General features: G+C 47.7%; 1 protein-coding gene and 2 non-coding genes across 3 annotated transcripts; all 3 read left to right on the top strand.

Moving 5' to 3' along the window:
- The first annotated feature begins 8,784 nt into the window (after positions 1–8,784).
- Positions 8,785–8,856, top strand: TRNAG-UCC (transfer RNA glycine (anticodon UCC)). The gene has a single exon. It is a non-coding gene; the product is annotated as a tRNA-Gly (tRNA).
- Positions 8,857–44,915: 36,059 nt separating this feature from the next.
- LOC143973706 (TOG array regulator of axonemal microtubules protein 2-like) lies at positions 44,916–71,697 on the top strand. The gene is made up of 11 exons (XM_077474557.1): positions 44,916–44,978; positions 46,319–46,447; positions 47,868–47,977; positions 48,151–48,390; positions 57,855–58,013; positions 58,752–58,869; positions 59,216–59,322; positions 61,408–61,618; positions 63,552–63,768; positions 66,643–66,729; positions 71,097–71,697. Exons 1-11 carry the CDS (start codon positions 44,916–44,918, stop codon positions 71,348–71,350), a joined length of 1,695 nt encoding a protein of 564 aa, XP_077330683.1. The 3' UTR covers positions 71,351–71,697.
- Positions 51,259–51,330, top strand: TRNAG-UCC (transfer RNA glycine (anticodon UCC)). Its single transcript has one exon. It is a non-coding gene; the product is annotated as a tRNA-Gly (tRNA).
- Positions 71,698–72,089: the final 392 nt, after the last annotated feature.

Here is a 72,089-nt window from a genome sequence, read left to right as displayed (position 1 = left end):
ATATTATATACAGTCACAGGTCACAAAGCTCCCACACAATGGGGGGTGGGGTGATCTTTGTTATCAGTCATGTGATTTCAGTTACAAACCCCCCTGAATGGGGTCTGTCAGTGGCAGTTTATTTTTAGCTGATCCCAATGATATTTGAAAATGGCAGCCAGCCAGGCCCGGATTGGCCATAGGGCACACCGGACAATTGCCCGGTGGGCCGGGGCCGCCGGGCTGCAAGTCCATGGAGGGCACAAGGCTCTTTGAGCCCGCGCCCCTCATGCAGTCTCTCCGCGGTAGCTCGGCTCAGCCCATCGGTGGCGGGGGACGTACACAAAGGGGGGGTGGAGCTAGATGAGAAGCCTTCAGCCTCTCCGCGGCTGCTTGTATAGGTCAGCCATCCGTACCAGGGGGCGTGACTGCAAAGGGGGAGGAGCCAGAGCAGACGCCTGTCGTTGAGTCCTGAAAACTTGAAGCCAGATAACAGTAAACGTGAGTTCCGCCCATTCTCTGCGCTCACCCCCCTGTAACCAGGATAGGAGGAGCGGTGGGGGGGCAGCTGCATATAGAACAATCATTCTCTCCATCTTCCTCCTGCAGTATTGGAATGCCTGTGAGAGGGAGAGGAGAAGCAGGAGACTGCAGGAGGAAGATGGAGAGAATGATTGTTCTATATGCAGCCGCCCCCACCGCTCCTCCTATCCTGGTTATTTCTGCTGCCCCTCCCGGCTCCCCACACCACCCATGCTCTTTGCCTCCTCATGCTCTCTGCCACCCCCAGTGCTTTCCACCTCCCCCCTGCCCTCTGCCGCCCTCCCTGTGCTCTCCGCCACCCCCCTGCTCTCTGCCACCCCCCTGCTCTCTGCCACCCCCCATGCTCTTTGCCCCCCCACGTGCTCTTTGCCAACCCCCGTGCTCTCCGCCACCCACCCCGTGCTTTCCGCCACCCACCCCATGCTCTCCGCCACCCACCCCATGCTCTTTTCCACCCCCCATGCTCTTTTCCACTCCCCGTGCTCTTTGCCACTCCCCGTGCTCTTTGCCACTTCCCGTGCTCTCTGCCAACCCCCTTCTTCTCTCCTCCCCCCCTGTGCTCTCTGCCGCCCTCCCCGTGCTCTCTGCCGCCCTCCCTGTGCTCTCTGCCGCCCTCCCTGTGCTCTCTGCTGCCCTCCATGCTCTCCGCCACCCCCCATGCTCTCCACAACCCCCCATGCTCTCTGCTGCCCTCCCTGTGCTCTCTGCCACCCCAGCATGCTCTCCACCACCCCCGCATGCTCTCTGCCACCCCCCCATGCTCTCCGCCACCCTCCATGCTCTGCGCTCACCCCCCTGTGCTGTTCATATCCCCCCATGCTCTCCGCTTCCCCCTCATGCTGTTTGCTTTCCCCTGTGCTCTCCACCTTCCCCAGGTGCTCTTCACATCCCCCCATGCTCTCCACCTTCCCTTTGTGCTCTCCCACGCCCTCCCTGTGCTCGCTACCCCCATACGTTCTTCAAATCCACCATGCTCCCCGCCGCCCTCCCTGTGCTCTCCACTTCCCCCATGCTCTCCGCCGCCCTCCCTGTGCTCTCCACCAGCCCCCCTGTGCTCTCCACCTCCCCCATGCTCTCCACCACCCTCCCTGTGCTCTCCACCTCCCCCCCATGCTCCCCACCACCCTCCCTGTGCTCTCCACCTCCCCCCATGCTCTCCACCACCCTCCCTGTGCTCTCCACCTCCCCCATGCTCTCCACCACCCTCCCTGTGCTCTCCACCTCCCCCCATGCTCCCCACCACCCTCCCTGTGCTCTCCACCTCCCCCCATGCTCTCCACCACCCTCCCTGTGCTCTCCACCTCCCCCCATGCTCCCCACCACCCTCCCTGTGCTCTCCACCTCCCCCCATGCTCTCTGCTGCCTCTTGTGTTCTTCTCTTCCTCCCTATGCTCTCGTCCCACCCCATGTTCTCAAGGTTCTTCCCTGTGTTCTCCATCCCCCCATGCTCTTTCCTGGTCTCACCTCACCTCACCCCCCCCCCCCACACACACACACCTCTGCTGGGTTCCCCTCTCACAGGGGATCTGTCAGGGTGAAGAGTGGGGAAGGGGTCGGTTAACATGTCATGGGCTGCTCAATCCAAAATGCCTGGGCCTATTTTTTGTCCCAGTCTGGGCCTGCAGCCAGCTGTGTAATATGAAGGTCCTCAGCCTTGTGTTAGAGCTTTGTGAATGAAGCCTCTCTGATTCAGTTGCCCGGGGGATGTGTACATCCGATTTGTACCCGTCTGCACTGACTTAGAGGATCCCATTATTTCCGGTTATACGTCCGCCCCGTTACATAAGCCCATTTCCAGCTGAACTCTCACCCGGCAGTTTCCCTTGACAACGACATCACCCACAATTCTCCATAGGGGGCACTCTGAGAGCCTTTACATTCCATCAGTTTAGAGTTATCTGTGAATGGCGGCCCCAGAACGATCAATGTCATTGGGGTGTGTGCGCCCCATCCCTAATATGTGCACCCCACATCCGCGCTTAAATTGTAGCCCCGCCCCCTATTAGTCTCACTGTTATTTAGCACCTTCAAAATGTTCCTCATTGAAATAATCTGCAACTCTTTATAATAATTTCGGGGGGGGATGGAACCTCAGTTGGTGATAATTACTGGCATCTGTGATGTGGTTGGTAGACTTTCCCTCACTTCTTTTCCTTCTGAGAGGACAGGAAGTGCGGGAAACTTTCCCAGGCAGGTCACAGAAAACAAGGAAAACCTCAGAAAAGTTTGAGCCCCGCCCCCAACTCCATACAAATCTAAAAGAAAATGTTTTGGAGTGAAGTTTTGCTTTACAATCTGAACGTCTACTTACCCTTTCTTTTTTCTTTTTATAGGTTCAAAGTGATTGAGTGATGTATTACAAAACTAAAAATATGATGTCGGAATTAGACGAATGGAGAAGAGTGGAGGAGGATTGGGATTTTATAAGGATGACCGAAAGACAAGTGAACGAGAGGAGAGAGTTTCTAAACAGAGCTAAAGACATGGTGGCGGAAATTAAGAGAATGGCGGAGGATGAATGGAAGAAATTCCGCGCTCTGAAGGCACTCTCCAGAGGAGAAGCCGAGATGGAGGAGAAGAAATATGAGGAGGGTAAGGTGGAGGAGCAGACAGGCGGGGAGCTGAAGAAAGCAGAGGAGAGAAGACTTTTCCAGAAAGCCTATACACTGAAGGCATACTGGGAGAAGGAAAGAAAGATGCTTACAGCAGAAAGAAAAGGAGAGCTTCTGCAGAAAGTTCGGGCAAGAAAAGCCCAGATAGAGGAGAGTAAGGTGGAGGAGCAGACAGACCTGCAGCTGAAGAAAGAGGAGAGAAGACTTTTCCAGAAAGCCTATACACTGAAGGCATACTGGGAGAAAGAAGGAAAGCAGCTGACAACAGAAAGAAAACGAGAGCTTCTGCAGAAAGTTCGGGCAAGAAAAGCCCAGATGGAGGAGAGTAAGGTGGAGGAGCAGACAGACCTGCAGCTGAAGAAAGAGGAGAGAAGACTTTTCCAGAAAGCCTATACACTGAAGGCATACTGGGAGAAGGAAGGAAAGCAGCTGACAACAGAAAGAAAACGAGAGCTTCTGCAGAAAGTTCGGGCAAGAAAAGCCCAGATGGAGGAGGGTAAGGTGGAGGAGCAGACAGACCTGCAGCTGAAGAAAGAGGAGAGAAGACTTTTCCAGAAAGCCCATGCACTGAAGGCATACTGGGAGAAAGAAGGAAAGCAGCTGACAACAGGAAGGAAAAGAGAACTCCTAGAGAAAGTGCGGGCAAGAAAAGCCGCGATGGACAATCAAAGATACGGGGATCAATGGGAAGTCGGCCCTGATGAAGGCAGAGACAGACAGGTAAGTACATGTTCTTGCATATAGAATATATAAAGTGAAGGGGGGACATTGCCTTCATGGAGGATTACACATCAGTAGGAGGATATTATGCTGGTTGGGTATAAAATATCCGTATGTTATAGACACGCCCAGATATAGGCAACAGAGATTGTTGGGGGACCTTCTCATGTCCCTCATATGGAAATCCATAGAAGTGATCAGTAGGCAGAGCTCCTCCAATGATCAGATAGATTAGATCTAGACCAGATATAACCATACAGGAAGGCAATGAATGGACTATATAGAAGGTGATCCTTCCTTCATTGTTGGATAGTGGAGGAATGAGCGGCAGGGAGGCTCCGTACCTAAAGACAATATATCCGAGTGAAATATAGGAAAGTTATCACGTCTGCAAAATAGGGGATAGATTTATAGCATTTTTATTATTGCTCTTTTTTTTTTACCGGTTATGGCGGCGATCTGCCATTTTTATCGGGACTGCGACATTACGACACATCGGACACTTTTGACACATTTTTGAAACCATTGACAATTATACAGCGATCAGTGCTATAAAAACGCACTGATTACTATGTAAATGTCACTGGCAGGGAAGGGGTTAACACTAGGGGGCAATCAAGGGGTTAACTGTGTTCCCTAGTGTGTGTTCTAACTGTGGGGGGAGGGGACAGACTATAGTAGATGACAGATCGTGGTTCCTAGCTATTAGGACTCACGATCTGCCTCTCCTCTCCTCTCCTCACAGAACAGGGATTTGTGTGTTTTACCCGTTTGGATGCTATTTATGTCGTTCCCTGGTGTGCTGGCAAATATCTTCCCTTTACAGACACACATCCCTGTTCTGCCTCTCGTGCCCATGATCGCGTGCGGTCATCGCGTCTGCCGGTCTTGAGCATTGGCACCCCCCTGCAATGCAGCGGGCACGCGCATGCCTGCTATCCCGTTTAAAGGAGCCGACGTACAGTGACGACGGCTCGCGGGATTGTGCCGACCTGCCGCAGTATAATGACGGCGGCTGGTTGGCAAGTGGACCAAAAACAGTAACAGTTTGTTCCAGAGCAAGGCAAAAAAAAAACTGCGGTCAGGGATCGGGGGGCAGTTTTGTCTCATAAAGACAGACGGATTCCTCGGTGACCTCACACAGGCAGTTGTCGCAATTCCCTGGATCAAACTATTTCCTCTTCAGCTTAATCAGTCAAGCAATGGGAGAAATGCAGAAACTTCTACCAACCAATCAGAAATCATCTATTGCTTCACCTGCTTTGAACTGAAGGATGTTATATGATAGATCTGTTTTATGTCATCCTGGAGCTTCTATGATAATGAATATGACTTTTTTTTCTCTTTAGTTTTGGATTGAGAGTGAGATCCCCGCTGTCCCACCATCAGAACCCATCGACATAATGATACACCTCGATGATGGGGAATTCCATACAAGCAGCAGATCTCCAATCAACACGTAAGTTTCTTCATTGGAATTTCCTTTGTACAATGTGACATCACCAATGATGGTGCACTGATCTTTAGATCTGGAGGATAATCTGTAGTGATAGTAAAATTGGAAAAACAGGGTCATGGGAGGGATTTTTGCTACTCTTAATGGAAAGGTTATATTGTATTCTTTGCACAAAGCTCATCTAAGATTCCCCTAATGGTAAATGAATTATGTAAAGTGTTGGTGTCCATGGTAACCAAACTGCAATTATCATTCAGTTGGTTTCCCGATTTCTCTAAACTGATTTGGGATCCAGATGATCATTTGATGTTCTGGATTATTGGACGAGGCCAATCACTAATGACTGGAGATGACAAGTCCCATGAGCCCATGATACGAATTCCAGTCACTGGAAGAGAAAACGTCTGGTGGGGAAAAGTGAGAAGAGCCTCTCGGTTAGATAATGATGATTAGTGGTGAAATATGTAACTACCAGCAGCTCACTTTATGAAGAAATAACAAGAGAGCCAGGTCTGCCACCTATGCAGTAGGACCATATAATGTCCTTCCATCCAGCCATTAATGGCATTGCAGATTATGCTGAAGATCCAGATACTAATGTATTCCCCTAGGTGTATATTTGGGTGTGGAGTTAGGAGTGCCGAGTACACTGTTATTATGTCCTGGGGATTCATTGTACATGTTTTTTAGTTAAGTTGTATACGGCCAAGAAGCCTCATTTAAGGATAAAATGGCTACATTGTCATGTTCCTTCTAGCCGTATGAGGAGCTATCTCTTTCCCTGGAAACACAGACTAGACCCCCGCATGGGCAATATTCAGCCATGTCCATGGAGGGTTCCTTATTTTCTGGCCAGAAGGTGGCAGAGGAAAGGGGGAGGCAAGACTCCAATACACCACCAAGGCAGCGGCCATGCTTGCTTCCTTCTTGGCCCGGCACATCAGTCCAGGCTGACAAATGATCTCTCCCAGTCCTTCTAATGACATTTTACAACATCTCATAACTTTAGTAAAAAATAACAAATGATTTACCTTCCAATTTCTCTTACAGGAGTGAAGAAGAAGCTATGGTCACTGAGGATGCATACCCAACTTCATCCCGGCCTGACACAACCACACAACAGACTCACAATGCTGGACTATTCATAAACTTTCTGAGATCCATCCCGATTATCGGGAATATGGCCGGACCATAATAGTAAGTATCCTTTCCTGTAGTTACATAGTTATCTAGGATAAAGTCCCCTGTCTATGAAGTACGATCTCCCATACACGGGGGCAGTTGTGGATTAGAGGAGGGAGAACAAAACCTTTTGGTATCTGGAGGACATTTTAGAGGGGACCAAATCTCAGTTCATATGGAATTTTCCAAAGTTGCAGATCTTTGATGAATGTTCCTTTCCTAGTGTTATGAGGAAGGTGGGGGAGGGGGGTGCTTTGTCCAGGGGGAAGAATAGTGATTAGGAAAGGTTTTCCGGCTTGCTTGGCAGTGGTTGGTCAGCCCAGTTGGGACATCCCATTAAGTGTTCCTCTAACTTCCCTCAGGGATCCCAGTAAAGTAATGTTCTCCTCTATGGCATTTGTTCTCCTCCAGTACCTAAGATGACTTGGCTCATGGCACTAGCTAAACATATAGAGAGGGTTCCTCTACCCAACACCAAAACCTCCGCCAAGTATCTGGCCAGCTGCTTCTGTGGAGAAGACCACCTTATATAAATGGACATTTGGGGAATTGGCATAAACTGATCAGTACTAGAAAACTGAGGGACGTCTTTAATGTAGATGGAAGGCCATAGTCGTGTGTAACATTCTGTAATATCTCTTCTTTTTCTCTTTCCACAGAGCTAGTCCAGTCAAGTGGTCCATTGAACCACCAAATCAGCTCACTGAGGGCTCCATTCAAAGCAGAAGAACTAAAATGCAATGCAGGCCCATTAGGGGCACCAGGGCGCCGCCCCCTCTCTCCTCTCCACCCCCTATATGTATCGTGCTGCAATTCACCTGCTGCCTGACCCACCACTAAGATGGGGTAAGTGGCAGGCATGCAGCGGGCGGGTGTCCTCCCAGATCAGTCCGCACCACTGACCGGGGGGTCTAGGAGGTGGCTGTGTGTCTGTGCTGCTGGCCGTGCATGCCGGAGGGGGTGATTGGTTGGGAAAGTCCACTGGTAGGGGGGAGGGTGTTAGATAAGTCCGCTGGTGGGGGGGAGGGTGTTAGATAAGTAGGCTGGTGGGGGGGAGGGTGTTAGATAAGTCCGCTGGTGGGGGGAGGGTGTTAGATAAGTCCGCTGGTGGGGGGGAGGGTGTTAGATAAGTCCGCTGGTGGGGGGAGGGTGTTAGATAAGTCCGCTGGTGGGGGGGAGGGTGTTAGATAAGTAGGCTGGTGGGGGGAGGGTGTTAGATAAGTCCGCTGGTGGGGGGAGGGTGTTAGATAAGTCCGCTGGTGGGGGGGAGGGTGTTAGATCAGTCCGCTGGTGGGGGGAGGGTGTTAGATAAGTCCGCTGGTGGGGGGGAGGGTGTTAGATAAGTCCGCTGGTGGGGTGGAGGGTGTTAGATCAGTCCGCTGGTGGGGGGGAGGGTGTTAGATAAGTAGGCTGGTGGGGGGAGGGTGTTAGATAAGTCCGCTGGTGGGGGGAGGGTGTTAGATAAGCCCGCTGGAGGGGGGGAGGGAGTTAGATAAGTTCGCTGGTGGGGGGGTGTTAGATAAGTAGGCTGGTGGGGGGGAGGGAGTTAGATAAGTCCGCTGGTGGGGGGGAGGGTGTTAGATAAGTCCACTGGGGGGTAGGGTGGTAGATAAGTCCGCTGGTGGGGGGAGGGTGTTAGATAAGTTCGCTGGTGGGGGGGAGGGTGTTAGATAAGTCCACTGGGGGGTAGGGTGGTAGATAAGTTCGCTGGTGGGGGGGAGGGTGTTAGATAAGTCCGCTGCCCCTGCCCCCCGGCCCAGCCTGCCCCTGTTGGGGGAGGTGCATGCTCACCCCCTCTTTCCTGGCCTGCCAGGCTGGGTGCACGGATGGGGGTCTGGTATAGATTTTGGAGGTAATTTTGTTTGCATGGAGTTCCCCCTTTACAGGTGAGTAGAAATTTTTCGAATGTTGTTGAAGTTGTGCTGTGTGAAGGGGAAGACACAACAAATATAAAGCAGTATTGTCAGTGGACTGTCTCCACCATCTATTAGGAGCAAGCCTTCCATTCCCAGGTGAGGTGTCCTGTCCCCGCCCCTTCAGGGTTCAGGTTGAAGATGCGGAGGAGGAGCGAGGGAGGAGGAGGAGGAGGGGAACTTCCCTTTTTAGGTGAAGTTCCACATTAAGATGGGGCAGCACAGAGGCTTAGAGGTGAGTCTTGCAGCACTGGGGTCCTCGGTTCAAGACCTGACCAGGACACCATCTGCATGGAGTTTGCATGTTCTCCCTGTGCTTGCGTGGGTTTTCCCCGGGTACTCCGGTTTCCCCCCACACAACAAAAACATGCAACTTTTTGTGTTGGTGGTGCAGTGGTGAGCACAGCTGCTTTCCAAGCAGACGACCCGGGTTCGATTCCCGGCCAACATAATCGCCAAGATTCTCCCCAGAGACTGGAATTATATGTGGAGTGCAGATTAGCGATGGGATAAAATGTAAAGGAATGAAGTGAATGTCGTGGGTTTGTATGGATTTTATTACACACCTTAGAATAGATTTCTTGCAGGTAGGTGTGATTGTTCTGTATTCTCAGTGTCAGCCAGTAGGTGGAGCACTCGGCTACCTTTCAGGTATTTTCTAGGCTCTTCTTCACAACTTTGCTAAAGAAAGGCCGGCTATGTACTATATACAGTGGGGGAAAAAACACCTACCAACCAACAATAACCCTCCCCCCACAGACTGGCTCCAGTAGGTGCTCATGTGGTACACAGATTAGTCCTGTCAATGTAAGAAGGTTCTCCTAACGACAACTCGTTATGTGTATAGAAGACGCCTGTCCACAGAATCCCTTCCCTCCAATCCTCACCATCATGGGGAAGACCAAAGATCTGTCAGAGGATGTCGGGGAGAAGATTGGAGACCTGCACAAGGCTGGAATGGGCTACAAGACCATCAGCAAGAAGCTTGGTGAGGAGAAGAAGACAACTGTTGGAGAGATTATTCACGAATGGAAGAAATACAAAATAACCATCAATCGCCCTCAATCTGGAGCTCCATGGAAGATTTCACCTTCATGGGGTGAGGATGGTCATGAGAAAAGTGAGGGATCCGCCCAGAACTACACAGGGGGGAGCTTGTGAATAGGGATGAGCCGAACACCCCCCTGTTCGGTTCGCACCAGAACCTGCGAACAGACCTAAACTTCGTGTGAACTTTAGAACCCTATTAAAGTCTATGGGACTCCAACGTTCACAATCTAAAGTGCTAATTTTAAAAGCTTATATGCAAGTTACTGTCCTAAAAAGTGTTTGGGGACCCGGGTCCTGCCCCAGGGGACATGGATCAATGCAAAAAAAAGTTTTAAAAACGGCTGTTTTTTCAGGAGCAGTGATTTTAATAATGATTAAAGTGAAACAATAAAAGTGTAATATTCCTTTAAATTTCGTGCCTGGGGGGTGTCTATAGTATGCCTGTGAAGGGGCGCATGTTTCCCGTGCTTAGAACTGTCCCTGCACAAAGTGTCATTTGTGCAGGAAAAAAAGTCTTTTAAAATCACTTGCGGCTATATTGTCGGCTCCCGTAATACAGAGAACATTCAATGAGTGTTCTCTGTATTAGCCGACAATTCATTCATTCATTGATAAAAAAAAAAAAAGCGTGGGGGTTCCCCTAAATTCAATTACCAGGCCCTTCAGGTCTGACATGGATATTAAGTGGAACCCCGTGTCAAATTTAAAAAAAAAATTGACGTGGGGGTCCCCCTAAATATCCATACCAGACCCTTTGGTTCCAGTGACCCCAATTTTGGAGTTATAATTGCTGAGAGTGACCCCAATGTTGGGGGTTATAATTGTTACCAGTGCCCCCAATGTTGGAGTTTTAATTGCTGCCAGTGACCACAATGTTGTTGGTAATTATTGGTGCCAGTGACCCGAATGTTGGGGGTTATAATTACTACCAGGGACCCCAATGTTGGGGGTTATAATTACTACCAGGGACCCAAATGTTGGGGGTTATAATTGCTGCCAGTGACCCCAATGTTGTTGGTAATTATTGGTGCCAGTGACCCGAATGTTGGGGGTTATAATTACTACCAGGGACCCCAATGTTGGGGGTTATAATTACTACCAGGGACCCAAATGTTGGGGGTTATAATTGCTGCCAGTGGCCTCAATGTTGTGAGATAAAATTGCAACCACTGACCCCACTGTTGGGGATTATAATTTCTTCCAGAGACCCCAAGGTTGGGGGTTATAATTGCTGCCAGTGATCCCAATGTTGGGGGTTATAATTGCCACTAGTGACCCCAATGTTGGGGGTTAAAATTGCTGCCAGTGACCCCAATGTTGGAGGTTACAATTGCTGTCAGTGACCCCAATGTTGGGGGTTATTATTGCTGACAGTGACCCCAATGTTGGGGGTTATTATTGCTGACAGTGACCCCAATGTTGGGGGTTGTAATTGCTGCCAGTGAACCCAATTTTGGGGGTTATAATTGCTGCCAGTGACCCCAATGTTGGGGGTTATAACTGCTACCAGTGACCCCAATGTTATTGGTAATTATTGGTGCCAGTGACCCGAATGTTGGGGGTTATAATTGCTACCAGTGACCCCAAAATTGGTGGTTATAATTACTTTGTGACCCCAATGTTGAGGGTTGTAATTGCTGCCAGTGACCCCAATGTTGGGGGTTATAATTTCTACCAGTAACCTCAATGTTGGGGGTTGTAATTGCTGTCAGTGACCCCAATATTGGGGGTTATAATTACTGTCATGGGGGGTCCAATCCGGTGGGTGTACAGTAGCTGAAAAAAGTAAGTACACCCCTCAGTAATGTAATTATCACCGGGGGGGGGGTATTTTTAACCACTTGAGACCCGTGCTATAGCCGAATGACGGCTACAGCGCGGATCTCCTTTGCCGGGTCTACGTCTATTGACGTCGTCCCGTGCACGAGGGGCGCACGCGGCACGCTCTGTGATCGGCGAGTCTATGAGACTCGCCTGATCACTGATCCGAGCAAGGGGTCGATCCCGACCCCTTATCACGTGATCAGCTGTCAGCCAATGACAGCTCATCATGTGATATAACGGAGACGTTAATCGGCTATTATTCCTCCTCGCGCTGTCAGCGCGAGGAGAAAAAAAAAGAGCCGATCACCGGCGGCCGTGATCGGGACATTAGTCCCGATCACGGCCTGCCCTGCCAGTGCCCACCTGCCCCCTCATCACTGAACATAATAAAAAAATAAGTGCCCCCCGTCAGTGCCACCCTGCAGTGCCCACAGTGCCACCCAGCAGTGCCCACAGTGCCACCCAGCAGTGCCCACAACCTGCCTCAACAAAGGTGCTGCACCCCAGGGCCACATATCCGTGCCCATCAGTGTCATCTACCAGTGCCCATCAGTGCTCAGCAGGGCTGCCCATCAGTGCCACCTATCAGTGCCCATCAGTCTCATCTATCAGTGGTACCTATCAGTGCCCCTTAGTGCCACCCATCCGTGCCATCTTATCTGTGCCCATCGGTGCCGCCTTATCTGTGCCCATCGGTGCCGCCTTAACTATGCCTATCAGTGCCCACTAGTGCCGCCTCATCAGCGCACTTCAATGAATGAGAAAAATTACCTGTTTGCAAAATTTTATAACAAACTATTAAACATGATTTTTTTATTTTTTTTGCATCTTTTTTTGTTTGTTTAGCAAAAAATAAATCTGCCAGCTGTAATTAAATACCACCAAAAGAAATATCTATTTGTGGGAAAAAAATGATAAAAATTTCATTTGGGTACAGTGTTGTATGACCGCGTAATTGTCATTCAAAGTGCATCAGCGCTGAAAATTGGTCTGGGCAGGAGGAGGGGTTTAAGTGCCCAGTAAGCAAGTGGTTAAGTAAATAACAAGGTAGATTGATTTCCAATATTTCATCATAGAATTTGATCAGTGATTGTTTATCATCGTCATGGTGATGGGAATAATTGGTGTCAGTCCCCCCATGATGTGTGGGGTTCCGTGCTCCGGATTTCTGTGGGGGGGGTATTGGTTGGTGACCTGAGTGGGGGGTCCTAGCAATACAGACATCCATCTGTGGACTTATAACCCCCAACATTGAGGTCACGGGTGAAAATTGCTACCAATAGGGAATCTAATAAAGGGGGTCCGACCTGCTACTAGCAAGGAGGAAATAATAAAGTGGCCGGTGAGTGTACAGTATATGCAGTATGTGACAAAAGTAAGTACACCCCTCAGTGACATTTCTTCTCTCTTTTCATGTGACAACACTGAAGAAATGACACTTGTCTACAATGTAAAGTAGTGAGTGTACAGCTTGTATAACAGTGTAAATTTCCTGTCCCCTCAAAATAACTCAACACACAGCCATTAATGTCTAAACCGCTGGCAACAAAAGTCAGTACACCCCTAAGTGAAAAACTCCAGATTGGGCCCAAAGTGTCAATAGACGGCACACACATCCAGTGGCGGGAAATGTAAACAGTGTGACGTCCATCACAGGAGGTGGGACTTCGTTACTGCGGCCTCCCGGCCCGAGAAATTCAAATCCAGCTCCATGACACAGCAGGAAATCGCCACTCTAAACGACCCAGACACTGGTAGGCTGCCTCTGATGGGCGCTGATATTTAAGTAAGGCTGCAGACACGATGCAAGAGAAGGTCAATAGACTGAGGACACGATGCAAGAGACGGTCAGAGACTGAGGACACGATGCATGAGACGGTCAGAGACTGAGGACACGATGCAAGAGGCGGTCAGAGACTGAGGACACGATGCAAGAGACAGAGACTGAGGACACGATGCAAGAGACGGTCAGAGACTGAGGACACGATGCAAGAGACAGAGACTGAGGACACGATGCAAGAGACAGAGACTGAGGACACGATGCAAGAGACGGTCAGAGACTGAGGACACGATGCAAGAGACAGAGACTGAGGACACGATGCAAGAGACGGTCAGAGAGGACACGATGCAAGAGACGATCAATAGACTGAGGACACGATGCAAGAGATGGTCAATAGACTGAGGACACAATGCAAGAGACGGTCAATAGACTGAGGACATGATGCAAGAGACGGTCAATAGACTGAGGACACGATGCAAGAGACGGTCAGAGACTGAGGACACGATGCATGAGACGGTCAGAGACTGAGGACACGATGCAAGAGACGGTCAGAGACTGAGGACACGATGCAAGAGACAGAGACTGAGGACACGATGCAAGAGATGGTCAGAGACTGAGGACACGATGCAAGAGACAGAGACTGAGGACACGATGCAAGAGACGGTCAGAGAGGACACGATGCAAGAGACGATCAATAGACTGAGGACACGATGCAAGAGACGGTCAATAGACTGAGGACACAATGCAAGAGACGGTCAATAGACTGAGGACACGATGCAAGAGACGGCCAATAGACTGAGGACACGATGCAAGAGACGGTCAGAGACTGAGGACACGATGCATGAGACGGTCAGAGACTGAGGACACGATGCAAGAGACGGTCAATAGACTGAGGACACGATGCAAGAGACGGCCAATAGACTGAGGACACGATGCAAGAGACGGTCAATAGACTGAGGACACGATGCAAGAGACGGTCAATAGACTGAGGACACGATGCAAGAGACGGTCAGAGAGGACACGATACAAGAGACGGTCAGAGAGGACACGATACAAGAGACGGTCAGAGACTGCAGACTGCATTTTTCCAGAGCTTTTCTTGCAGTAAAAAGGTGCCAATAATGGGCAACAATAATCTCATATTAATTAATATCCTCAATTTAATAAGTCAAATATAATACAATTGTATATAAAAATAAAGGTTTTCGGTTTTCCACTAAGTGCATCCTGCATTTTCGGTTTCAGCACCCCTAATTTTTCGGAATTATGGAGTGTCCAGAATCAGAGCCTGTTGGTGTCGATCGGACGAGGATCTGTTTCTGGCCACTTACAGGACACGGTGTCCCCGCACATGAAAATAAAACACACATCTAGAAACGGTGACACGAGAGATAATTATTTTATTACACGACTACTGAGAGATTCTACATCACTTCCATTAAACAAACTGCATTTCAATATATAGAATTTTTCTCTTTTATTTTTTTGCTGATAGAAATCCACACTGCGGCACACCCGGGAGATGGCGAGGGGGGCGGGGGCAGGTGGGAGGAGCCTGGCTCACCCGCTAACCCCCCCAGCTGCTCTATGAGGCGCTGACCAGCGCAAGCTCCCGCAAAACACTGGACCCTGAAAATGCGGCATTACAAGCTGATCCGTATGATAAGAGGCTGCTGAAAGGAGAACAAAGAAGGAATATTGATCGACACATTTATTGTTCCTAAGTGAACAAATAGATTTTACTAGATCACATCCCCGCTTCTGCTCCCTTACCAGGGCTTCAATTACCATCAATAGAGGGGCCCAGGAGGTGGAAGCAGAAGAGGGACTTTTTTTTTTTTCATTTCTGGGGCGTAGGTGGATAAAGTCAGTGCTGCTGTTCTGCTACACCCCTTTGTAGGCGAGGTTGGGGGGCCTCATCAGGAAGGATATATGGGGCCCCATGATTTCTAAGTGGCCTTGCCTACATATACTTACCTTTCTGGCAGCTTGTTTCTTGAGAAGCCAATAAGTGGTAAAACAAGCCTTTTTTTTGCACATGTTGTCCCTGTCGGTATCTTTTAATGTGAACAAAATAGGTCCACTTGGAGGTGTAACTCTAGCATTGCAGTATAAGGATGCTGAGAGCCTGGGGGGGGGATTGGCGTTCCAAAAGAGCCATTTACATGAGGAGCCCGGGCACACTGGCAAAGCTGTGCCCATTAAATGTTGCCATCTCTTGGGGCACCATAGAGGTATAAGGAGACGTTGATGCCCATTGTGGTCTCCTGAGGTTGTAATTTGTGCCGTTCTCCTCCACAGTCACCGAAACAGCGCAGTGAGGAAATGTACGGCCAAACATCTGCTCAGGGTGATGGAGCTCCTGGGGGCCCAGAAACTTCTGTGTGGAACCAGAGAAAGTACAGACACCTTCCTCCGCACCCTCGTCAGACTGGTTCAGGATGGACAGCAGGACACCAGGTACTTTCATACAGATGTCACCCTCCCACCCATGCCATTTGATGGACTTTGACTTATTATGGGATTATTTTATAGCTCCCTTCCTTGGAGGGGCCCCTTTTCCTCTGCCCAGGGCAACTCACACATGCCATCAGGGCCGCCGATAAGGGGTACCACCAGGCCTCCTGTAGGGGGCCCAGGAACACAGGAGGGCCCAGAGAATTGGCACGGAGGGCTAGAAGGACAAGTACAGAATGATGCACTGTGTCTGTGTCTCTCCCTTCAGTAGCGGAAAGCTGTTTTCTCTCCTCTCCCTCCTGCCAGCTTTTAGCTGCTGGAGGGAGAGACACAGACACAGTGCATCGTTCTGTAATTGTCCTCCCACCATCCCACCGTACTGACCCCCCTCCCTGTGCTGACCACATCTGATTCCCCCATGTACCTCCCCTCCTCCCCCTGCAGACCGCCCCCCCGAATCCAAAGAAAATTCAAAGGGTGCGGGGCCAGGGACACTGGATGTCCTCCTCTTAGGAAATGAGGCAGGGTTTATCTGACTTTCTGCAGCTTCTAATGCCCATTGTGAGAAGCTCACAGTGTGCAGTGACATCAGAGTAAGACATTCCAGTCCATGAGAAGAGCCGCTACAACTGTGCAAGACTGAAGGGGGGGGGGCGGAGGGAGGATTTAAGTGACCAACTCCCCCACCTACAGTCCTGAGTGTATTCCACACATTGTAATAATGATCACCCGTATTGCAGGTTTTACGGACGTCGGATGTTCAGCCTGGTCATGGCTCATCCCAAGTTTGAGGTGCAGATGGAACGTTTGATCCTGTCACATGAGCTCCGTGACCTCATCGCCACTGTGAAGCAGAAAGTATGTGAGCTGTGTGATGTGCCTCATATGCCTCATATTTCAGGTTTTACACCAGGGGTCTCCAAATGTTCTAAAAACAAAGTGCCAGCTTACTGCCCTTCAAATGTGAAGGGGGCCGGACTGTGGCCAATGGGTATAGAAAATGCCCTGGCATCGGAGGGAGTAATCAATGGCATAGGCTTGGTGGTCAGCGGGAGTAAAATAATCATTGGTGTCAGTGAGAGAATTTGTTTCCCATCTCTGGTATCATTGGGAGGGATAGTGCCCACATCCGGCCCACGGGCCGCAGTTTGGACATCCTTGTTTTACACAAACTTTATAATACATGATATGATGATTATTCCAGGAGCTGAGTGACAGCGTCTCCGAGATCCCGTCCGCTAGAAGCCAGCGTCCTCCTCAGAAGAATAGCGCCGCCGTGATGACCCAGGATGTCCAGCAACCAGAGGAAAGGTAAAGTGTGCGTGTGTCTGTGTGTATATACATATATATACAGTGCCTTGCGAAAGTATTCACCCCCCTTTAACTTTTCAACCTTTTGCCACATTTCAGGCTTCAAACATAAAGATATAAAATTTAAATTTTTTGTGAAGAATCACCAACAAGTGGGACACAATTGTGAAGTGGAACGAAATCTATTGGATATTTTAAACTTTTTTAGCAAATAAAAAACTGAAAAGTGGTGCGTGCAAAATTATTCGGCCCCTTTACTTTCAGTGCAGCAAACTCACTCCAGAAGTTCAGCGAGGATCTCTGAATGATCCAATGTTGTCCTAAATGACTGATGGTGATAAATAGAATCCACCTGTGTGTAATCAAGTCTCTGTATAAATGCACCTGCTCTGTGATAGTCTCAGGGTTCTGTTGAAAGCGCAGAGAGCATCATGAAGACCAAGGAACACACCAGGCAGGTCCGTAATACTGTTGTGGAGAAGTTTAAAGCCGGATTTGGATACAAAAAGATTTCCCAAGCTTTAAACATCCCAAGGAGCACTGTGCAAGCGATCATTTTGAAATGGAAGGAGTATCAGACCACTGCAAATCTACCAAGACCTGGCTGTCCCTCTAAACTTTCAGCTCAGACAAGGAGAAGACTGATCAGAGATGCAGCCAAGAGGCCCATGATCACTCTGGATGAACTGCAGAGAACTACAGCTGAGGTGGGAGAGTCTGTCCATAGGACAACAATCAGTCGTACACTGCACAAATCTGCCCTTTATGGAAGAGTGGCAAGAAGAAAGCCATTTCTCAAAGATTTCCATAAAAAGTCTCGTCTAAAGTTTGCCACAAGCCACCTGGGAGACACACCAAACATGTGGAAGAAGGTGCTCTGGTCACATGAAACCAAAATCCAACTTTTTGCCCACAATGCAAAACGATATGTTTGGCGTAAAAGCAACACAGCTCATCACCCTCAACACACCATCCCCACTGTCACACATGGTGGTGGCAGCATCATGGTTTGGGCCTGCTTTTCTTCAGCAGGGACAGGGAAGATGGTTAAAATTGAGGGGAAGATGGATGCAGCCAAATACAGGACCATTCTGGATGAAAACCTGTTGGAGTCTGCAAAAGACCTGAAACTGGGACAGAGATTTATCTTCCAACAAGACAATGATCCCAAACATACAGCAAAATCTACAAAGGAATGGTTTACAAATAAACATATCCAGGTGTTAGAATGGCCAAGTCCAAAGTCCAGACCTGAATCCAATGGAGAATCTGTGGAAAGAGCTGAAAACTGCTGTTCACAAACGTTCTCCATCCAACCTCACTGAGCTCCAGCTGTTTTGCAAGGAAGAATGGGCAAGAATTTCAGTCTCTCAATGTGCAAAACTGATAGAGACACCCCAAGCGACTTGCAGCTGTAATCGCAGCAAAAGGCGGCTCTACAAAGTATTAACACAAGGGGGCCGAATCGTTTTGCACGCCCCACTTTTCATTTTTTTATTAGTTAAAAAAGTTTCAAAAATCCAATAGATTTCGTTCCACTTCACAATTGTGTCCCACTTGTTGGTGATTCTTCACAAAAAATAAACATTTTATATCTTTATGTTTGAAGCCTGAAATGTGGCAAAAGGTTGAAAAGTTCAAGGGGGCCGAATACTTTCGCAAGGCACTGTGTATATATATATATATATATATATATATAATTATAGCAGGGAGGAGATTCCCTTGGACACTACAAAGTTGCTCCATCTTTACAATGGGGGCCTTGGTGTGCAGCCTGCATTGTCCCCGGAGGGAACGCCATGGACAGCCATGGACAGCTATGGACAGCTATGACATATGAGAACTTGTCCTCTCTCTGGATCCTGAGGATCAGTTTGGAATAAATAAAACATATTTTTTTTTTCTGTAGCATTACCAGACCTGCAGATGTGGAAGCAGAAGCGCAGGAATCCCCGGTCCCTGGAAGGCCGCTGGTCCGGGCAGCGGAAGTGACGGAGCAACTGAAGGAGCTCAGCAAACTTCTCTCCGCTAAGGAATATCAAAGCAAAATGGAGGGAGTGACGCTTCTCCTGGAGCGCTGCAAGAACAACGTGAGGTTTGTCACCTCCAACATCACTCCAGTAAGTGGAGAAGCAGAAAAAAAAGAACGATTTAGAAATAACGATCAATGAGATAAGAGGCTTCTGATCAGTTCAGTTCTGCAGGAGAAACATTATTGGCATCTTGTTATACATTGTAGATCATTTGTTATCCTGTATACACTTACCTCCGTAACCTCTGCTATTGTGGAGCACCCTGCTCTGTAACCTACCTACTCAATAAGCCTTTATTTTATAAAAAAGAAACATTGTTTCCTGTGACTATAGTTGTGTAATTACTCATTCATATTCACTTTGCTGAAGAATCTGTTGTAGCATGACCACCAATGAGGTCTCTAGTCAGTGGCATAACTAGAACCTTCAGGGCCCCGATGCAAGAAACCATGAAGGGCCCCCCTGAACCCCAGTCAGGGCCCTTCCCTCCGAGTCCGGCGGTGGAACTCCAGGGTGTGGTCACAGGTATGACCTTTGTGAGCCCTGTAGTTCCACCACTAGTATCAGTAGTTTTTTTTATTATTTATTTTTCTATTTTTAGGTGCCCCATTGGGGGACTGTCCCTAGGCAGGATGGGGTCCCCATCCCCAGAAGAGATGAGGTCCTTTTCTCCAGGGCAGATGAAGTTACTGCCCACAGGTGAGAAGGGGTCCCTGTCCCCAGGGGAGATGGGGGTACATGTCCCCACGTGAGAAGGGGCCTCTGTCCCCAGGGGGAGATGGAGGGGGTAAGTAATGGTGTGTGGGGGATGGGGTCCTTTCACTCACCATGACCAAGCTGTAGGCCGCGCACTCATCCATGTTGGCCTGGGGAGAACAGACATCGGACTGAGCGGCAATGCATGGAGCAGGAGAGGGGTACTCTGAGGAGCCGGCCGAGGACACAGGTCATGCGGGGAATTCACAACTAAAGAGCAGCCAGTGCGATAGTCGAGCATGGAGCTCTGCTAGTCACCCTCCACCTCCAGCCACCCGTGTGCATGGTGCACTGGTACCCCTAGCTGCCTATGCTGCTGCTGGCCATATGTAGAGGGGGCTGGATGGGCCCCCTGCATCACATGGCCCAGTTGCGGTCGCAACTGCTGCACCCCCTATAGTTACGTCCCTGTCTCTAGTGGCCAATCACATTCCAATCCGGCTCTTCTTCTGTAATCTTCAAGACATTTCGTATCTTCTCCGAACCGCTCCATTTAAGAATCTCAGCAATGAAAACTTGGCAGAGGAATCCAACCTTTCCCTAATCTATCCAAATAAAAAAGAATAGATTTGGCTGGAGTTATACTGGAATGCAACGTCCACACGTTCGGACTTCCCGACAACAAAACTGTGGATTTTTGTTCGAAGGTTTTTGGCTCCAACTTGTCTTGTATACACATGGCCAGGGGCGGACTGACAACTCATGGGGCCCCCGGGCAATAGGAGAAGATTATGGGGCCCCCGGGCAATAGGAGAAGATTATGGGGCCCCGGGCAATAGGAGAAGATTATGGGGCCACACAGTATACACACACATACAGTATATACACACAGACACACAATATACACACACAGTATACACACACACACTGAAAAGGTACTGGAGAGGCGGGGCAGCTATAATTTTGGGATTTTTAAAAAAAAAACACAGATTTTTACATACTGTCGCTGGTTTTATTGAGGCTGGCAACTCTGATGGGGCCCCTTAGTGGCATGGGGCCCTCGGGCAGAGCCTGAGTGCCCCGAATGGTCAGTCTGCCCCTGCACACGGCACACAAATGTTGGCCAACAATTCCGAACGTAGTGGCGTACAAGACGTACGACGAGCTGATAAAAAAAAGAAGTTCTATAGTCATGTGATCTCTCCATTACGAACGCTAGTTTTACAAGACCTGGCGCTTCCGGCTCATACTTGATTCCGGGCGTGCGTGAACTTTTGTGCGTCAGACTTGTGCACACACGATCGGAAATTCCCACAACAAAGTTTTGTTGGTGGAAAATTTGAGAACCTGCTAGCCAACATTTGTTGGCAGAAAAAGTCAGACAACAAATGTCCGATGGAGCGTACACACGGTCCGACTTTCAGCCAACAAGCTCACATCCAACATTTCCCATCGGAAAATCCAACCGTGTGTACGAGGCATAAGCCCTTCCCTCATGAAGGCCAAATCCTGCCCCTTGTCAAATGCCAGCACTTTAGTGGGCAGTAGAGCCTCTGGGGCAAGTACTTATCCTCAGCAGGGGGTGGGGCTTATTCTCTTCTTGGGCAGAAGTCCTGGTCTAGGATCCAAGGGATTCTTCAGGGACCGATTTGAAGACCAACACAGGTACCTTTACCATTTATACGAAGCTGCTAAAAACCGCTCTGACCCAAAAGCGGTATATGGGTGTGGAGGCTGAAAGGGTTAATGTTTTCACCCAAGATTCTCACAACTTTCACCCAAGGTTCAAATATTTTCCACATAGGATTCCATTAGAGACGAGTGAATCTTACGTGAAAGTCTTGGGAATTTTAAGAGACAACCTTGACAAATAGACCCCTAGTATGGGGAAGGTGAATTTCCAAGGGTAATGGGGACGCTATAATGGAAGACTCCTATAGAAGGTGTGTAGGTGGAACGTCACAAGCTGATCGCTGGGAGATTATAGGTGGCTGTGGAAATGTTTAGTAAATGAACTTTGTTCCAAATTCTCATAACTTCATGAAACCGATTCATATTATACAGGATCCTCGTCAACAACCAGAATTTTATTACATCTTATTTTTATTATATTCACAGATATTTGATGCCTTTAACCCGAGGATGCAGGACGCCAACAAGAAGGTCAATCAGTACGCTCTGGAGTCTGCGGTGGTCATGATCCCGATTCTGAAGGACAGTCTGCACCATGTGTTAGTCCCTATGGTGACCGTCGTCACGGACAACCTGAACTCCAAGCACACCGGTATCTACACGGCCGCAGTGACCGTCCTGGACACACTCATGAAAAATATAGGTAAATCATTGCTGACTGTATCCGGTACTCTTCCTTCCACATTAGGAGGACCTTCCACCTCCATCCTATATTCATCATTCCTGGCGTTATAGCCGGTAACCTTTATTGGGGTTTTTTTCCTTTTCTTGCAAACACTCCTCTCACATTTTTTGGGATGAATAAATTCTCATTGACTTCAATGGAGTAGAGTATGTAGCAACCTCATGACCTCCAAGGGCATATGAGGAACCTCAGGCCAACATTTCACCTCTGCATTTAGTTCTCAATGGAGTAATATATGTTGCAACGCCATGACCCCCAAAGACATATAAGGACCCTCAGGCTAGCATTTCACCTCCTAGGTTTAGTCTTCAGTGGAGTAGTGTATGTTGCAGCACCATAACCCCCAAGGACATACGATGAACCTCAAATGCGGGGCAGGCCAGTATTTCACCCCCAGACCTAGTCCTCAATGGAGTAGTGTATGTAGCAATTCCATGACCCCCAAAGATATGTGAAGAACCTCAGACCAGCTTTTTACCCCCAGGTCTAGTCCTCAATGGAGTAGTGTGTGTGTGTTGCCACCCCATGACCCCCAAATACTTATGAGGAACCTCAAATGCTGGTCAGGCCAGCATTTCAACCCCAGATCTAGTTTTCAATGGAGTAGTGTATGTAGCAATTCCATGACCTCCAAAGATATGTGAAGAACCTCAGACCAGCTTTTTACCCCCAGGTCTAGTCCTCAATGGAGTAGTGTGTGTGTTGCCACCCCATAACCCCCAAATACATATGAGGAACCTCAAATGCAGGTCAGGCCAGCATTTCAACCCTAGGTCTAGTACTCAATGGAGTAGTGTATGTTGCTACCCCATGAACTCCAAAGACATATGAAGAACCTCAGACCAGCATTTCACCCCCAGGACTAGTCCTTAATGGAGTAGTGTATGTTGCTACCCCATGACCCCCAAAGGTATATTACGAACCTCAGGTGCGGGGCAGGTTAGCATTCACGCCAAGGTCTAGTCCTCAGCAGGAGTGAAGCGGTGTGAACAGACGGTCAGTTTTTAGACCAAATAAAGAGTTCATTAGGTTTCACCCAATACTCCCGAAGGAGAGGGCTGGGGCATAGGACACCCATGGACTTGGCATTTCACCTCTACATTTAGTTCTCAATATAGTATTATATGTTGCAACGCCATGACCCCCAAAGACATATAAGGAACCTCAGGCTAGCATTTCACCTCCTAGGTTTAGTCTTCAGTGGAGTAGTGTATGTTGCAGCACCATAACCCCCAAAGACATACGAGGAACCTCAAATGCAGGTCAGGCCAGTATTTCACCCCCAGGCCTAGTCCTCAATGAAGTAGTGTATGTAGCAATTCCATGACCTCCAAAGATAAGTGAAGAACATCAGACCAGCTTTTTACCCCCAGGTCTAGTCCTCAATGGAGTAGTGTGTGTGTTGCCACCCCATGACCCCAAAGACATATGAGGAACCTCAAATGCAGGTCAGGCCAGTATTTCACCCCCAGACCTAGTTCTCAATGGAGTAGTGTATGTAGCAATTCCATGACCTCCAAAGATAAGTGAAGAACATCAGACCAGCTTTTCACCCCCAGGACTAGTCCTTAATGGAGTAGTGTATGTTGCTACCCCATGACCCCCAAAGTTATATTAGGAACCTCAGGTGCGGGGCAGGTTAGCATTCACGCCAAGATCTAGTCCTCAGTAGGAGTGAAGCGGTGTGAACAGATGGTCAGTTTTTAGACCAAATAAGGAGTTTATTAGATTTCACCCAACACTCCCGAAGGAGAGGGCTGGGGCATAGGACACCCATGGACTTAACTGTCACCAGGAGAGTGGCAAAAAGTACTTACAGCCTTCACAGATTGAGAACCTTTAAGTCAACCCAACATTCTGTGAAATTAGATACTAAATAGTTCAGTGACCGCCTCCTAGGGGAGAGACCACCACACTGCAGTCAGGGGCAAAGCGTCTGTCCAGTTTCTCAGATACCCGGATTGAAGTTGAGTTCTTCCATGGTGCTTTTACCCCTCACTTACCTCACCAAGTCCCAATCCTTGGCCTCTATCCAAACAAATGGTCACTCTACCCAGGCAGCGGGCCTAAGAGGTCCAGTCAGCCATCTACATCCTCCCACCCTCCATGATTAGTGCAGCCCCCCACACCATTCTCGGGGGCACTACCCAGCAGCAGGCAGAAGCAAACGAATACCAGAGAGTTCCAAGAACGACGAACTATCAATCTAGCTCTGGCTGACTACAGCCTAGTAACTCTAATTCTAAATCGATGTTCCTGCTCAGGGCGGGGGGCTGCATTTAGATGACAGTTCAGAGGCTGCGTTTGGATTTTGCGTTGCATTTCTTTGCATGCAGTGGGTCCAATTGAGGGGAATTTGGATTGCAGGCAAAGCAAGTCCAACAAAGCCTTTCCTTGCTGACCACTGCGGCCTGCATTGGGACGCATGCATTTGTGCGTTAGAATGGAGAAGGTTGCGTTTGACTTGAACTCTTCTTCTGCTGTCAGACAGCGTGATGTAGTCGGGGGCGGGGAGAGACGCATTTTTTGGAATGTCGGTCACATGACTGCAGATTAGCGGCAAAGAATGGAGAGAAAAGCGTGAACTCTCAGCTTTCCCTACAAACAGGAAATCTTTATTGACCATCATTTTTACATTACAGACAATCTGTGGCTTCTGCAACCATTCGCCAGCCGCATCCGCTTCCTCAGCGGCCGCGCCATGAGTGACGTGACCGAACGATTGTCAGGTAACTCACCTCAACGCAGGAAGTAGATTGACTGGAAGGCTTAAAGGGGAACCAATGAGGATGGAGACATGGGAGATGCCGTGGCTTTAGAGTTCCATGTTCCATCATTTTATAGCAAGAAAGGGAAAAGTAAGAACCTTTGTCAGAGTTTTGGTTGTCCGTCTCTGTCAGGGCGACTTCCAGAGACGTGAAGATCGCTGCGTTCCGAATCGGAAACGTTTTTCATTATTTCATGAACCCGAATTTCCAAATTACAAGAGAAACAAATTTAAACTGATCCAAAATAATGAAACAAAATTCAGCCGAAATTCAAATAGAAAATGAATTAAAATTTTTATTTGAAAAAAAGAAAGAATAAAATAGAGAAAAAAAAGAATAGAACAGATTAGAAAAGAATAGAATAGAAAAAGCAATAGAATAGCATCAGAATAATAGAATAAAAAAAAAAATAGATAGACTATAATCACCTTCCGAAATTTGAATTTTGAATAGAAAAGAATATAATAGAATAAAATAGAAAGAAAGATAATACAGTCTTTCAAATTTAGAATAGAATAAATTCGAATGCCGATTCAAATTTTCCAAATTCGATCAAACTGAATTCAATTCAACAGAATTCGGAAAATTTAAATCGAAAAGTGAATAAACTAAACAAATTCCAAAAATGAGTGAAGCAAATTTATCAAATTTAACTAGATTCAATTATTTAACAAAACAAAACAAAACAATTTTTTTCATTCTGCACATGTCTATTGATTTCTCCTCACTTCCTGTGACGCCTCTAATCAGGACAGGAAGTGAAGAGAAACCTCTGCAATGGAGACACAGCCAACAATAAAAACCTGCCAGAGGTTCCAACTTTTCTCCACTCTATCCAGATCTTCTCCAGCACCGCGCAGTATTCCAAAGAATTCTCACACAGTCATTTATGGATCGCATGTTTTCATTTTAATGCCTAACAAACATACAACACCATCATACAATACAAACACACAACACCATCATACAATACAAACACACAACACCATCATACAATACAAACACACAACACCATCATACAATACAATGGAGCCCCCTTCTACTCCATAGCTCTGGGAGGCACTGCTTAGCATCAGCAGGGGTGTAACCACAAATTATGGAGCCTCTTTCTACTCCAGGGCTTTGGGGGCACTGCTTAGCATCAGCAGGGGTGTAACCACAAATTATGGAGCCTCCTTCTACTCCATGGCTCTGGGGGGGACTGCTTAGCATCAGCAGGGGTGTAACCACAAATTATGGAGCCTCCTTCTACTCCAGGGCTTTGGGGGCACTGCTTAGCATCAGCAGGGGTATAACCACAAATTAGGGAGCCTCCTTCTTCTCCATGGCTCTGGGGGACACTGCTTAGCATCAGCAGGGGTGGGGCCAGGGGATGTAATTACAAATAATGGGACTCTCTCCTACTCCAAGGATCTAGGGGCACTGCTTAACATCAGCGGGGGTGGAGCCAAGGGTATATAACTATGAAGTATGGGGCCTCGCCTAATCCCGGGCTCTGGTAGGACTGCTCAGCATCAGCAGGGGTTTAACTAGAAATTATGAAGGCCCCTTCTACTTCAGGGATCTTTGAGACACTGCTTAACATCAGCAGGGGTGGGGCCTGCGGTGTGTAACTATGAATTATGAGGCCCCTTCTACTCCTGGTCCAGGGCTCTGAGGGCACTGCTTAGCATCAGCAGGAGAGTGACTAGGGGCATAACTACAAATTACCGGGCCCCCTTTTACCCCAGGTGCCACTTGGGCCACTCTGGCTGTTGGTTATGCCACTGGGTGGAGCTTAATCTCTTCCTGGGCAGAATTCTTCATCTAGAATTCAGGGGGTTCAGCGTGGGATGGGACTGATTTGAAGACTAACACTGGTACTTTCATGGTCTACAAGGTGAGGCACATAGTGCTGTTGCTCTAACAAAAATTTTAGGCCACGTCTGATGGCATTTGCAAGAAGCCCCTGAAGGTAAATACTGTATTATGTGGCGGGTTCTCACCGCATTATTATTATTATTTCTATAATGAACCCCTCAACATTTCTCCATTGCCCCCCCCCAGGTCTGGTATCCTCTGTCTACCCCCGGAAGCCGCAGGCCGTGGAGCGTCACGTTTTGCCCGTTTTGTGGTTCTTCCTGAGTAATATAACCGGAAACGGAGTGCTGCCCGGCCGAAACGGCAACTTCAAGGACGTCATCACCAAACTTACCAATAACTTACACCGAGTGATGGGGCGGAGCCTGGAGGAGTACGCCTCTGGACAGTCCCAACACACCACCAAAATGCTGGCCGACATTCTGGGGACCAATAAATAAATACCGACCCCCGATCCACGGTGCCGGGCCCGGCACTTACAGCAGAGGAGGCGGAGCACGGTGATGTCATGGGGGCGGAGCCTGCATTCTCTGTATTTAGTGTAAATTCTGTATTTAAGATTAAAAACTATTATAATAGAAGAAGAAGAAGAACTGATTCTTTCTATAGATTGGGAATTTATTAATATGGGATGTGATGCATCTCCGATATATAACTGAATGGTAGCAAAACGCTTGCCCCGACTTAGTTGGGGTAGGCGGAACACTTTGGTGGGGGTGGGTCAGCCAGAACTCTTGACCTTTGACCTCTGGGGGACACCTGCTGACCTTTGGGGGAGGTCCCTATTCCAATCCCTGACTCCTAACCTTGTTCTTCTAGGGGAAACCCTAACCCCCCAACCCTAAGTCCTAACCCTAACCCCAACTAACCTTTGACATATGAACTTTAACCCTAACTCTAAGTGTATCTCCACTTTATGACTCCCCCACCCTAAAACCCCTACCTTTCCCAGATCCCGTTCGGTTTCACTATCCTAGTGACAGGACTGCTGTTAGAAATCACGGGGGCCCCATACAGCCTACCTGACAGGGCCCCCTCCCCGCGGCCGGAAGCGACTGAGGACAGTGATTTATCAGCCTCTTTCTCTGGAGCCTCAGCTGCACAGGTGAATGAAGAGGAAGCACTCTGAGGCTTCCTGCTCATTCACAAACTGAAGCATAGTAAACAGTTTACTATAATTTAGTGATGAATGGAGTGCAGCCAGAGGGAGGGAGAGGAGGAGAAGCCGGAGGCACTGCGGGGGAAAGCGGCACACAGGGGGTGCCGGACAGCAGATGGAAGGGGCTCATGTGCAAGAACCAATCCCTCTGGAGTGCAACTGGAGGGAGCGAGAAGAGGAGAAGGCAGCAGCGCTGCGGGGGTAAGGGGCACAAAGGGGGGGCCGAACTGCAGATAGAAGGGGTGCATGTGCAAGAACCAATCCCCCTGGAGTGCAGCCAGAGAGAGGGAGAAGAGGAGAAGCTGGCAGCACTGCAGCGGTAAGGGGCACAAAAGGGGGGGCCGGACTGCAGATGGAAGGGGTGCATGTGCTAGAACCAATCCCCCTGGAGTGCAGCCGGAGGGAGCGAGAAAAGGAGGAGCCAGCAGCGCTGCGGGGGTAAGGGGCACAAACGGGGGGCATACTGCCAATGGAAGGGGGGCATGTGCAAGAACCAATCCCCCTGGAGTGCAGCCGGAGGGAGCAAGAAGAGGAGGAGCCAGCAGCACTGCAGGGGTAAGGGGCACAGAGGGGGGGGGGCGTACTGCCAATGGAAGGGGGGCATGTGCAAGAACCAATCCCCCTGGAGTGCAGCCGGAGGGAGCGAGAAGAGGAGGAGCCAATTTAAGATATTATTCAATGATCTGACACCATTGTAGAGTCTGTCCACATAGCAGCCCATCCTGATGGTAGGTATATATACTGTATATATTGATATGGATATTATATTTTACTATATACTGTAGTTATTAATACAACATGTGAAGTTCTGAAATGAAGACAATCCTATTCCTGAGCTTTCTGTATATTAATTTATAGTCAATATCTGAACAATATGCTGGAATACCCCCATTAAACCCTGATGGAGCTCATGTATGTATATACTGTATTATTGGAATTAGCATTAAATTGTATTTTTATATGTTGTTCTTGTCTTTTTTTTTTTTTTTTTTTTATAATTCCAAACAATTTGAACTAATTATAAAAAGGTTGAGTTAATCAGATGAGTCAGAGGAATGACTGATCTCCCCCCTTCTCCTTCCCTCCCTGCCCGCTCTCTTCATAGAGGTTTAGGGAGTTTCAATTAGAGAGAGAGAGTCTGAAGGCAAACAGCTTCTGGTTGTTCTTTATAAATGCTCTGTGACACCACTATTGTGTGTGCGTTGGCTATTAATTGCTTACTTGTAAAATGAAGAATATGGTAAGTAAATTAAGATATATATATTTTTTTTTTTTACCATTAGCAAATCAGTATAAAGACGTATAATTCATACAGAAGTAATACAAAGCAGTGTGCAAGAAAAAAAAAATCATACATATGAAATAAAACCATTACAGTGAGGTACTAAAGTGAGATATAATCACATTACATCGCATATACAAAAAACAAGTGTTGCGCTAAACATACATTTTGCTCATAAAGTGTTAGAAAAAGTACAATTGTGAAAAAACTCAAAAGACACAAATCCGTGAAATTGCAGATGAATCCAGAAGAGCCCCACCTCGTGCAGATACCTCCCCCACAAGCAGCATAGCCTCTTACCAGAGGGCCTGGACCCTTTATTACAGAGGCTTGATGTAATGGTCTTTGTCGGGGTAGTCAGCTGGAGATGTGTCCTCAGATCAAAGTAAGAATTTTCATTGGATAATCGTGGGGCTCCATTCACCCCATGACCTCAATGACGGGTTCCATGGCTTGAATCCAGAACTGCTCAGCTCTTGGCTGGATTGAGGCTTTTCAAGGTCTGAGCAGCAGTAGGGATTGGCGGAGCCGGAAGAGTCTTGTAGAGGGGAGAATTATCGTTTTATCTCTGGAGTTGATCCCTTTTTAATGCCAATATTCTGTTTGCTTTGTTAGCAGCAGCTTGGCATTGCTGAGCATATCGTCTACTAGGACCCCCAGGTCCTTCTCTATCCTAGATCCCCCCAGAGGTTCCCCTCCCCCCAGTCTATAGATTGCATTCAGATTTTTGCCGCCCAAATGCATTATTTTATATTTTTCTACATTGAACCTCATTTGCCATGTAGTTGCCCCTCCCCCCATTCATTTGTTCAGATCTTCTTGCAAGGTTTCCACTTCCTGCAGAGAAGTTATTGCCCTGCTTAGCTTAGTATTGTCCGCAAATAGAGAGATTGAACTGTTTCCCCCATACCCATCCTCCAGGTCATTTATGTACAAATTAAATAGGATTGGTCCCAGCACAGAACCCTGGGGGACCCCACTACCCACCCCCGACCATTCCTAGTACACCCCATTTATCACCACCCTCTGAACTCGCCCTTGTAGCCAGCTTTCAATCCATGTACTCACCCTTTGGGAGTTATCCAGCCAGGCTTCAGGGGGACAGGAAAGGCCGACAGATCTGACATTTGTAATAAAGAATATTTCTACAAATGGCGCCCTCAATGTGACACTTCAGGGGCCACTTTAATGTAATCGGTGAGCTTAGCCCATGGGCGTCCGCAGCAGGGGGCAAGGGGGGTCAAGTGCCCCCCCCCCGGAATCCCCAAGGTGTTGCAGCAGCGTCTGCCGTAGCCACCGCCATGCTGCCTTTTTTTCACTGAGTCCGGTGGCAGCTGCATCCTCCGCCCTCTCCTATGGATCACAGCGCTGGCTGGCTCTGTGTTCGGCGGCCGCGCTGTAACATGCCCCCCCCCAAGACCAGCTCGTGTGATAGTAGAGAGAATCAACGTTCCACCTATCACATGAGCCGGTCTGAGGGGGCGGGGCCATGTTACAGAGCGGCCGCCAAACACAGAGCCAGCCAGTGCTGTGATCCATAGGAGGAGATGCTGCAGGTACAGCCCGCCCTGTGTGCCACAGTGCCTGGATAGGAGGATCGAAGGGGTGGGGGGGGCTGCAGGGCCCCCCCTGCTGATTCTCCTATCCAACTTATTTTACTGTCTCCAGTTCACCTTGTGCTCCCTGCCCCCCCCCCGCCCCAGTGCTCTTCTCCACCACCACACTCTCCTTCTCCCCCCCCAGTGCTCTTCTCCACCACCACACTCTCCTGCCCCCTCCTGCTCTCCTCCACCACCACACTCTCCTCCCCCCCGACAGTTCTCTCCTCCCCTGTTATTGCTGCCCCCCTGCTCTCCAGCTCTCCCCATCCTTCTCTAGCCACCATCCCAGTGCTCCACCCCAGTGCTCTCCCCCGTGTTCCCCCCAGTCCTCTCTCCTCCGTGCTCTGCCCCCGTTCTCCCCCCCGTGCTCTCCCCCCAGTGCTCTCCACTCCCCCCAATGCTCTCCCCCCTGCCCCCCCGTTGCCCTCCACTCCCCCTGTTCTTTCTCCCCCCTTTTCTTTCTCCCCCCTTTTCTTTCTCCCCCCTTTTCTTTCTCCCCCCTTTTCTTTCTCCCCCCGTGCTCTCCGCTCTCCCTCCTGTTCTTCCCCGCCACCAGTGCTCTTCAGCTCTCCCCATCACTCTCCAGCCTCCACCGCAGTGCTCTCCAGCCCCCTATTCTCCCCACCCCTGTTCTTTCTGCCCCCCCCCTGGTGCTCTCCACCCCCCTAGTGCTCTCTACCCTCCGTGCTCTCCACCCCTGTTCTTTTTGGCTCCCCCCAGCACTCTCCACTCCCCACCCCTGTACTCTCCAGTCCCCCTGCATTTTGCCCCCACCCATGTGCTCTCCAACCCTACGACGAGAACAGACCCTGCCTGCTGCTGGCCATCATGGATATCCTGCTGGCATGCAAGGTACCGTACCGAGCATCAACACACCTTCCCATAGACAGGGACTTCAGACTGGGACATGGGGCACAGGAGGGGCTGCAATGATGGGCACAGTGAGACTGCATTCACGGCACAGTAAAGCTGCATTTGATGGACACAGTGATGCTGCATTTTTGGGCACAGTGAGGCTGCATTGTTGGGCACAGTGAGGCTGCATTGGTGGGCACAGTGAGGCTGCATTGGTGGGCACAGTGAGGCTGCATTGTTGGGCACAGTGAGGCTGCATTGTTGGGCACAGTGAGGCTGCATTGTTGGGCACAGTGAGGCTGCATGTAAGGGGGGAGTGAATACGATAATGTAAGGGACACTGATATAAAGGGTTTCCTCCTTATATATATATTTTTTTCACGGTGAATAAAGTTCGCTTTATTGATACTTGACACACAGGTTACAATCCAGAAAAAACAGCGTTAAAACATACAGCAAGAAAAGGAATAGGAATACAGTATATTCCACGTGGAAAACAAGATGTTTTGTACAAACTTCTCCGACATTAACCAGGTGAGGCCAGTGGACACCCAGATACCGCAGAACAGTCAATGTAACAAGGTAGCCACGGTACCCCCATCAGACCCTGCAAGGGGGGAATGGGGGGGAGAAGGAAGGGGGGGGGCAGGTAGGAAAGGGGAAGGCAAAGGGAGAAGGGGAACAAGAGTAGGAGCATGACAAGGGAAAGAGAAGGGGGAAGGAAGGGGGGAAGGGAGGGAGACCATCCCCTATGGACCCAGCAGTAGCAGTAGCAGTTCTGATTTCTATATACCCTCTCTATCTCCTCCCTTCCAGGGCAAACATATCAAATTTCTTAGGACACTTCCTGCTTATATATGTCATTATGTATAACTGTAGGGCCTTATTAATGATGTCATCCCACAAAGCCACCGACGGGGGGGAAGCAGAAGTCCAGCGAAGGAGAATGGCCTTCTTGGCATAATAAAGCAAAAACGCTACCAGGAGTCTGAAGTAGTGAGACGGCTGGTCCTCCTCCTGAATGCCAAGAAGAGCCAGCTCCGGGGACCGGGGGAAGGACAAGCCAAGACGCTCATGAATGATGTCAAACACGTCAGTCCAGAAGCCGGCCACAGCCGGGCAGCTCCAGAACATATGGAAGAACGTTCCCATATCCGTTTTGCACCTGGTACAGGCAGGGTCTCTTTGCTGGTACAGTCTGTGCAGCCGCTGTGGGGTATAATAAACTCTATGTAGAAACTTGGTCTGAATTACTTTATCCCTAGATGAAATCACCAGGCCTAGGCTATCCTCAAAGCAGTCATTCCAATCCTCTCTCGCCAGGGTAGGAATATCCCTCTTCCAGGCCTCCCACAATTTCTCCATCTTAGGAGAGTCCACACAAATTAGCGAGATGTATAAGGACGAGAGAGGCTTGGAGAGCTGGTCCTGGGTCAATAGCTCCTCCATGGGGTCCATAGAGGGGCACGTGACTTCTGGCAGCTGCGCCCTGGCTGCATGTCACAGTTGGTGGTAGCGGAAGTACATCCACCCGGGCAATTTAAATTTGGTGGCGAGTTCCCCATACGACCCCAATCTTCCATCTATGATAATGTCTCCTACCGTCTTCACCCCGTAGCGCACCCACACTATCGGGTCAGGTACAGTCCGAAAATACGGGAACACAGGGTTCTCCCACAGCGGCTGCCGGGGAGACCAGACCCCTGGCCTAATAAACCGTCTCCTAGCCAACCCCCACACCCTAAGTGTCGTCCTAGTCGGCAGTGGAAGCCCAGGGCGTGCGCCAGGCCCTCTGTACACTAAATCGCCAAGGTTGTCCAAAGAACCCACTCCAGCTGCCTCAATGCAGACCGCAGCGTTTGTCCTAGAACGGGCAAACCACCAACGGACCGACACGAGGATCGCTGCCCAGTAATAGACCCTAAAGTTGGGTAGGGCCAGCCCTCCACAACGCACGGGTAGACACAGAGTGGATCGTGCAAGTCTAGGGGTGAAGCCCACCCAAATAAATGACCCAACACAACTATCTAGATCAGCAAAAAATACACCCGGGATCAAAACGGGGGAGTTCCTGAATAGATAGATGAATTTGGGGAGGAACACCATTTTCAACAGGTTGATGCGACCCAACAAATTCAGGGGAAGCTTCCCCCAGGAGGCACATCTAGCCTTCACCTGAAGGAGGGCAGGCTTCAAGTTAAGGTCGTAATTGGTCGACCGGTCACTGCCCACCACCACTCCGAGATACTTAAATTCATTGACCCACTGGAGTTGGGTATCCACTGTAGCCGCTCTCGACCCCGGGTCCAGAGGAAACAGGACACATTTGGTCCAGTTTATTCTGACCCCAGAAAAACGACCAAACTCGTTAAAAATTTCCAGAGCCGCTCGTAATTAGGAGTCCGCGTCCTTCAAGTAGAGCAGGGCATCATCGGCGTAGAGCGACACCTTCTCCTCAAGGGAGCCAATTCTCAACCCCTCCACCCTCGAGGACGCTCACAGGGCTACCGCCAGAGGCTCCAGCGCCAGCGCAAATAACGAGGGAGAAAGGGGGCAGCCCTGACGGGGACCCCTCTCCAACTGAAACCCCTCCGATAGCCTACCATTAATCCGCAACCGAGCTCTGGGTCGCCTATAAAGCAGCTGCAGCCAACTCAGGTAATGGGAACCATACCCATATCTGTGCAATACCGCCATAGGTATCCCCATTCCACTAAGTCAAATGCCTTTTCGGCATCCAGTGAGGCAATGACCCTGGTCCCAGCATTATCATGGGGGATAGACAAATTAAGAAACAGATGCCGTACATTAATGTCGGTGCCCTTACCAGGCATAAACCCCGTCTGGTCAACATGGACAAGCTCCTCCAGGACCTGCGCCAGCCGATTCGCCAACACCTTTGCCAGCAATTTGGCGTTGACATTAATCAAGGTTATTGGACGGTAGGACGCACAGTCCTCGAGATCCTTACCTGGCTTGGGCACCAACACAATAATCGCCTCTGACATGGAATAGGGGAGCAACCCCCTCTCCAGAGACTGGGCAAAGATACTAGCTTAGGGGCGACCATCTCCTGATAAATGGAATAAAATTCCACGGTAATACCATCCGCCCCCCGGGGACTTCCTTGCATGCATTTGGGCCATTGCCACCTGAACCTCCTCCAACGATATGTCCCGCTCCAGGTGGTCCACTGCCCCCCGGGACAGGGTAAGAAGTTCCACCCCATCCAGGAAGGCCAGCAGCGCCGAGTCATTGTAGTCTACCCTAGTGGAATATAAGGCGCTATAATAGCACACAAACCTAGACAGGATCTCTTCCAGGTCCGGGATAGGGGTCCCCCCCTTGTCTCTGACCCTGCCAATATGGGCGCTGGTAGAATGTCCCCGGGCTAACCACGAGAGCAGCCTCCCATTTTTATCCCTATACTCAAAGATTTTCTGAGCAGTGCCCAGCATAGAATTCTTAGTCATGTCTACCCTGTGCAGCTCGACCGCCCTAAGTGCCATCTGCCATTCCTGATAGCTAGGGGGGGTGGGGTCCGCCACGTGTCTACTCTCCTTTTCTCTCAACGACCCCTCTAATTCCTCCAGCAACTGCACAGACCGTTTGCGACACCTGACAATTCGGGAAATGTATTCACCCCTCAGCCAGCCCTTGAACGCATCCCAGACCACCAGGGGTTTGGTAGAGTCCGCATTATCCAACCAGTAGTGACACAGGGCCTCCGGCATATCCTCCTGAACCCCAATGTCCGCTATCCAATACCCCGACAGCCTCCACAGTCCCCTCCACAAGGGGAGCCCAAGGGACACCCCAAGGAGGAGGGGAGCGTGATTAGACACCCCCCTAGGCAGAATCCGCACGTTCGCCACTCGCTGCAGCATACCCTGCGAAACATCCCCCAGGTCTATACAGGAGAAGGTGTAAAACGTGGAGGAATGGCAAGTAAACTCTCTGCCCGAGGGGTGAAAGTGGCACCAGACATCCATCAACCCAAAAGTATCGGCCCAACGTGTCAGACCCGGCGCCTCACGGGAGGACCGGTGGAGCCTATCCAGCTCTGAGCACGGGGCCATGTTATAATCCCCTATCAACAGAACATTCTCTACGCCATACCTTATAACTAAGTTCATAATGACAAACAAAAGGTCAGTATCCGCAGGGGGAGGCAGGTATATACCCACCAGGACATAGTCCACATTTGCGATGGTAGCATGCAGAACAACAAACCTACCCAGGGCCGTCTTTAATGTTGATTGGGCCCTGGGCAAACATTTTCTTGGGGCCCCCAACTGCTATTAGACATATAACAAATAGCAGCAAGACCCAAATCAGTTTACTGCAGCAGATCAGGCAGCAATTGCAATTGGTTGCCAGAGGATACAGCATATTAATACCGATCACTGACTGGTTGCTAGAGGTTACAACACATAATTTCTGCTTCCACATTCATTGCTAGAGGTTACTGCACATCATTACTGCTCACTGAGAAACGTAAGACAGGAGATGACCAGAGACTGCGGATCTAATACAGGAGATGACCAGAGACCGCGGATCTAATACAGGAGATGACCAGAGACTACAGATCTAATACAGGAGATGACCAGAGACTGCGGATCTAATACAGGAGATGACCAGAGACTGCGGATCTAATACAGGAGATGACCAGAGACTGCGGATCTAATACAGGAGATGACCAGACACTGCGGATCTAATACAGGAGATGACCAGAGACTGCGGATCTAATACAGGAGATGACCAGAGACTGCGGATCTAATACAGGAGATGACCAGAGACTGCGGATCTAATACAAGAGATGACCAGAGAGTGAAAATCTAATACAGGAGATGACCAGACACTGCAGATCTAATACAGGAGATGACCAGAGACTGCGGATCTAATACAGGAGATGACCAGAGACTGCGGATCTAATACAGGAGATGACCAGAGACTGCGGATCTAATTCAGGAGATGACCAGAGACTGCGGATCTAATACAGGAGATGACCAGAGACTGCGGATCTAATACAGGAAATGATCAGAGACTGCGGATCTAATACAGGAGATGACCAGAGACTGCGGATCTAATTCAGGAGATGACCAGAGACTGCGGATCTAATACAGGAGATGACCAGAGACTGCGGATCTAATACAGGAGATGACCAGAGACTGCGGATCTAATACAGGAGATGACCAGAGACTGCGGATCTAATACAAGAGATGACCAGAGACTGAAAATCGAATACAGGAGATGATCAGAGACTGCGGATCTAATACAGGAGATGACCAGAGACTGCGGATCTAATACAGGAGATGACCAGAGACTGCAGATCTAATACAGGAGATGACCAGAGACTGCCGATCTAATACAGGAGATGACCAGAGACTGCCGATCTAATACAGGAGATGACCAGAGACTGCCGATCTAATACAGGAGATGACCAGAGACTGCCGATCTAATAGAGGAGATGACCAGAGACTGCGGATCTAATAGAGGAGATGATCAGAGACTGCGGATCTAATATAGGAGATGACCAGAGACTGCAGATCTAATGCAAGAGATGACCAGAGACTGCGGATCTAATACAGGAGATGACCAGAGACTGCTGATCTAATACAGGAGATGACCAGAGACTGCGGATCTAATACAGGAGATGACCAGAGACTGCTGATCTAATACAGGAGATGACCAGAGACTGCCGATCTAATACAGGAGATGACCAGAGACTGCGGATCTAATACAGGAGATGACCAGAGACTGCGGATCTAATACAGGAGATGACCAGAGACTGCGGATCTAATACAGGAGATGACCAGAGACTGCAGATCTAATACAGGAGATGACCAGAGACTGCCGATCTAATACAGGAGATGACCAGAGACTGCCGATCTAATACAGGAGATGACCAGAGACTGCCGATCTAATAGAGGAGATGACCAGAGACTGCGGATCTAATAGAGGAGATGATCAGAGACTGCGGATCTAATATAGGAGATGACCAGAGACTGCGGATCTAATGCAAGAGATGACCAGAGACTGCGGATCTAATACAGGAGATGACCAGAGACTGCTGATCTAATACAGGAGATGACCAGAGACTGCGGATCTAATACAGGAGATGACCAGAGACTGCTGATCTAATACAGGAGATGACCAGAGACTGCGGATCTAATACAGGAGATGACCAGAGACTGCGGATCTAATAGAGGAGATGATCAGAGACTGCGGATCTAATATAGGAGATGACCAGAGACTGCGGATCTAATACAGGAGATGACCAGAGACTGCGGATCTAATAGAGGAGATGATCAGAGACTACGGATCTAATACAGGAGATGACCAGAGACTGCAGATCTAATACAGGAGATGACCAGAGACTGCGGATCTAATACAGGAGATGACCAGAGACTGCGGATCTAATACAGGAGATGATCAGAGACTGCAGATCTAATACAGGAGATGACCAGAGACTGCGGATCTAATACAGGAGATGACCAGAGACTGCAGATCTAATACAGGAGATGACCAGAGACTGCGGATCTAATACAGGAGATGACCAGAGACTGCGGATCTAATACAGGAGATGACCAGAGACTGCGGATCTAATACAAAAAACATCCCTTGTGACAGTAATAGGTGGTGACAGGTACTCTTTATGGAGGGACCCCTCCTTTACACTTCAAAGTATTCAGATCGCCAAAAACGGCGATTCTGAATACCGTATATATTTTTAAAACTGGCGCCATTGGCAGCCGAGTAAAAGGGAAGGATATAGTCTCACAGCCCCCTCCCCCTTGATGAAAACAGCCAATAGAGTGACAGTATGAGATGAATATATGACCACAACAGATGTATTGCAATGTAAAGAGATGTAGATTCTCTAGGCTATATGGGCCTGGAACACGGCCGCCAGAGTCACTCCCAATACAAAGTGAAGATGAATTATCTCTTATATAACACAAATGTATTACCAGTGGAAAGATTTTCATGAGATTGTTGAAAAGGGGCGGAGCATGAGCGGCCATTAAATGATGCCCCCCCTTGGAAAAAGTTCTGCGGACGCCCATGACTTAGCCCATAATAAGGCTGGAGCGGTCACTGTAACCATGGAAACCAAATGTAAGCTGTGGTGAAAAACTGGGATTTCCTATGGCTGCATTCTGTAAACACTTTTCTCTAAAACTGAATCTAGAAATCTCTGATCTAGAACTGGAATTTCTATTCTGGGCGGAGCCGGCGAGATTTCTGCATTAAAAGCCCTCTACAGCTCCGGCCCTCGAGGGCCGCCTATGGACAAGGTGTTGGAGGGGGCAGAATGATCCCATCATACCTCCATGGCTGCCGTCCTCCACCTAGAGGAATCCTATGGGAGTGGGCGGAGCTTGGCCCCCACGGACTGGAGTTCTGCACATCTCATTATGGAGAGTCCATCCGGATTGGATGTAGGCGCCATAACTGGGAGGAGTTATAATCAGCAGCCGTCCTCTCCCCTCCTCCACCTAATGACAGCTAATAGATGATCAATAAAGTCCCAGTACACAGATGGTGACCATAGCAACAGTCCCCGCCCACCCCCTGTGTCTGCAGAGCTCTCATTGGCTGCTGCAGATTACAGTTTTTTTTATAATAAATCCTGAGAGCTAACAGTTTAGACTGACCTTATTAGCATAATAACAGCCCCCCGCTAACAGTTTTACCGTATTTACCATAATATACCGACCTTGTTTTACCTCCCAAAGTGATGTCACAAGATATAAACCACTTGTCTTGGTAAACATGTCCCGCCTATTAGGGTGAATACAACTAACGGCTAACGGCTGACGGTCATATAAAAGGGCTGCAGCAGAGGGCTGGGCATCATTTGTACCGGAGCAATCCTGAAGGTAAGTTCACCTTTTCTCCTCTCCTGAGACCCGGGACAGATTTCCACCCAACATACCCAGAATGACCCCACATCACAAATTTCCCACAATCCCCCGCTTCTCATGTATTCAATGTATTCATCCATTTACAAAATATATCAAAATATTTTTTTTTTTTTAAATAAATTTGATAAGAAAAAAAATCCCTCCAGATCTCATTATTGATCATCGTTATTGGAGCTCATTGATATTACAGAGAGGATTTTATATGTTAAATATCAGATTGATCAGAGTTTCCATAACATGATTGATATTTATAAAAATTATATATTATATATATATATATATATATATATATATAAAATAAAAAAAAAAAAATATATTATATATATATATATATATATAAATAATAAAAAAAAAATATATATATATATATATATATATATATATATATATATATCCCTGCTTCTCATTTATTCATCCATTTACAAAAATATATCAAAATAATTTTTTTTTTTTATAAATTTGATAAGAAAAAAAATCCCTCCAGATCTCATTATTGATCATCGTTATTGGAGTATTGGAGCTCATTGATATTACAGACAGGATTTTATATGTTAAATATCAGATTGATCAGAGTCACCATAACATGATTGATATTTATAAAAGTTATATTTATATATATATATATATATATATATATATATATATATATATATATATATATCCCTGCTTCTCATTTATTCATCCATTTACAAAAATATATCAAAATATTTTTTTTTTTTTTTTTTAATAAATTTGATAAGAAAAAAAATCCCTCCAGATCTCATTATTGATCATCGTTATTGGAGCTTGTTGATATTACAGAGAGGATTTTATATGTTAAATATCAGATTGATCAGAGTCTCCATAACATGATTGATATTTATAAAAATTATATATATATTAAAATATATATATATATATATATATATATATATATATTTCCCACAATTCCCTGATTCTCATGTATTCATACATTTACAAAAATATATCAAAATAATATATATATATTTTTTTATAAATTTGATAAGAAAAAAAATCCTTCCAGATCTTTCATTATTGATCATGGTTTTTGGAGCTCATTGATATTACAGAGAGGATTTTATATGTTAAATATCAGATTGATCAGAGTTTCCATAACATGATTGATATTTATAAAAATTATATATATATATATATATATATATATATATATATATATATATATATATAAAATATATATATATATATATATATATATATATATATATATATATATATATTTCCCACAATTCCCTGCTTCTCATTTATTCATCCATTTACAAAAATATATCAAAATAATTAAAAAAAATAACTGATGGGAAATAAAATCCCTCCAGACTTATGATTATTGATCATTTTTATTGGAGCTCATTGATATTACAGAGATTGATAAGTCTCCATAACATGATAGATATTATATATATATACATATGTATATTTATTAAAAAATGTTCTATCTAATATTTCATACATAGATGTAATAGATTGATTATGTATATATTATATACAGTCACAGGTCACAAAGCTCCCACACAATGGGGGGGTGGGGTGATCTTTGTTATCAGTCATGTGATTTCAGTTACAAACCCCCCTGAATGGGGTCTGTCAGTGGCAGTTTATTTTTAGCTGATCCCAATGATATTTGAAAATGGCAGCCAGCCAGGCCCGGATTGGCCATAGGGCACACCGGACAATTGCCCGGTGGGCCGGGGCCGCCGGGCTGCAAGTCCATGGAGGGCACAAGGCTCTTTGAGCCCGCGCCCCTCATGCAGTCTCTCCGTGGTAGCTCGGCTCAGCCCATCGGTGGCGGGGGACGTACACAAAGGGGGGGTGGAGCTAGATGAGAAGCCTTCGGCCTCTCCGCGGCTGCTCGCATAGGTCAGCCATCCGTACCAGGGGGCGTGACTGCAAAGGGGGAGGAGCCAGAGCAGACGCCTGCCGCTGAGTCCTGAAAACTTGAAGCCAGATAACAGTAAATGTGAGTTCCGCCCGTGCTCTGCGCTCACCCCCCTGTAACCAGGATAGGAGGAGCGGTGGGGGGTGGCTGCATATAGAACAATCATTCTCTCCATCTTCCTCCTGCAGTATCGGAATGCCTGCGAGAGGGAGAGGAGAAGCAGGAGACTGCAGGAGGAAGATGGAGAGAATGATTGTTCTATATGCAGCCGCCCCCCACCGCTCCTCCTATCCTGGTTATTTCTGCTGCCCCCCCGGGCTCCCCACACCACCCATGCTCTTTGCCTCCTCATGCTCTCTGCCACCCCCAGTGCTTTCCACCTCCCCCTGCTCTCTGCCGCCCTCCCTGTGCTCTCCGCCACCCCCCTACTCTCCGCCACCCCCCATGCTCTTTGCCCCCCCACGTGCTCTTTGCCACCCCCCATGCTCTTTGCCACTCCCTGTGCTCTCTGCCACCCCCCCCGTGCTCTCTGCCACCCCCCCATGCTCTCCGCCACCCACCTCATGCTCTCCACCAACCCCCATGCTCTTTTCCACTCCCCGTGCTCTTTTCCACTCCCCGTGCTCTTTGCCACTCCCCGTGCTCTTTGCCACTCCCCGTGCTCTCTGCCACCCCCCTTCTTCTCTCCGCCACCCCCGTGCTCTCTGCCGCCCTCCCTGTGCTCTCTGCCGCCCTCCCTGTGCTCTCTGCCGCCCTCCATGCTCTCCGCCACCCCCCATGCTCTCCACAACCCCCCATAATCTCTGCCGCCCTCCCTGTGCTCTCTGCCACCCCAGCATGCTCTCCACCACCCCCGCATGCTCTCCACCACCCCCACATGCTCTCTGCCACCCCCCATGCTCTCCGCCACCCTCCATGCTCTGCGCTCACCCCCCTGTGCTGTTCATATCCCCCCATGCTCTCCGCTTCCCCCTCATGCTGTTTGCTTTCCCCTGTGCTCTCCACCTTCCCCAGGTGCTCTTCACATCCCCCCATGCTCTCCACCTTCCCTTCGTGCTCTCCCATGCCCTCCCTGTGCTCGCCACCCCCATATGTTCTTCAAATGCCCCATGCTCCCCGCCGCCCTCCCTGTGCTCTCCACTTCCCCCATGCTCTCCGCCGCCCTCCCTGTGCTCTCCACCAGCCCCCCTGTGCTCTCCACCTCCCCCATGCTCTCCACCACCCTCCCTGTGCTCTCCACCTCCCCCCATGCTCTCCACCACCCTTCCTGTGCTCTCCACCTCCCCCCATGCTCTCCACCACCCTCCCTGTGCTCTCCACCTCCCCCATGCTCTCCACCACCCTCCCTGTGCTCTCCACCTCCCCCCATGCTCCCCACCACCCTCCCTGTGCTCTCCACCTCCCCCCATGCTCTCCACCACCCTCCCTGTGCTCTCAACCTCCCCCCATGCTCCCCACCACCCTCCCTGTGCTCTCCACCTCCCCCCATGCTCCCCACCACCCTCCCTGTGCTCTCCACCTCCCCCCATGCTCTCTGCTGCCTCTTGTGTTCTTCTCTTCCTCCCTATGCTCTCGTCCCACCCCATGTTCTCAAGGTTCTTCCCTGTGTTCTCCATCCCCCCATGCTCTTTCCTGGTCTCACCTCACTTCACCCCCCCCCCACACACACACCTCTGCTGGGTTCCCCTCTCACAGGGGATCTGTCAGGGTGAAGAGTGGGGAAGGGGTCGGTTAACATGTCATGGGCTGCTCAATCCAAAATGCCTGGGCCTATTTTTTGTCCCAGTCTGGGCCTGCAGCCAGCTGTGTAATATGAAGGTCCTCAGCCTTGTGTTAGAGCTTTGTGAATGAAGCCTCTCTGGTTCAGTTGCCCCGGGGGATGTGTACATCCGATTTGTACCCGTCTGCACTGACTTAGAGGATCCCATTATTTCCGGTTATACGTCCGCCCCGTTACATAAGCCCATTTCCAGCTGAACTCTCACCCGGCAGTTTCCCTTGACAACGACATCACCCACAATTCTCTATAGGGGGCACTCTGAGAGCCTTTACATTCCATCAGTTTAGAGTTATCTGTGAATGGCGGCCCCAGAACGATCAATGTCATTGGGGTGAGTGCGCCCCATCCCTAATATGTGCACCCCACACCCGCGCTTAAATTGTAGCCCCACCCCCTATTAGTCTCACTGTTATTTAGCACCTTCAAAATGTTCCTCATTGAAATAATCCGCAACTCTTTATAAGAATTTCGGGGGGGGGGGGGGGGGGGGTGTTGATGGAACCTCAGTTGGTGATAATTACTGCCATCTGTGATTTGGTTGGTAGACTTTCCCTCACTTCTTTTCCTTCTGAGAGGACAGGAAGTGCAGGAAACTTTCCCAGGCAGGTCACAGAAAACAAGGAAAACCTCAGAAAAGTTTGAGCCCCGCCCCCAACTCCATCCAAATCTAAAAGAAAATGTTTTGGAGTGAAGTTTTGCTTTACATTCTGAACGTCTACTTACCCTTTCTTTTTTATTTTTATAGGTTCAAAGTGATTTAGTGATGTATTACAAAACTAAAAATATGACGTCGGAATTAGACGAATGGAGAAGAGTGGAGGAGGATTGGGAATTTATAAGGGAGACAGAAAGACAACTGAAGGAGAGGCGAGAGTTCCTGAACAGAGCTAAAGACATGGTGGCGGAAATTAAGAGAATGGCGGAGGATGAATGGAAGAAATTCCGCGCTCTGAAGGCACTCTCCAGAGGAGAAGCCGAGATGGAGGAGAAGAAATATGAGGAGAGTAAGGTGGAGGAGCAGACAGGCGGGGAGCTGAAGAAAGCAGAGGAGAGAAGACTTTTCCAGAAAGCCTATACACTGAAGGCATACTGGGAGAAGGAAAGAAAGATGCTTACAGCAGAAAGAAAAGGAGAGCTTCTGCAGAAAGTTCGGGCAAGAAAAGCCCAGATAGAGGAGAGTAAGGTGGAGGAGCAGACAGACCTGCAGCTGAAGAAAGAGGAGAGAAGACTTTTCCAGAAAGCCTATACACTGAAGGCATACTGGGAGAAAGAAGGAAAGCAGCTGACAACAGAAAGAAAACGAGAGCTTCTGCAGAAAGTTCGGGCAAGAAAAGTCCAGATGGAGGAGAGTAAGGTGGAGGAGCAGACAGACCTGCAGCTGAAGAAAGAGGAGAGAAGACTTTTCCAGAAAGCCTATACACTGAAGGCATACTGGGAGAAAGAAGGAAAGCAGCTGACAACAGAAAGAAAACGAGAGCTTCTGCAGAAAGTTCGGGCAAGAAAAGCCCAGATGGAGGAGAGTAAGGTGGAGGAGCAGACAGACCTGCAGCTGAAGAAAGAGGAGAGAAGACTTTTCCAGAAAGCCTATACACTGAAGGCATACTGGGAGAAGGAAGGAAAGCAGCTGACAACAGAAAGAAAACGAGAGCTTCTGCAGAAAGTTCGGGCAAGAAAAGCCCAGATGGAGGAGGGTAAGGTGGAGGAGCAGACAGACCTGCAGCTGAAGAAAGAGGAGAGAAGACTTTTCCAGAAAGCCCATGCACTGAAGGCATACTGGGAGAAAGAAGGAAAGCAGCTGACAACAGGAAGGAAAAGAGAACTCCTAGAGAAAGTGTGGGCAAGAAAAGCCGCGATGGACAATCAAAGATACGGGGATCAATGGGAAGTCGGCCCTGATGAAGGCAGAGACAGACAGGTAAGTACATGTTCTTGCATATAGAATATATAAAGTGAAGGGGGGACATTGCCTTCATGGAGGATTACACATCAGTAGGAGGATATTATGCTGGTTGGGTATAAAATATCCGTATGTTATAGACACGCCCAGATATAGGCAACAGAGATTGTTGGGGGACCTTCTCATGTCCCTCATATGGAAATCCATAGAAGTGATCAGTAGGCAGAGCTCCTCCAATGATCAGATAGATTAGATCTAGAGCAGATATAACCATACAGGAAGGCAATGAATGGACTATATAGAAGGTGATCCTTCCTTCATTGTTGGATAGTGGAGGAATGAGCGGCAGGAAGGCTCCGTACCTAAAGACAATATATCCGAGTGAAATATAGGAAAGTTATCGCGTCTGCAAAATAGGGAATAGATTTATAGCATTTTTATTATTGTTTTTTTTTTTTTTTACCGGTTATGGCGGCGATCTGCCATTTTTATCGGGACTGCGACATTACGACACATCGAACACTTTTGACACATTTTTTAAACCATTGACAATTATACAGCGATCAGTGCTATAAAAACGCACTGATTACTGTGTAAATGTCACTGGCAGTGAAGGGGTTAACACTAGGGGGCAATCAAGGGGTTAACTGTGTTCCCTACTGTGTGTTCTAACTGTGGGGGGAGGGGACTGACTATAGTAGATGACAGATCGTGGTTCCAAGCTATTAGGACTCATGATCTGCCTCTCCTCTCCTCACAGAACAGGGATTTGTGTGTTTTACCCGTTTGGACGCTATTTATGTCGTTCCATGGTGTGCTGGCAAATATCTTCCCTTTACACACAGACATCCCTGTTCTGCCTCTCGTGCCAACGATCTTGTGCGGTCATCGCGTCTGCCGGTCTTGAGCATTGGCACCCCCGTGCAATGCAGCGGGCACACGCATGCCTGCTATCCCGTTTAAAGGAGGCGATGTACAGTGACGACGGCTCGCGGGATCGTGCCGACCTGCCGCAGTATAATGACGGTGGCTGGTTGGCAAGTGGACCAAAATCAGTAACAGTTTGTTCCAGAGGAAGGCAAAAAAAAACTGCGGTCAGGGATGGGGGGGCAGTTTTGTCTCATAAAGATAGATTCCTTGGTGACCTCACACAGGCAGTTGTCGCAATTCCCTGGATCAAACTATTTCCTCTTCAGCTTAATCAGTCAAGCAATGGGAGAAATGCAGAAACTTCTACCAACCAATCAGAAATCATCTATTGCTTCACCTGCTTTGAACTGAAGGATGTTATATGATAGATCTGTTTTATGTCATCCTGGAGCTTCTATGATAATCAATATGACTTTTTTTTACTTTAGTTTTGGATTGAGTCTGAGATGCCCGCTGTCCTACCATCAGAACCCGCCGACATAATATTAGACCTCGAAGATGCCTTTAATGTTGAATCTGGTCTGAGCAGAAGCAGGAATCGTCCCCGCCTGGATGAAGTAAGTATCCTCTATCCTTCTTACATGGCTGAAAAGACTCACCTCTGTCTGGTTCAGTGTTTAACCACTTCAGCCCTGGAAAATTTGGCTGCTCAATGACCAGGCCATTTTTTGCGATTCGGCACTGCGTTGCTTTAACTGACAACTGCGTGCTCGTGCGACGTTGCACCCAAACAAAATTGACATTCTTTTTTCCCCACAAATAGAGCTTTGTTTTGGTGGTATTTGACCACGCCTGCGGTTTTTATTTTTTGCGCTATAAGCAAAAAAAGAAAGACAATTTTGAAAAAAAAAAAAACAATATTTTGTACTTTTTGCTATAATAAATATTCCCCATTTTTGGTAAGAAAAGCAAATTTTTCCTCAGTTTAGGCCGATATGAATTCTTCTACATATTTTTGGTATTAAAAATCGCAATAAGCGTATATTGATTGGTTTGCGCAAAAGTTATCGCGTCTGCAAAATAGGGGATAGATTTATAGCATTTTTATTATTGTTGTTTTTTTTTGACCGATAATGGCAACGATCTGGGATTTTTATCGGGACTGCGACATTACGACGGACACATCGGACACTTTTGACACATTTTTGAAACCATTGACAATTATACAGCGATCAGTGCTATAAAAATGCACTGATTACTGTGTAAATGTCACTGGCAGGGAAGGGGTTAACACTAGGGGGCAATCAAGGGGTTAACTGTGTTCCCTAGTGTGTGTTCTAACTGTGGGGGGAGGGGACTGACTATAGTAGATGACAGATCGTGGTTCCAAGCTATTAGGGACTCACGATCTGCCTCTCCTCTCCTCACAAAACAGGGATTTGAGTGTTTTACCCGTTTGGACGCTATTTATGTCGTTCCATGGTGTGCTGGCAAATATCTTCCCTTAATACACACAGACACATCCCTGTTCTGCCTCTCGTGCCCACGATCTTGTGCGGTCATCGCGTCTGTCGGCCACGAGCATTGCCACCCCCCTGCAATGCAGCAGGCACGCGCATGCCTGATATCCAGTTTAAAGGAGCCGACGTACAGTGACGACGGCTCGCGGGATCGTGCCGGCCTGCCGCAGTATAATGACGGCGGCTGGTTGGCAAGTGGACCAAAAACAGTAACAGTTTGTTTCAGAGGAAGGCAAAAAAAAAACTGCGGTCAGGGATCGGGGGGCAGTTTTGTCTCATAAAGACAGACAGATTCCTCGGTGACCTCACACAGGCAGTTGTCGCAATTCCCTGGATCAAACTATTTCCTCTTCAGCTTAATCAGTCAAGCAATGGGAGAAATGCAGAAACTTCTACCAACCAATCAGAAATCATCTATTGCTTTACCTGCTTTGAACTGAAGGATGTTATATGATAGATCTGTTTTATGTCATCCTGGAGCTTCTATGATAATGAATATGACTTTTTTTTACTTTAGTTTTGGATTGAGTCTGAGATCCCCGCTGTCCTACCATCAGAACCCGCCGACATAATGATACACCTCGATGATGAGGAATTCCATACAAGCAGCAGATCTACAATCAACACGTAAGTTTCTTCATTGGAATTTCCTTTGTACAATGTGACATCACCAATGATGGGGCACTGATCTTTAGATCTGGAGGATAATCTGTAGTGATAGTAAAATTGGAAAAACAGGGTCATGGGAGGGATTTTTGCTACTCTTAATGGAAAGGTTATATTGTATTCTTTGCACAAAGCTCATCTAAGATTCCCCTAATGGTAAATGAATTATGTAAAGTGTTGGTGTCCATGGTAACCAAACTGCAATTATCATTCAGTTGGTTTCCCGATTTCTCTAAACTGATTTGGGATCCAGATGATCATTTGATGTTCTGGATTATTGGACGAGGCCAATCACTAATGACTGGAGATGACAAGTCCCATGAGCCCATGATACGAATTCCAGTCACTGGAAGAGAAATGTCTGGTGGGGAAAAGTGAGAAGAGCCTCTTGGTTAGATGATGATGATTAGTGGTGAAATATGTAACTACCAGCAGCTCACTTTATGAAGAAATAACAAGAGAGCCAGGTCTGCCACCTATGCAGTAGGACCATATAATGTCCTTCCATCCAGCCATTAATGGCATTGCAGATTATGCTGAAGATCCAGATACTAATGTATTCCCCTAGGTGTATATTTGGGTGTGGGGTTAGGAGTGCCGAGTACAAACAGTGTTATTATGTCCTGGGGATTCATTGTACATGTTTTTTAGTTAAGTTGTATACGGCCAAGAAGCCTAGTTTAAGGATAAAATGGCTACATTGTCATGTTCCTTCTAGCCGTATGAGGAGCTATCTCTTTTTCCCTGGAAACACAGACTAGACCCCCGCATGGGCAATATTCAGCCATGTCCATGGAGGGTTCCTTATTTTCTGGCCAGAAGGTGGCAGAGGAAAGGGGGAGGCAAGACTCCAATACACCACCAAGGCAGCGGCCATGCTTGCTTCCTTCTTGGCCCGGCACATCAGTCCAGGCTCACAAATGATCTCTCCCAGTCCTTCTAATGACATTTTACAACATCTCATAACTTTAGTAGCAAATGATTTACCTTCCAATTTCTCTTACAGGAGTGAAGAACAAGCTATGGTCACTGAGGATGCATACCCAACTTCATCCCGGCCTGACACAACCACACAACAGACTCACAATGCTGGACTATTCATAAACTTTCTGAGATCCATCCCGATTATCGGGAATATGGCCGGACCATAATAGTAAGTATCCTTTCCTGTAGTTACATAGTTATCTAGGATAAAGTCCCCTGTCTATGAAGTATGATCTCCCATACACGGGGGCAGTTGTGGATTAGAGGAGGGAGAACAAAACCTTTTGGTATCTGGAGGACATTTTAGAGGGGACCAAATCTCAGTTCATATGGAATTTTCCAAAGTTGCAGATCTTTGATGAATGTTCCTTTCCTAGTGTTATGAGGAAGGTGGGGGAGGGGGGGGGGTGCTTTTTCCAGGGGGAAGAATAGTGATTAGGAAAGGTTTTCCGGCTTGCTTGGCAGTGGTTGGTCAGCCCAGTTGGGACATCCCATTAAGTGTTCCTCTAACTTCCCTCAGGGATCCCAGTAAAGTAATGTTCTCCTCTATGGCATTTGTTCTCCTCCAGTACCTAAGATGACTTGGCTCATGGCACTAGCTAAACATATAGAGAGGGTTCCTCTACCCAACACCAAAACCTCCGCCAAGTATCTGGCCAGCTGCTTCTGTGGAGAAGACCACCTTATATAAATGGACATTTGGGGAATTGGCATAAACTGATCAGTACTAGAAAACTGAGGGACGTCTTTAATGTAGATGGAAGGCCATAGTCGTATGTAACATTCTGTAATATCTCTTCTTTTTCTCTTTCCACAGAGCTAGTCCAGTCAAGTGGCCCATTGAACCACCGAATCAGCTCACTGAGGGCTCCATTCAAAGCAGAAGAACCAAAATGCAATGCAGGCCCATTAGGGGCACCAGGGCGCCGCCCCCTCTCTCCTCTCCACCCCCTATATGTATCGTGCTGCAATTCACCTGCTGCCTGACCCACCACTAAGATGGGGTAAGTGGCAGGCATGCAGCGGGCGGGTGTCCTCCCAGATCAGTCCGCACCACTGACCGGGGGGTCTAGGAGGTGGCTGTGTGTCTGTGCTGCTGGCCGTGCATGCCGGAGGGGGTGATTGGTTGGGAAAGTGCACTGGTGGGGGGGAGGGTGTTAGATAAGTCTGCTGGTGGGGGGGAGGGTGTTAGATAAGTCCGCTGGTGGGGGGGAGGGTGTTAGATCAGTCCGCTGGTGGGGGGGAGGGTGTTAGATAAGTCCGCTGGTGGGGGGGAAGGTGTTATATAAGTCCGCTGGTGGGGAGGAGGGTGTTAGATCAGTCCGCTGGTGGGGGGGAGGGTGTTAGATAAGTCCGCTGGTGGGGGGGAGGGTGTTAGATAAGTAGGCTGGTGGGGGGAGGGTGTTAGATAAGTCCGCTGGTGGGGGGGAGGGTGTTAGATAAGTCCGCTGGTGGGGGGAGGGTGTTAGATAAGCCCGCTGGAGGGGGGGAGGGAGTTAGATAACTTCGCTGGTGGGGGGGGGGGGTGTTAGATAAGTAGGCTGGTGGGGGGGAGGGAGTTAGATAAGTCCGCTGGTGGGGGGGAGGGTATTAGATAAGCCCGCTGGAGGGGGGGAGGGAGTTAGATAACTTCGCTGGTGGGGGGGTGTTAGATAAGTAGGCTGGTGGGGGGGAGGGTGTTAGATAAGTCCGCTGGTGGGGGGGGGTGCCCTGCCCCCCGGCCCAGCCCGCCCCTGTTGGGGGAGGTGCATGCTCACCCCCTCTTTCCTGGCCTGCCAGGCTGGGTGCACGGATGGGGGTCTGGTATAGATTTTGGAGGTCATTTTGTTTGCATGGAGTTCCCCCTTTACAGGTGAGTAGAAATTTTTCGAATGTTGTTGAAGTTGTGCTGTGTGAACGGGAAGACACAACAAATATAAAGCAGTATTGTCAGTGGACTGTCTCCACCATCTATTAGGAGCAAGCCTTCCATTCCCAGGTGAGGTGTCCTGTCCCCGCCCCTTCAGGGTTCAGGTTGAAGATGCGGAGGAGGAGCGAGGGAGGAGGAGGAGGAGGGGAACTTCCCTTTTTAGGTGAAGTTCCACATTAAGATGGGGCAGCACAGAGGCTTAGCGGTGAGCCTTGCAGCACTGGGGTCCTCGGTTCAAGACCTGACCAGGACACCATCTGCCTGGAGTTTGCATGTTCTCCCTGTGCTTGCGTGGGTTTTCCCCGGGTACTCCGGTTTCCCCCCACACAACAAAAACATGCAACTTTTTGTGTTGGTGGTGCAGTGGTGAGCACAGCTGCTTTCCAAGCAGACGACCCGGGTTCGATTCCCGGCCAACATAATCGCCAAGATTCTCCCCAGAGACTGGAATTATATGTGGAGTGCAGATTAGCGATGGGATAAAATGTAAAGGAATGAAGTGAATGTCGTGGGTTTGTATGGATTTTATTACACACCTTAGAATAGATTTCTTGCAGGTAGGTGTGATTGTTCTGTATTCTCAGTGTCAGCCAGTAGGTGGAGCACTCGGCTACCTTTCAGGTATTTTCTAGGCTCTTCTTCACAACTTTGCTGAAGAAAGGCCGGCTATGTAATATATACAGTGGGGGAAAAAACACCTACCAACCAACAATACCCCTCCCCCCACAGACTGGCTCCACTAGGTGCTCATGTGGTACACAGATTAGTCCTGTCAATGTAAGAAGGTTCTCCTAACGACAACTCGTTATGTGTATAGAAGACGCCTGTCCACAGAATCCCTTCCCTCCAATCCTCACCATCATGGGGAAGAGCAAAGATCTGTCAGAGGACGTCGGGGAGAAGATTGGAGACCTGCACAAGGCTGGAATGGGCTACAAGACCATCAGCAAGAAGCTTGGTGAGAGGAGACGAGTGCTGGAGAGATTATTCACAAATGGAAGAAATACAAAATAACCATCAATCGCCCTCAATCTGGAGCTCCATGGAAGATTTCACCTTCATGGGGTAAGGATGGTCATGAGAAAAGTGAGGGATCCGCCCAGAACTACACAGGGGGGAGCTTGTGAATAGGGATGAGCCGAACACCCCCCTGTTCGGTTCGCACCAGAACCTGTGAACAGACCTAAACTTCGTGTGAACTTTAGAACCCTATTAAAGTCTATGGGACTCCAACGTTCACAATCTAAAGTGCTAATTTTAAAAGCTAATATGCAGGTTACTGTCCTAAAAAGTGTTTGGGGACCCGGGTCCTGCCCCAGGGGACATGGATCAATGCAAAAAAAGTTTTAAAAACGGCCGTTTTTTCAGGAGCAATGATTTTAATAATGATTAAAGTGAAACAATAAAAGTGTAATATTCCTTTAAATTTCGTACCTGGGGGGTGTCTATAGTATGCCTGTGAAGGGGCGCATGTTTCCCGTGCTTAGAACTGTCCCTGCACAAAGTGTCATTTCTGCAGGAAAAAAAATCTTTTAAAATCACTTGCGGCTATATTGTCGGCTCCTGTAATACAGAGAACATTCAATGAGTGTTCTCTGTATTAGCCGACAATTCATTCATTCATTGATAAAAAAAAAAAAAAGCGCGGGGGTTCCCCTAAATTCAATTACCAGGCCCTTCAGGTCTGACATGGATATTAAGGGGAACCCCGTGTCAAATTTAAAAAAAAATTGACGTGGGGGTCCCCCTAAATATCCATACCAGACCCTTTGGTTCCAGTGACCCCAATTTTGGAGTTATAATTGCTGAGAGTGACCCCAATGTTGGGGGTTATAATTGTTACCAGTGCCCCCAATGTTGGAGTTTTAATTGCTGCCAGTGACCCCAATGTTGTTGGTAATTATTGGTGCCAGTGACCCGAATGTTGGGGGTTATAATTACTACCAGGGACCCCAATGTTGGGGGTTATAATTACTACCAGGGACCCAAATGTTGGGGGTTATAATTGCTGCCAGTGGCCTCAATGTTGTTGGTAATTATTGGTGCCAGTGACCCCAATGTTGGGGGTTATAATTACTACCAGGGACCCCAATGTTGGGGGTTATAATTACTACCAGGGACCCAAATGTTGGGGGTTATAATTGCTGCCAGTGACCCCAATGTTGTTGGTAATTATTGGTGCCAGTGACCCGAATGTTGGGGGTTATAATTACTACCAGGGACCCCAATGTTGGGGGTTATAATTACTACCAGGGACCCAAATGTTGGGGGTTATAATTGCTGCCAGTGGCCTCAATGTTGTGAGATAAAATTGCTACCACTGACCCCACTGTTGGGGATTATAATTTCTTCCAGAGACCCCAATGTTGGGGGTTATAATTGCTGCCAGTGATCCCAATGTTGGGGGTTATAATTGCCACTAGTGACCCCAATGTTGGGGGTTAAAATTGCTGCCAGTGACCCCAATGTTGGAGGTTACAATTGCTGTCAGTGACCCCAATGTTGGGGGTTATTATTGCTGACAGTGACCCCAATGTTGGGGGTTATTATTGCTGACAGTGACCCCAATGTTGGGGGTTGTAATTGCTGCCAGTGAACCCAATTTTGGGGGTTATAATTGCTGCCAGTGACCCCAATGTTGGGGGTTATAATTGCTACCAGTGACCCCAATGTTGTTGGTAATTATTGGTGCCAGTGACCCGAATGTTGGGGGTTATAATTGCTACCAGTGACCCCAAAATTGGTGGTTATAATTACTTTGTGACCCCAATGTTGAGGGTTGTAATTGCTGCCAGTGACCCCAATGTTGGGGGTTATAATTTCTACCAGTAACCTCAATGTTGGGGGTTGTAATTGCTGTCAGTGACCCCAATATTGGGGGTTATAATTACTGTCATGGGGGGTCCAATCCGGTGGGTGTACAGTAGCTGAAAAAAGTAAGTACACCCCTCAGTAATGTAATTATCACCGGGGGGGGGGGGGTATTTTTAACCACTTGAGACCCGTGCTATAGCCGAATGACGGCTACAGCGCGGATCTCCTTTGCCAGGTCTACGTCTATTGACGTCGTCCCGTGCACGAGGGGCGCGCGCGGCACGCTCTGTGATCGGCGAGTCTATGAGACTCGCCTGATCACTGATCCGAGCAAGGGGTCGATCCCGACCCCTTATCACGTGATCAGCTGTCAGCCAATGACAGCTGATCATGTGATATAACGGAGACGGTAATCGGCTATTATTCCTGCGAGGAGAAAAAAAAAGAGCCGATCACCGGCGGCCGTGATCGGGACAGTGCCCACCTGCCCCCTCATCACTGAACATAATAAAAAAATAAGTGCCCCCCCGTCAGTGCCACCCTGCAGTGCCCACAGTGCCACCCAGCAGTGCCCACAACCTGCCTCAACAAAGGTGCTGCACCCCAGTGCCACATATCCGTGCCCATCAGTGTCATCTACCAGTGCCCATCAGTGCTCAGCAGGGCCGCCCATCAGTCTCATCTATCAGTGGTACCTATCAGTGCCCCTTAGTGCCACCCATCCGTGCCATCTTATCTGTGCCCATCTGTGCCGCCTTATCTGTGCCCATCGGTGCCGCCTTAACTATGCCTATCAGTGCCCACTAGTGCCGCCTCATCAGCGCACTTCAATGAATGAGAAAAATTACCTGTTTGCAAAATTTTATAACAAACTATTAAACATGATGTATTTTTTTTTTTTTGCATTTTTTTTGTTTGTTTAGCAAAAAATAAATCTCCCAGCTGTAATTAAATACCACCAAAAGAAAGCTCTATTTGTGGGAAAAAAAATGATAAAAATTTCATTTGGGTACAGTGTTGTATGACCGCGTAATTGTCATTCAAAGTGCATCAGCGCTGAAAGCTGAAAATTGGTCTGGGCAGGAGGGGGGTTTAAGTGCCCAGTAAGCAAGTGGTTAAGTAAATAACAAGGTAGATTGATTTCCAATATTTCATCATAGAATTTGATCAGTGATTGTTTATCATCGTCATGGTGATGGGAATAATTGGTGTCAGTCCCCCCATGATGTGTGGGGTTCCGTGCTCCGGATTTCTGTGGGGGGGGTATTGGTTGGTGACCTGAGTGGGGGGTCCTAGCAATACAGACATCCATCTGTGGACTTATAACCCCCAACATTGAGGTCACGGGTGAAAATTGCTACCAATAGGGAATCTAATAAAGGGGGTCCGACCTGCTACTAGCAAGGAGGAAATAATAAAGTGGCCGGTGAGTGTACAGTATATGCAGTATGTGACAAAAGTAAGTACACCCCCTCAGTGACATTTCTTCTCTCTTTTCATGTGACAACACTGAAGAAATGACACTTGTCTACAATGTAAAGTAGTGAGTGTACAGCTTGTATAACAGTGTAAATTTCCTGTCCCCTCAAAATAACTCAACACACAGCCATTCATGTCTAAACTGCTGGCAACAAAAATCAGTACACCCTTAAGTGAAAATCTCCAGATTAGGCCCAAAGTGTCAATAGACGGCACACACATCCAGTGGCGGCAAATGTAAACAGTGTGACGTCCATCACAGGAGGTGGGACTTCGTTACTGCGGCCTCCCGGCCCGAGAAATTCAAATCCAGCTCCATGACACAGCGGGAAATCGCCGCTCTAAACGACCCAGACACTGGTAGGCTGCCTCTGATGGGCGCTGATATTTAAGTAAGGCTGCAGACACGATGCAAGAGAAGGTCAATAGACTGAGGACACGATGCAAGAGACGGTCAGAGACTGAGGACACGATGCAAGAGACGGTCAGAGACTGAGGACACGATGCATGAGACGGTCAGAGACTGAGGACATGATGCAAGAGACGGTCAGAGACTGAGGACACGATGCAAGAGACAGAGACTGAGGACACGATGCAAGAGACGGTCAGAGACTGAGGACACGATGCAAGAGACAGAGACTGAGGACACGATGCAAGAGACGGTCAGAGAGGACACGATGCAAGAGACGATCAATAGACTGAGGACACGATGCAAGAGACGGTCAGAGACTGAGGACACGATGCAAGAGACAGAGACTGAGGACACGATGCAAGAGACGGTCAGAGAGGACACGATGCAAGAGACGGTCAATAGACTGAGGACACGATGCAAGAGACGGTCAATAGACTGAGGACACGATGCAAGAGACGGTCAATAGACTGAGGACACGATGCAAGAGACGGTCAGAGACTGAGGACACGATGCAAGAGACGGTCAATAGACTGAGGACACGATGCAAGAGACGGTCAATAGACTGAGGACACGATGCAAGAGACGGTCAATAGACTGAGGACACGATGCAAGAGACGGTCAATAGACTGAGGACACGATGCAAGAGACGGTCAATAGACTGAGGACACGATGCAAGAGACGGTCAATAGACTGAGGACACGATGCAAGAGACGGTCAATAGACTGAGGACACGATGCAAGAGACGGTCAATAGACTGAGGACACGATGCAAGAGACGGCCAGAGAGGACACGATACAAGAGACGGTCAGAGAGGACACGATACAAGAGACGGTCAGAGAGGACACGATACAAGAGACGGCCAGAGAGGACACGATACAAGAGACGGTCAGAGAGGACACGATACAAGAGACGGTCAGAGAGGACACGATGCAAGAGACGGTCAGAGAGGACACGATACAAGAGACGGTCAGAGAGGACACGATACAAGAGACGGTCAGAGACTGCAGACTGCATTTTTCCAGAGCTTTTCTTGCAGTAAAAAGGTGCCAATAATGGGCAACAATAACCTCATATTAATTAATATCCTCAATTTAATAAGTCAAATATAACACAATTGTATATAAAAATAAAGGTTTTCGGTTTTCCACTAAGTGCATCCTGCATTTTCGGTTTCAGCACCCCTAATTTTTCTGAATTATGGAGTGTCCAGAATCAGAGCCCGTCGGTGTCGATCGGACGAGGATCTGTTTCTGGCCACTTACAGGACACGGTGTCCCCGCACATGAAAATAAAACACACATCTAGAAAAGGTGACACAAGAGATAATTATTTTATTACACGACTACTGAGAGATTCTACATCACTTCCATTAAACAAACTGCATTTCAATATATAGAATTTTTCTCTTTTATTTTTTTATTTTTTTGCTGATAGAAATCCACACTGCGGCACACCCGGGAGATGGCGAGGGGGGCGGGGGCAGGTGGGAGGAGCCTGGCTCACCCGCTAACCCCCCCAGCTGCTCTATGAGGCGCTAACCAGCGCAAGCTCCCGCAAAACACTGGACCCTGAAAATGCGGCATTACAAGCTGATCCGTATGATAAGAGGCTGCTGAAAGGAGAACAAAGAAGGAATATCGATCGACACATTTATTGTTCCTAAGTGAACAAATAGATTTTACTAGATCACATCCCCGCTTCTGCTCCCTTACCAGGGCTTCAATTACCATCAATAGAGGGGCCCAGGAGGTGGAAGCAGAAGAGGGACTTTTTTTTTTTCATTTCTGGGGCGTAGGTGGATAAAGTCAGTGCTGCTGTTCTGCTACACCCCTTTGTAGGCGAGGTTGGGGGGCCTCATCAGGAAGGATATATGGAGCCCCATGATTTCTAAGTGGCCTTGCCTACATATACTTACCTTTCTGGCAGCTTGTTTCTTGAGAAGCCAATAAGTGGTAAAACAAGCCTTTTTTTGCACATGTTGTCCCTGTCGGTATCTTTTAATGTGAACAAAATAGGTCCACTTGGAGGTGTAACTCTAGCATTGCAGTATAAGGATGCTGAGAGCCTGGGGGGGGGGGATTGGCGTTCCAAAAGAGCCATTTACATGAGGAGCCCGGGCACACTGGCAAAGCTGTGCCCATTAAATGTTGCCATCTCTTGGGGCACCATAGAGGTATAAGGAGACGTTGATGCCCATTGTGGTCTCCTGAGGTTGTAATTTGTGCCGTTCTCCTCCACAGTCACCGAAACAGCGCAGTGAGGAAATGTACGGCCAAACATCTGCTCAGGGTGATGGAGCTCCTGGGGGCCCAGAAACTTCTGTGTGGAACCAGAGAAAGTACAGACACCTTCCTCCGCACCCTCGTCAGACTGGTTCAGGATGGACAGCAGGACACCAGGTACTTTCATACAGATGTCACCCTCCCACCCATGCCATTTGATGGACTTTGACTTATTATGGGATTATTTTATAGCTCCCTTCCTTGGAGGGGCCCCTTTTCCTCTGCCCAGGGCAACTCACACATGCCATCAGGGCCGCCGATAAGGGGTACCACCAGGCCTCCTGTAGGGGGCCCAGGAACACAGGAGGGCCCAGAGAATTGGCACGGAGGGCTAGAAGGACAAGTACAGAACGATGCACTGTGTCTGTGTCTCTCCCTTCAGCAGCGAAAAGCTGTTTTCTCTCCTCTCCCTCCTGCCAGCTTTTAGCTGCTGGAGGGAGAGACACAGACACAGTGCATCGTTCTGTAATTGTCCTCCCACCATCCCACCGTACTGACCCCCCTCCCTGTGCTGACCACATCTGATTCCCCCATGTACCTCCCCTCCTCCCCCTGCAGACCGCCCCCCCCGAATCCAAAGAAAATTCAAAGGGTGTGGGGCCAGGGACACTGGATGTCCTCCTCTTAGGAAATGAGGCAGGGTTTATCTGACTTTCTGCAGCTTTTAATGCCCATTGTGAGAAGCTCACAGTGTGCAGTGACATCAGAGTAAGACATTCCAGTCCATGAGAGCCACTACAACTGTGCAAGACTGAAGGGGGGGGGGGGGCGGAGGGAGGATTTAAGTGACCACCTCCCCCACCTACAGTCCTGAGTGTATTCCACACATTGTAATAATGATCACCCGTATTGCAGGTTTTACGGACGTCGGATGTTCAGCCTGGTCATGGCTCATCCCAAGTTCGAGGTGCAGATGGAACGTTTGATCCCATCACATGAGCTCCGCGACCTCATCGCCACCGTGAAGCAGAAAGTATGTGAGCTGTGTGATGTGCCTCATATGCCTCATATTTCAGGTTTTACACCAGGGGTCTCCAAATGTTCTAAAAACAAAGTGCCAGCTTACTGCCCTTCAAATGTGAAGGGGGCCGGACTGTGGCCAATGGGTACAGAAAATGCCCCGGCATCGGAGGGAGTAATCAATGGCACAGGCTTGGTGGTCAGCGGGAGTAAAATAATCATTGGTGTCAGTGAGAGAATTTGTTTCCCATCTCTGGTATCATTGGGAGGGATAGTGCCCACATCCGGCCCACGGGCCGCAGTTTGGAGATCCTTGTTTTACACAAACTTTATAATACATGATATGATGATTATTCCAGGAGCTGAGTGACAGCATCTCCGAGATCCCGTCCGCTAGAAGCCAGCGTCCTCCTCAGAAGAATAGCGCCACCGTGATGGCCCAGGATGTCCAGCAACCAGAGGAAAGGTAAAGTGTGTGTGTGTGTGTATATACATATATATACAGTGCCTTGCGAAAGTATTCGGCCCCCTTGAACTTTTCAACCTTTTGCCACATTTCAGGCTTCAAACATAAAGATATAAAATTTTAATTTTTTGTGAAGAATCACCAACAAGTGGGACACAATTGTGAAGTGGAACGAAATCTATTAGATATTTTAAACTTTTTTAGCAAATAAAAAACTGAAAAGTGGGGCGTGCAAAATTATTCGGCCCCTTTACTTTCAGTGCAGCAAACTCACTCCAGAAGTTCAGCGAGGATCTCTGAATGATCCAATGTTGTCCTAAATGACTGATGGTGATAAATACAATCCACCTGTGTGTAATCAAGTCTCTGTATAAATGCACCTGCTCTGTGATAGTCTCAGGGTTCTGTTGAAAGCGCAGAGAGCATCATGAAGACCAAGGAACACACCAGGCAGGTCCGTAATACTGTTGTGGAGAAGTTTAAAGCCGGATTTGGATACAAAAAGATTTCCCAAGCTTTAAACATCCCAAGGAGCACTGTGCAAGCGATCATTTTGAAATGGAAGGAGTATCAGACCACTGCAAATCTACCAAGACCTGGCCGTCCCTCTAAACTTTCAGCTCAGACAAGGAGAAGACTGATCAGAGATGCAGCCAAGAGGCCCATGATCACTCTGGATGAACTGCAGAGAACTACAGCTGAGGTGGGAGAGTCTGTCCATAGGACAACAATCAGTCGTACACTGCACAAATCTGCCCTTTATGGAAGAGTGGCAAGAAGAAAGCCATTTCTCAAAAATATCCATAAAAAGTCTCGTCTAAAGTTTGCCACAAGCCACCTGGGAGACGCACCAAACATGTGGAAGAAGGTGCTCTGGTCACATGAAACCAAAATCCAACTTTTTGCCCACAATGCAAAACGATATGTTTGGCATAAAAGCAACACAGCTCATCACCCTCAACACACCATCCCCACTGTCACACATGGTGGTGGCAGCATCATGGTTTGGGCCTGCTTTTCTTCAGCAGGGACAGGGAAGATGGTTAAAATTGAGGGGAAGATGGATGCAGCCAAATACAGGACCATTCTGGATGAAAACCTGTTGGAGTCTGCAAAAGACCTGAAACTGGGACGGAGATTTATCTTCCAACAAGACAATGATCCCAAACATACAGCAAAATCTACAAAGGAATGGTTCACAAATAAACGTATCCAGGTGTTAGAATGGCCAAGTCCAAAGTCCAGACCTGAATCCAATTGAGAATCTGTGGAAAGAGCTGAAAACTGCTGTTCACAAACGTTCTCCATCTAACCTCACTGAGCTCCAGCTGTTTTGCAAGGAAGAATGGGCAAGAATTTCAGTCTCTCGATGTGCAAAAACTGATAGAGACACCCCAAGCGACTTGCAGCTGTAATCGCAGCAAAAGGTGGCTCTACAAAGTATTAACACAAAGGGGCCGAATAATTTTGCACGCCCCACTTTTCATTTTTTTATTAGTTAAAAAAGTTTCAAAAATCCAATAGATTTCGTTCCACTTCACAATTGTGTCCCACTTGTTGGTGATTCTTCACAAAAAATAAACATTTTATATCTTTATGTTTGAAGCCTGAAATGTGGCAAAAGGTTGAAAAGTTCAAGGGGGCCGAATACTTTCGCAAGGCACTGTGTATATATATATATATTTATAGCAGGGAGGAGATTCCCTTGGACACTGCAAAGTTGCTCCATCTTTATAATGGGGGCCTTGGTGTGCAGCCTGCATTGTCCCTGGAGGGAACGTCATGGACAGCTATGGACAGCCATGGACAGCTATGGACAGCTATGGACAGCTATGGACAGCTATGGACAGCCATGGACAGCCATGGACAGCCATGGACAGCTATGGACAGCCATGGACAGCTATGGACAGCCATGGACAGCCATGGACAGCTATGGACAGCCATGGACAGCCATGGACAGCTATGGACAGCCATGGACAGCTATGGACAGCCATGGACAGCTATGACATATGAGAACTTGTCCTCTCTCTGGATCCTGAGGATCAGTTTGGAATAAATAAAACATATTATTTTTTTTTTCTGTAGCATTACCAGACCTGCAGATGTGGAAGCAGAAGCACAGGAATCCCCGGTCCCTGGAAGGCCGCCGGTCCGGGCAGCGGAAGTGACGGAGCAACTGAAGGAGCTCAGCAAACTTCTCTCCGCTAAGGAATATCAAAGCAAAATGGAGGGAGTGACGCTTCCCCTGGAGCGCTGCAAGAACAACGTGAGGTTTGTCACCTCCAACATCACTCCAGTAAGTGGAGAAGCAGAAAAAAAGAACGATTTAGAAATAACGATCAATGAGATAAGAGGCTTCTGATCAGTTTAGTTCTGCAGGAGAAACATTATTGGCATCTTGTTATACATTGTAGATCATTTGTTATCCTGTATACACTTACCTCCGTAACCTCTGCTATTGTGGAGCACCCTGCTCTGTAACCTACCTACTCAATAAGCCTTTATTTTATAAAAAAAGAAACATTGTTTCCTGTGACTATAGTTGTGTAATTACTCATTCCTATTCACTTTGCTGAAGAATCTGTTGTAGCATGACCACCAATGAGGTCTGTAGTGACCAATCACATTCCAATCCGGCTCTTCTGTAATCTTCAAGACATTTCGTATCTTCTCCAAGCCGCTCCATTCAAGAATCTCAGCAATGAAAACTTGGCAGAGGAATCCAACCTTTCCCTAATCTATCCAAATAAAAAAGAATAGATTTGGCTGGAGTTATACTGGAATGCCCCGTCCACACCATCGCACTTCCCCACAACAAAACCGCGGCTCCAACTTGTCTTGTATACACACGGCCAGGGACGGACTGACAACTCATGGGGCCCCCGGGCAATAGGAGAAGATTATGGGGCCCCCGGGCAATAGGAGAAGATTATGGGGCCCCGGGCAATAGGAGAAGATTATGGGGCCACACAGTATACACACACATACAGTATATACACACAGACACACAATATACACACACAGAATACACATACACACACACACTGAAAAGGTACTGGAGAGGCGGGGCAGCTATAATCTTGGGATTTAAAAAAAACACAGATTTTTACATACTGTCGCTGGTTTTATTAAGGCTGGCAACTCTGATGGGGCCCCTTAGTGGCATGGGTCCTTGGGCAGAGCCCGAGTGCCCGAATGGTCAGTCCGCCCCTGCACACGGCACACAAATGTCGGCCAACAATTCCGAACGTAGTGGCGTACAAGATGTACGACGAGCTGATAAAAAAGAAGTTCTATAGTCATGTGATCTCGCCATTACCAACGCTAGTTTTACAAGACCTGGCGCTTCCGGCTCATACTTGATTCCGGGCGTGCGTGAACTTTTGTGCGTCAGACTTGTGCACACACGATCGGAAATTCCCACAACAAAGTTTTGTTGGTGGAAAATTTGAGAACCTGCTAGCCAACATTTGTTGACAGAAAAAGTCCAACAACAAATGTCCGATGGAGCGTACACACGGTCCGACTTTCAGCCAACAAGCTCACATCCAACATTTCCCATCGGAAAATCCAACCGTGTGTACGAGGCATAAGCCCTTCCCTCATGAAGGCCAAATCCTGCCCCTTGTCAAATGCCAGCACTTTAGTGGGCAGTAGAGCCTCTGGGGCAAGTACTTATCCTCAGCAGGGGGTGGGGCTTATTCTCTTCTTGGGCAGAAGTCCTGGTCTAGGATCCAAGGGATTCTTCAGGGACCGATTTGAAGACCAACACAGGTACCTTTACCATTTATACGAAGCTGCTAAAAACCGCTCTGACCCAAAAGAGGTATATGGATGTGGAGGCTGAAAGGGTTAATGTTTTCACCCAAGATTCTCACAACTTTCACCCAAGGTTCAAATATTTCCCACATAGGATTCCATTAGAGACATGAGTGAATCTTACGTGAAAGTCTTGGGAATTTTAAGAGACAACCTTGACAAATAGACCCCTAGTATGGGGAAGGTGAATTTCCAAGGGTAATGGGGACGCTATAATGGAAGACTCCTATAGAAGGTGTGTAGGAGGAACGTCACAAGCTGATCACTGGGAGATTATAGGTGGCTGTGGAAATGTTTAGTAAATGAACTTTGTTCCAAATTCTCATAACTTCATGAAACCGATTCATATTATACAGGATCCTCGCCAACAACCGTCATTTTATTACATCTTATTTTTATTATATTCACAGATATTTGATGCCTTTAACCCGAGGATGCAGGATGCCAACAAGAAGGTCAATCAGTACGCTCTGGAGTCTGCGGTGGTCATGATCCCGATTCTGAAGGACAGTCTGCACCATGTGTTAGTCCCTATGGTGACCGTCGTCACGGACAACCTGAACTCCAAGCACACCGGTATCTACACGGCCGCAGTGACCGTCCTGGACACACTCATTAAAAATATAGGTAAATCATTGCTGACTGTATCCGGTACTCTTCCTTCCCGATAAAGAGGACCGTCCTCCTCCATCCTATATTCATCATTCCTGGCGTTATAGCCGGTAACCTTTATTGGGGTTTTTTCCTTTTCTTGCAAACACTCTTCTCACATTTTTTGGGATGAATAAATTCTCATTGACTTCAATGGAGTAGAGTATGTAGCAACCTCATGACCTCCAAGGGTATATGAGGAACCTCAGGCCAACATTTCACCTCTGCATTTAGTTCTCAATGGAGTAGTATATGTTGTAACCCCATGACCCCCAAAGACATATAAGGAACCTCAGGCTAGCATTTCACCTCCTAGGTTTAGTCTTCAGTGGAGTAGTGTATGTTGCAGCACCATAACCCCCAAGGACATACGATGAACCTCAAATGCGGGGCAGGCCAGTATTTCACCCCCAGACCTAGTCCTCAATGGAGTAGTGTATGTAGCAATTCCATGACCCCCAAAGATATGTGAAGAACCTCAGACCAGCTATTTACCCCCAGGTCTAGTCCTCAATGGAGTAGTGTGTGTGTTGCCACCCCATGACCCCCAAATACATATGAGGAACCTCAAATGCTGGTCAGGCCAGTATTTCACCCCCAGATCTAGTTCTCAATGGAGTAGTGTATGTAGCAATTCCATGACCCCCAAAGATATGTGAAGAACCTCAGACCAGCTATTTACCCCCAGGTCTAGTCCTCAATGGAGTAGTGTGTGTGTTGCCACCCCATGACCCCCAAATACATATGAGGAACCTCAAATGCTGGTCAGGCCAGTATTTCACCCCCAGATCTAGTTCTCAATGGAGTAGTGTATGTAGCAATTCCATGACCCCCAAAGATATGTGAAGAACCTCAGACCAGCTATTTACCCCCAGGTCTAGTCCTCAATGGAGTAGTGTGTGTGTTGCCACCCCATGACCCCCAAATACATATGAGGAACCTCAAATGCTGGTCAGGCCAGCATTTCAACCCTAGGTCTAGTACTCAATGGAGTAGTGTATGTTGCTACCCCATGAACTCCAAAGACATATGAAGAACCTCAGACCAGCATTTCACCCCCAGGACTAGTCCTTAATGGAGTAGTGTATGTTGCTACCCCATGACCCCCAAAGGTATATTAGGAACCTCAGGTGCAGGGCAGGTTAGCATTCACGCCAAGGTCTAGTCCTCAGCAGGAGTGAAGCAGTGTGAACAGACGGTCAGTTTTTAGACCAAATAAAGAGTTCATTACGTTTCACCCAATACTCCCGAAGGAGAGGGCTGGGGCATAGGACACCCATGGACTTGGCATTTCACCTCTACATTTAGTTCTCAATATAGTATTATATGTTGCAACGCCATGACCCCCAAAGACATATAAGGAACCTCAGGCTAGCATTTCACCTCCTAGGTTTAGTCTTCAGTGGAGTAGTGTATGTTGCAGCACCATAACCCCCAAAGACATATGAGGAACCTCAAATGCAGGGCAGGCCAGTATTTCACCCCCAGGCCTAGTCCTCAATGAAGTAGTGTATGTAGCAATTCCATGACCTCCAAAGATAAGTGAAGAACATCAGACCAGCTTTTTACCCCCAGGTCTAGTCCTCAATGGAGTAGTGTGTGTGTTGCCACCCCATGACCCCCAAAGACATATGAGGAACCTCAAATGCAGGTCAGGCCAGTATTTCACCCCCAGACCTAGACCTCAATGGAGTAGTGTATGTAGCAATTCCATGACCTCCAAAGATAAGTGAAGAACATCAGACCAGCTTTTCAGCCCCAGGACTAGTCCTTAATGGAGTAGTGTATGTTGCTACCCCATGACCCCCAAAGTTATATTAGGAACCTCAGGTGCGGGGCAGGTTAGCATTCACACCAAGGTCTAGTCCTCAGTAGGAGTGAAGCGGTGTGAACAGATGGTCAGTTTTTAGACCAAATAAGGAGTTTATTGGATTTCACCCAATACTGCCGAAGGAGAGGGCTGGGGTATAGGACACCCATGGACTTAACTGTCACCAGGAGAGTGGCAAAAAGTACTTACAGCCTTCACAGATTGAGAACCTTTAAGTCAACCCAACATTCTGTGAAATTAGATACTAAATAGTTCAGTGACCGCCTCCTAGGGGAGAGACCACCACACTGCAGTCAGGGGCAAAGCGTCTGTCCAGTTTCTCAGATACCCGGATTGAAGTTGAGTTCTTCCATGGTGCTTTTACCCCTCACTTACCTCACCAAGTCCCAATCCTTGGCCTCTATCCAAACAAATGGTCACTCTACCCAGGCAGCGGGCCTAAGAGGTCCAGTCAGCCATCTACATCCTCCCACACTCCATGATTAGTGCCGCCCCCCACACCATTCTCGGGGGCACTACCCAGCAGCAGGCAGAAGCAAACGAATACCAGAGAGTTCCAAGAACGACGAACTATCAATCTAGCTCTGGCTGACTACAGCCTAGTAACTCTAATTCTAAATCGATGTTCCTGCTCAGGGCGGGGGGGGGGGCTGCATTTAGATGACAGTTCAGAGGCTGCGTTTGGATTTTGCGTTGCATTTCTTTGCATGCAGTGGCTCCAATTGAGGGGAATTTGGATTGCAGGCAAAGCAAGTCCAACAAAGCCTTTCCTTGCCGACCACTGCGGCCTGCATTGGGACGCATGCATTTGTGCAGCGCTGCGTTAGAATGGAGAAGGTTGCGTTTGACTTGAACTCTTCTTCTGCTGTCAGACAGCGTGATGTAGTCGGGGGCGGGGAGAGACGCAGATTAGCGGGGAGAGACTGCAGATTAGCGGCAAAGAAAGGAGAGAAAAGCGTGAACTCTCAGCTTTCCCTACAAACAGGAAATCTTTATTGACCATCATTTTTACATTACAGACAATCTGTGGCTTCTGCAACCATTCGCCAGCCGCATCCGCTTCCTCAGCGGCCGCGCCATGAGTGACGTGACCGAACGATTGTCAGGTAACTCGCCTCAACGCAGGAAGTAGATTGACTGGAAGGATTAAAGGGGAATCAATGAGGATGGAGACATGGGAGATGCCGTGGCTTTAGAGTTCCATGTTCCATCATTTTATAGCAAGAAAGGGAAAAGTAAGAACCTTTGTCAGAGTTTTGGTTGTCCGTCTCTGTCAGGGCGACTTCCAGAGACGTGAAGATCGCTGCGTTCTGAATCGGACACGTTTTTCATTATTTGATGAACCCGAATTTCCAAATTACAATAGAAACAAATTTAAACTGATCCGAAATAATGAAACAAAATTCAGCCGAAATTCAAATAGAAAATTAATAAAAAATTTTATTTGAAAACAAGAAAGAATAAAATAGAGAAAAAACAAAAACAAATAGACTATAATCACCTTCCGAAATTTGAATTTTGAATAGAAAAGAATATAATAGAATAAAATAGAAAGAAAGATAATACAGTCTTTCAAATTTAGAATAGAATAAATTCGAGTGCTGATTCAAATTTTCCAAATTCAACCAAATTGAATTCAATTCAACAGAATTCGGAAAATTTAAATCGAAAAGTCAATAAACTAAACAAATTCCGAAAATGAGTGAAGCGAATTTTAGCAAATTTAACTAGATTCAATTATTTAACAAAACAATTGTTTTTCATTCTGCACATGTCTAGTGATTTCTCCTCACTTCCTGTGACGCCTCTAATCAGGACAGGAAGTGAAGGGAAACCTCTGCAATGGAGACACAGCCAACAATAAAAACCTGCCAGAGGTTCCGACTTTTCTCCACTCTATCCAGATCTTCTCCAGTACTGCACAGTATTCCAAAGAATTCTCACACAGTCATTTATGGATCGCATGTTTTCATTTTAATGCCTAACAAACATACAACACCATCATACAATACAAACACACAACACCATCATACAATACAAACATACAACACCATCATACAATACAAACACACAACACCATCATACAATACAAACACACAACACCATCATACAATACAAACATACAACACCATCATACAATACAAACATACAACACCATCATACAATACAAACATACAACACCATCATACAATACAAACACACAACACCATCATACAATACAAACACACAACACCATCATACAATACAAACACACAACACCATCATACAATACAAACATACAACACCATCATACAATACAAACACACAACACCATCGTACAATACAAACACACAACACCATCATACAATACAAACACACAACACCATCATACAATACAAACACACAACACCATCATACAATACAAACACACAACACCATCATACAATACAAACATACAACACCATCATACAATACAAACACACAACACCATCATACAATACAAACACACAACACCATCATACAATACAAACACACAACACCATCATACAATACAAACACACAACACCACCATACAATACAAACACACAACACCACCATACAATACAAACACACAACACCACCATACAATACAAACACACAACACCACCATACAATACAAACACACAACACCATCATACAATACAAACACACAACACCATCATACAATACAAACACACAACACCATCATACAATACAAACATACAACACCATCATACAATACAAACATACAACACCATCATACAATACAAACACACAACACCATCATACAATACAAACATACAACACCATCATACAATACAAACACACAACACCATCATACAATACAAACACACAACACCACCATACAATACAAACACACAACACCACCATACAATACAAACACACAACACCACCATACAATACAAACACACAACACCATCATACAATACAAACACACAACACCATCATACAATACAAACACACAACACCATCATACAATACAAACACACAACACCATCATACAATACAAACACACAACACCATCATACAATACAAACACACAACACCATCATACAATACAAACACACAACACCATCATACAATACAAACATACAACACCATCATACAATACAAACACACAACACCATCATACAATACAAACATACAACACCATCATACAATACAAACACACAACACCATCATACAATACAAACACTCAACACCATCATACAATACAAACATACAATACAAACACACAACACCATCATACAATACAAACACACAACACCATCATACAATACAAACATACAATACAATCATATGATACAAACACAAAATACAAATACATGATACAAACAAACAATACAATCATATGACACAATCACACGATACAAACGCACATAGTATACTTTATTTATGGGGAGCCTGACCTCCCCAACATGTTTATAGGGGAAGAACACAACCATCTGGTTCCTGTAAGTCTTTGTGTCGGTCGGCACACGGCTCCTCGGCTGTTCTGCCTCAAATGTCGCTTTGTGTAGAAGACAAACCTCCTATGACCCAGTCTGTGTGTACAGTGTTGCAATTTGCTGACTCAACAAGATCCACAGCCAGTCTTAGCTCACCAAGAAGACTCAGAGTAAAATCCATGGTGGATCCCTTTTCAGAGGGTGGTGGAGCAACGGCTTCCAAATAGGCCGTGAATCTCCCCAGCGGGCACACGCCACAGAAAAAAGCTGATCAGGATTTCCTTCTCTAAGTTTTGGTTAGACATACACTTTAAGCCCCACCCCCTGCAGTGCTAAACCCCGCCCATCACTAAACTGTCATATACCAGCACTTCAATGGGCAGTAGAGGCTCTGGGGGGCAACGGTTAACATCAGCAGGGGTGGGGCCAGGGGTGTAACTATGAATTATGGGGCTCCTTCTACTCCAGGGCTCTGTGGGGCACTGCCTAGCATCAGCAGGGGTGAACCAAGGAATATTGGGGCCCCTTCTATGCCGGGCTCAGGGGACACTGCTTACCATCAGCAGGGGTGTAACTACAAATTATAGAGCCCCCTTCTAGTCCAGGGCTCTGGGGGCACTGCCTAACATCAGTAAGGATGGGGCCAGAGGTGTAATTACAAATAATCCAAAGATCTGAGGGCACTGGTGGAGCCAGGGGTGCAACTATGAATTCTGGGGCTTCTTTTTCTAAAGGGATCTGAGGGGCACTGCTTAGCATCAGCAGGGGTGTAACCACAAATTATGGAGCCTCCTACTCCACGGCTTCAGGGGCACTTCTTAGCATCAGCAAGGGTGTAACCACAAATTAGGGAGCCCCCTTCTACTCCATGGCTCTGGGGGGCACTGCTTAGCATCAGCAGGGGTGTAACCACAAATTATGGAGCCCCCTTCTACTTCACGGCTCTGGGAGGCACTGCTTAGCATCAGCAGGGGTGTAACCACAAATTAGGGAGCCCCCTTCTACTCCATGGCTCTGGGGGGCACTGCTTAGCATCAGCAGGGGTGTAACCACAAATTATGGAGCCTCCTTCTACTCCAGGGCTTTGGGGGCACTGCTTAGCATCAGCAGGGGTGTAACCACAAATTATGGAGCCTCCTTCTACTCCATGGCTCTGGGGGGCACTGCTTAGCATCAGCAGGGGTGTAACCACAAATTAGGGAGCCCCCTTCTACTCCATGGCTCTGGGGGGCACTGCTTAGCATCAGCAGGGGTATAACCACAAATTAGGGAGCCACCTTCTTCTCCATGGCTCGGGGGGCACTGCTTAGCATCAGCAGGGGTGGGGCCAGGGGATGTAATTACAAATAATGGGACTCTCTCCTACTCCAAGGATCTAGGGGCACTGCTTAACATCAGCGGGGGTGGAGCCAAGGGTATATAACTATGAACTATGGGGCCTCGCCTAATCCCGGGCTCTGGTAGGACTGCTCAGCATCAGCAGGGGTTTAACTAGAAATTATGAAGGCCCCTTCTACTTCAGGGATCTTTGAGACACTGCTTAACATCAGCAGGGGTGGGGCCTGCGGTGTGTAACTATGAATTATGAGGCCCCTTCTACTCCTGGTCCAGGGCTCTGAGGGCACTGCTTAGCATCGGCAGAAGGGCGACTAGGGGCATAACTACAAATTACGGGGCCCCCTTTTACCCCAGGTGCCACATGGGCCACTCTGGCTGTTGGTTATGCCACTGGGTGGAGCTTAATCTCTTCCTGGGCAGAATTCTTCATCTAGAATTCAGGGGGTTCAGCGGGGGCTGGGACTGATTTGAAGACTAACACTGGTACTTTCATAGCCTACAAGGTGAGGCACATAGTGCTGTTGCTCTAACAAAAATTTTAGGCCACGTCTGATGGCATTTACAAGACGCCCCTGAAGGCGAATACTGTATTATGTGGCGGGTTCTCACCGCATTATTATTATTATTTCTATAATGAACCCCTCAACATTTCTCCATTGTCCCCCCAGGTCTTGTATCCTCTGTCTACCCCCGGAAACCGCAGGCCGTGGAGCGCCACGTTTTGCCCGTTTTGTGGTTCTTCCTGAGTAATATAACCGGGAACGGAGTGCTGCCCGGCCGAAACGGTAACTTCAAGGACGTCATCACCAAACTTACCAATAACTTACACCGAGTGATGGGGCGGAGCCTGGAGGAGTACGCCTCTGGACAGTCCCAACACGCCACCAAAATGCTGGCCGACATTCTGGGCACCAATAAATAAATACCGACCCCCGATCCACGGTGCCGGAGGAGGCGGAGCACGGTGATGTAATGGGGGCGGAACCTGCGTTCTCTGTATTTAGTGTAAATTCTGTATTTAAGATTAAAAACTATTATAATAGAAGAAGAAGAAGAACTGATTCTTTCTATAGATTGGGAATTTATTAATACGGGATGTGATGCATCTCCGATATATATAACTGAATGGTAGCCTGTTAAAGAGGACCTGTCATGCAAAAGTTCACTATCCTAGTGACGGTACTGCTGTTAGAAATCACGGGGCCCCATACAGCACAGAACCAATCCCCCTGGAGTGCAGCCGGAGGGAGCGAGAAGAGGAGGAGCCAATTTAAGATATCATTCAATGATCTGACACCATTGTAGAGTCTGTCCACATAGCAGCCCATCCTGATGGTAGAGATATATATATATATATATATATATATATATATATATATATATTGATATGGATATTATATTTTACTATATACTGTAGTTATTAATACAACATGTGAAGTTCTGAAATGAAGACAATCCTATTCCTGAGCTTTCTGTATATTAATTTATAGTCAATATCTGAACAATATGCTGGAATACCCCCATTAAACCCTGATGGAGCTCATGTATGTATATACTGTATTATTGGAATTAGCATTAAATTGTATTTTTATATGTTGTTCTTGTCTTTTTTTTTTTTTTTATAATTCCAAACAATTTGAACTAATTATAAAAAGGTTGAG

The sequence above is a fragment of the Lithobates pipiens genome, unplaced genomic scaffold, assembly GCF_037356315.1.
Source record: "Lithobates pipiens isolate NorthernLeopardFrog02 unplaced genomic scaffold, aLitPip1_a1.2 Scaffold_93, whole genome shotgun sequence".
Classification (NCBI taxonomy): Eukaryota; Metazoa; Chordata; class Amphibia; order Anura; family Ranidae; genus Lithobates; species Lithobates pipiens.
This window is presented reverse-complemented; position numbering and strand designations above follow the sequence as displayed.

What these genes read in the sequence shown, in the direction of transcription:
- LOC143973706 (XM_077474557.1), top strand. Translation starts at nt 44,916, where the DNA reads ATGGACAATCAAAGATACGGGGATCAATGGGAAGTCGGCCCTGATGAA. An exon ending in GAAATGTCTGGTGGGGAAAA is followed by an intron (nt 48,391 to 57,854) that starts GTGAGAAGAGCC and finishes TCTCCTCCACAG; the next exon opens with TCACCGAAACAGCGCAGTGA. An exon ending in TCACCTCCAACATCACTCCA is followed by an intron (nt 61,619 to 63,551) that starts GTAAGTGGAGAA and finishes TTATATTCACAG; the next exon opens with ATATTTGATGCCTTTAACCC.